Source organism: Chelonia mydas, chromosome 13 (assembly GCF_015237465.2).
Source record: "Chelonia mydas isolate rCheMyd1 chromosome 13, rCheMyd1.pri.v2, whole genome shotgun sequence".
NCBI lineage: Eukaryota > Metazoa > Chordata > Testudines > Cheloniidae > Chelonia > Chelonia mydas.
The window spans coordinates 39,424,437-39,489,506 of NC_051253.2; the positions used below are offsets into that span (position 1 = coordinate 39,424,437).

General features: G+C 48.3%; 1 protein-coding gene and 3 gene segments (V, D, J or C); all 4 read right to left on the reverse strand.

The window, feature by feature from the left end:
• Positions 1–25,758: 25,758 nt before the first annotated feature.
• Positions 25,759–28,152, reverse strand: LOC119567922. The segment is given in 2 exon segments: positions 25,759–26,291; positions 26,776–28,152. Coding segments are annotated over 2 exon segments (471 nt in total).
• A 20,304-nt stretch (positions 28,153–48,456) lies between these two features.
• LOC119567923 lies at positions 48,457–49,569 on the reverse strand. The segment is given in 2 exon segments: positions 48,457–49,090; positions 49,271–49,569. Coding segments are annotated over 2 exon segments (381 nt in total).
• A 626-nt stretch (positions 49,570–50,195) lies between these two features.
• On the reverse strand, positions 50,196–51,310 carry LOC119563553. The segment is given in 2 exon segments: positions 50,196–50,509; positions 50,959–51,310. Coding segments are annotated over 2 exon segments (351 nt in total).
• Positions 51,311–52,215: 905 nt separating this feature from the next.
• On the reverse strand, positions 52,216–56,920 carry LOC102935775 (T cell receptor alpha variable 41). Of its 3 annotated transcripts, none has more exons than XM_043527498.1 (2): positions 56,747–56,920; positions 52,216–52,554 (listed from the first exon to the last, which is right to left on the reverse strand). In XM_043527498.1, exons 1-2 carry the CDS (start codon positions 56,790–56,792, stop codon positions 52,280–52,282), a joined length of 321 nt encoding a protein of 106 aa, XP_043383433.1. In that variant the 5' UTR covers positions 56,793–56,920; the 3' UTR covers positions 52,216–52,279. The 3 variants fall into 3 exon arrangements, 2 of the variants coding, with proteins under 2 accessions (XP_043383433.1, XP_027685876.3); XM_027830075.3 differs by lacking the exon at positions 56,747–56,920 and adding an exon at positions 52,979–53,043; XR_006285586.1 differs by lacking the exon at positions 52,216–52,554 and adding an exon at positions 55,810–56,173.
• Positions 56,921–65,070: the final 8,150 nt, after the last annotated feature.

The window sequence follows — 65,070 nt, forward strand, 5'->3', positions numbered from 1 at the left end:
TGAGAGAAGATTGGAAAAAATTAGATTTGTTTAGTCTGGAGAAGAGAAGACTGAGAGGGGACATAACAGTTTTCAAGTACATAAAAGGTCGTTACAAGGAGAGGGGAGAAAAATCGTTTGTCTTAACTCCTGAGGATAGGACAAGAAGCAATGGACTTAAATTGCAGCAAGGGAGGTTTAGGTTGGACATTAGGAAAAACTTCCTAACTGTCAGGGTGGTTAAGCACTGGAATAAATTGCCTAGGGAGGTTGTGGAATCTCCATCGTTGGGGATTTTTAAGAGCAGGTTGAACAAACACCAGTCAGGGATGGTCTAGCTAATACTTTGTCCTGTCTTGAGTGCAGGGAACTGGACTAAATGACCTCTCAAGATCCCTTCCAGTTCTATTATTCTATAACTTCTCATTGCAAGGTTTTCTGCAACTTCTTCTGTATCACTCTTGGAGGCAGGAGACTGTGGTATATTAAACAGCCAATATAGTATGGTCCTGTGTCTCTTGATTTAATTAAAAATTGTGTACAATAATAGTTAATTCTTAACCCTAATCCCAATCACTAATGCTTTTTTGCCCAAACTTTACCCCCAGAACACCAACATTGAACAGTAACCTTCAGCACTAAGCCTGACCTAACCATAACACTAACCCTAAACCAGAACCATAAGCCTTAATGTTAACCTTAGCCATACATTTGAACCATTACCCCTGATCCTGATGCTAACTCTAATGATACATATGCCTGTAATCCTAACCACAACTATCAGCACTAACCTTAATGATAACCCCAGTTATAACCCTATACCTCACCCTAATCTAAAACCTTAACCCCTTAAATGTTTACCCTAATGCTAACCTTCAGCCCTAACACTAACCTGGCCTAGGATAAACAAGGGAATTAGAGCATGACAGAATTATTGAAAACATTAAAGAAAAGGGAATTTTATTTTGTCTGTGCCCTGTTACAAATTTGTTACATGCTGAGTTCTTGAGTGACCCAGACTTCAGGTGCATCAGTCCTTTGTGTTCCTATACACTGGGGATGGCATGGAAAAGCCTGTGTATTCTTAGTGCAGGGCTAAATCTGCTGTGGGATCCTTTATTAGATACAGTGAGAGGCTGTTAATCTTGAGGTAGCTCAGGGCGCTTTCTCGCGCGCTCTCCAGGGACTCTGTATAGACCAAGGAGCGCTGGGGTGAAATGAGGCCTTGGGTACAGATCGAGGGGCTAATTTAGCCTGTTGTTTTGGGGTGAATGAAGGCGGAAGGAGCCCCTGGGTGACTGAGGAGGTTTTTTTGCATCCTGGAAGGCCCTGTGGCTCAGTGTGGGGCTCACGGCGCAGTAATACACAGCAGAGTCACTGAGCAGTCTGAAGTTTTTGAGCAGAGGGTAGGAGTTTTTCTTCTGTTTGGCTTTGAATCCTTTCCTCTCCCCCTCCTCGGCCTGCTCTTCAGAGTCTCTCAGGAAGAGCTGGGGCACCTCTGTGGGATATTCGATGTACCAGCAGGTACGAGCAGGCACAGAGCTCTCAGACATACAGTCCAGAAGCAAAGATGCCCCTTCAGAGAGAGGGATGCTGCCTTGAGTCTGTGTCACCGATTGTCTGTGTGTCTCCCCTGGGTGGAAAAATAAATGTGTATGTGTTGTGATAAATATGGTAGGTAGATGGTAAATTCCTAATTTCTTTGAATCGCTGAGTGAAATACATAATCCACATTACTTTGGATAATTTTTTTCCCCAAAAGTTACACAAGGTAGAGCCATGAACATAAACCATGGAAAGGTTTACTTAGTGCAAGGAAGGAAAATTATCTTCCTCCCCTGGCCTCCCTCTTCCCCACTCCTCCCCCACAGCAAAATTAGAGAAGACCAAGGATTACCCTGCTCTGGGTCACCATCCTGAAAGCAATAAACAATAGAGACACTTAAAGCGAATAACAACATTTTATACACTCTGGGCATTTGTGGATATTTTATCTCCACTTCAGGAAAGGAAAAAGGAATAATGCAGTGCTCGAAATGCAAAAGGCTGGGCTTTTCCCCCCAAAAAACCTATGAGACACTAATAATTTCCACCCAGGACAAAATAAAAATTGTATTTCCGCAAGAATATTCCCAAAGCGGCTAGTATGCCTCATTGCATGGTTTGAAAGCTTCCTTGATCAAAAAGATAAGTAGCTATTTTTAACAAAACTGAAATATGGTTCTTTAGTTCCTTGTTAAATGAGAGGAGGAAAAATATTGGAAGCCCCGATACAATGGTTAACTTTATCATCTGCTCTTGGAATTCCCAAGCTGGATCAGATCAGAAGTCCACCCAGTGTCTAGCTGTGGCCAGAACAAGTTGCTTCAAAGGAAGACAGATGCCAAACACCCTGCAAAAGCCAGTTATGGGTGAAACTTCCCTCAGTTAGATCTCTCTTTCTACAAGGTATTTTATAGCTCAACCAGAAATTCTGGGATTATTGCAGGAAAGACTGGTGAAATTCTCTGGCCTTTATTACACAGGTGGTCAGACTAGACGATAGTGGTCCCTCCTGCATAAAAATCTAAGAATCTATTAATCACTTTGAGGTAGGTTTATGCCCCGAAGCAGGGGTATTTCTGACCCTTCCAAACGTCCACCATCTATGCTAAGTTAGAGGGATAAAAAGAAATTGGGTTCAAATTCTCAGTTGGCGGAACCTGATTTAACTCGACTGAAGTCTGAGAATCTGGCCCAATAGTTCTGACACATTTCTGAATTCATACGCACCGAGAATGGAAAGGATCACAGTAACTGAGATCCAGGTGACGAGAACATAGTCCCGCTACCAGCTGGGAGAGAACCTTCTTCCCAACACCCATGAATGAATCTTCCTCCTTTTTCTTTCCCCAGAGATAAAGAGGGGATGGGAAGAGAGGTCTTATTCTGAGCAATGCCTTACATATATATATATATACAGCTTCAGTGGTGAGAAACTCTCTGATCTGTAGAATGACGGTGATTCTAACCACACAGAAATCTGATCTCGCCTTTGAATGAGACTGTCTGGAGTCTCCACAGTGTCTGAGAGGGGGTGGGAGGGGAAATTGTGGGGGTAAGGGAGACCACATTAAACACCAGGCTCTGAAATGACAGCCCTGCCTGAAAGGTGAGTTGTTGATAAAACATCGCCTCCATGTGTTATAAAGGAGGAAGTTATTTTTCCAAAGCAGCTTAAAGTGTTTCTCTTCTAACTATTCCCATGTGTAATAGCTGCAAAACCTGACTCATGTTATGGAAAGGGAATTTTGCTGCCAGTTCTTCGGCTAGTGGCCTCTGTTCTTAAATGCCTCAATTTTCCCCCTCTAAGTGGTGTTCAAAAGAGGAGTTATCTTGTCCAGCTCCTTTCACATGTTCCTCCATGCATGCTCCGGCTTCATTTCACTCATGTCCCAGATATTTCCATCTTTTCTGGGTATCTTGGGAGATAAGAACTTGTTCAGCTTCCTTACCAATCTCGCCGTTTATTATAAATCCTTCCATTTAGTACCCAGTAACTCCCCGAAAAATAGCCTTTTGAAGGCATCTAGATGTCTGTCTAACTGTGGTGGATTTTCAGCTTTCACGTTGACATGTTAAGGTGGAAATAACATTTGAGTAGAAAGTTCATAGTTTGGTCCTTAAATTGTAGATTTCCAATGAATAAATCCTTGTTTAAACTGTAAAAGCGGCAAAGAGTCCTGTGGCACCTTATAAACTAACAGACATATTGGAGCATGAGCTCTCCTGGGTGAATACCCACTTCGTCGGATGCATTGTTTAAACTGTTGAATGGTTCATGGAAATTCATTATCACGTTAGCCAATGACCCTTTGGAACTCATTGGTACAAGACTATATATGTGATGTCAACAGTTTACCAGGATTTTTTTGTAAGGATCATTATATGGCTAAACAAATCCCAGCGTGTCCCTGATGAGGGCTCTACAATTGGAAGGCTGGATGAAATTTTCCAGTCTCAGACAAATTGATTTTTGTCCAGGATTAGGGGAGAAACTCCCCTATCCGAGATTATCCCATAACTACCCAGTGCAAGGTGTCATTTCCTGCCCCTTCCTCTGAAGCAGCTGGGAGTAGATACAGTTAGAGAGCGAACACTGAACTGGATGATCCTCTGTTCTGATCCAGTCTGGTCATTCCAATGTTCCTGTCCTCTCAATTTCTATTTCATTCCATTTCTGAAACCTTCACGCAAGAGACACCTGGGGAGTTGCAGGAACAACGAATTGTGTAAAAATTAATGACAGAATTTGCATTTTTAGGTATCCTGTTGGGAAAAAGTAACAAGTTGAATTTTTAGTTTCACAATGCCATATATATGTAATGTTTCAGATCCTCTGCTGTTGTAAACTGGAGTAGTTCAACTGATTCCTAGGAAGCTCACTGCTTCAAAACAAAAGAGGAACTGGACCGGTTTTTAGCGGAGCTATGACCAGTTAGCACCAACGTGGGATCTGCCCCAGCGGCTCCAGGGGACATAGGCAGATTAACACCATCTGGAATCTGGCCCATTCACGCCATAGCCGCTACACAGATTAAAACCATTTGGGGAGCTAAACCACAAAATCTTTGTCTCTCGTCATCTTCCCGCAGTGGGCTTTTGTACAGCGCCCCTGCTGGTTGCATTCACTGTGTCTCTCTTGGCGCAGTAATAGATGCAGAATCGCGCAGTTCACTGGAGCTTTTCTTCAGGTGGAAAGTCTTCCCCTGTCTGTCGGGTGTGGCGGAGAACCCTCGCGGGCTCCTGCTCCCCTCCTCATCCGATGCTTCATTATATTCCGCCAGCAAGAGGGGAGGGGCTTCATTCGCGTAGGGCTGGTACCACCGGAGCGCAGGCATATAGGCAGTGCCATAGGTGCATTTCAGCAGCGGTGGTTCCCCTTGGGATACTGTCACTCTGTCCTCAGGCTGTGTCACTGACTCTCCATTAGCCCCTTCTAGAAAACAATAATAAAGCGCTTATATAAACATGTAGACGGCTCTTGGCTTGAACATGAAATGTTTATCTAGCTCCCAAGCTTACAGAGACTGGGCAGAGGGTTCCAGTCTGTAGGATTCATAAAGGTTTATGCGCTTGGCAACATTCAGGGCACACCTGGAGTGTTGTGTAGGAGCAGCGCACACACTGCTCCATCCAAGGGCTTCAACCCTGGAATCTCGCCAAGATGACATGAACCGTGGGAAGCCTCTCAGGACTGGGCTCAAGGCCCGAGAGCAAGGAATGCGGTAGATAGAAATTGGTAAATAAGAATGTTAAACAAAGCCAGTGTATTCCTTTTATCTGTTGGAGAATGTAATGGGCGGGGGGGGGGGGGGAGAGAGAGAGAGAATAAAGGGGAAGGTGGAAAGCTGACAGGCAGAAGCCCGTTAGCAGAGACCAGCCGCTTGCTTGCTAAAAGCTGTGTTCTGTCTTGTCATTGAACCGCCACACAGTCTCTGGAAGCTTGGGAGTAACAGTAGGGGAAAATTAGTATGGGGAAAGTTAGGCTTAGGTTTTGTAATGACCCAACCACTCCCAGTCTATTCAGGGGACACCATCATAGGACCTAACCACATCAGCCACACCACACCATCAGGGGCTCGTTCACCTGCACATCTACCAATGTGATATATGCCATCATGTGCCAGCAATGCCCCTCTGCCATGTACGTTGGCTAAACAGGACAGTCTCTACGCAAAAGAATAAATGGACACAAATCTGACATCAGGAATTATACCATTCAAAAATCAGTAAGAGAACACTTCAGTCTCCCTGGTCACTCAATAACAGACCTAAAAGTCGCAATTCTTCAACAACAAAAACTTGAAAAACAGACTCCAGTGTGAAAACTGCAGAACTGGAATTAATTTGCAAACTGGACACCATCAAATTAGGCCTGAATAAAGACTGGGAGTGGTTGGGTCATTACAAAACCTAAACCTAATTTCCCCCATACTAATTTCCCCCTATTGTTACTCACACCTTCTTGTCAACTGTTTGAAATGGGCCACTCTCATTACCACTACAAAAGTTATTTTTCCTCCCTTGGTTTCCTGCTGTTAATTGAATTCTCTCGTTAGACTGACCTCACACTTGGTAAGGCAACTCCCATCTTTTCATGTATTCATACCTGCTCCTGTATATTCCACTCCATGCATCTGACGAAGTGGGTTCTAGCTCAGGAAAACTTATGCCCAAATAAATTTGTTAGTCTCTAAGGTGCCACAAGGGCTCCTCATTGTTTTAACATTTGAATGTCTTTAGAGATCCCCAATGTCCTACTACAGTGGCTCAGTTCCACGGCAGATAGGAACCAGTGCAGCTCAGCTGATTCCTATGCACTTTCTCACGGATTTAGAACATTTGAGGAACTGGATCATTTACTCCCATGGAGCTGCACCCAGTTCCAAGAGTTTGGGATCTGGCCCATTGACTCCAGTAAAGCTACACGCATTTACACCCTGGGGATGGGATTCAGTGACTCCAATGGCGCTGTGCAAAGTCTGTTCTTCTGCGGCTGGAACCCACACATCTTCAGTGCCGCCTCCTCTTCCCCCAGCGGGTTTTTGTGCAGCGACCCTGCTGGGTGCGATCACTGTGTCGCTCATGGCGCAGTAGTAGACGGCGGAGTCCCGAAGTTCACTGGAGTTTTTCTTCAGGTGGAAAGTCTTCCCCTGTCTGTCCGGTGTGGCCGAAAACCCTCGCCGGCTCCTTCTCTCATCCTCATCCGATGCTTCATAGTCTCCCAGTAAGAGGCGAGGGGCTTCATTTGGGTAGTGCTGGTACCACCAGAGCCTTGGAGACTGGGTCGGGTCATAGGTGCATTTCAGCAGCACTGGTTCTCCTTGGGATACTGTCACTCGGTCATCAGGTTGGGTCACTGGCTCTCCATTAGCTCTTTCTGGGGGGAAAAAAGTCACATGGATACAGACGGCTCTTGGTTTGAACCAGGGATGTTTATCTACCTTCCAAACTTCCAAAAACTGAGGGGAGGGGCTAAGATTTATAAAACTGGTGGTTTAATAACAAAAATCTGGAGCTAACTCCGCATCTCCTGCGACGTCTTTTTACTCCACTGCCTTCCACGGAGTTGTGACAATTCACAGCGGCTGAGGATCTGGCCCAATAGACCTGAAATCTTACTCACCCAGAGTGGAAAATACTGCAACAACTGAGACCCAGGTGAGGAACATCTTCAGGGGATCAGGTGAGCTAGAACCTTGTCCCCAAGCTGTAGAGGGAAGCGTCTCCCTTGCCTTCCCCAGCCGTGAGGACAAGTGGGGAAAGAGGTCTTTAAAATATAGATCCACCCACTTTCTTTGCGGCGCAACTCTCCTCCGCTGTGTGCCTACGGCGCTAACTGCACGGCAGCCTGCTACTGCCCGTGAACTAGGCTCCCTGGCTTCTGCGGGGTGTCTGAGAGCAAGGGCCGGGGAGAAATTGCGGGGGAGTCCGAGATCACAGGAAGCAGCAGGCTGTGAAATGACAGCTCTGCACTTGGGTGACGGGCTGGTAGAACAGGGCCCTCTCGTGGTACATCTGCAGGGGAGCTTCCTCAGCCGCTAACACGGTTCCTTTTACAACACTCCGGCCATACTAGCCAGCCGTAAAACCTGCCTGGTGTGATGCTGAGCCGGGTTAGGCAGCTGTTGTGCTGAGACCTCAGCCTGTCGTGTCACCCAAAGTCCTTTCAGTGTTTCCTTTGTATTCCTCCCTCTGTTTATCTGCACCCACCTGTTGTCTCCTCTTCCATTTGGATTGTACCTGGATTCAGTGAGGAGGATGCCTGTTTTTGTTCTGTATTTGCCTAGAACAACAGGGGCTCCTACTTGTTATTATAATCACCGGTGACCACGTGTCCCTTCCAGAATTGCCACGTTTATGGGCTAAATCCTCAGCTACTGTGGATTGTTGCAGATCCGTTGACTCTACCATGAGCATTTAAACCAGCTGTTCCCATTCCCTAATTTTATTTAAAATTTGTGGAGGGAGGGGGTTGTGATGTTTAACATCAATTTACAAACCAGAGAAAACCCTGCATTAACGCAGACAGAGGGGAGAAATAATCAAAAATATGCACCACAAGGATTCGTATTTAATGTACCATATCCCCAAATGGTCTAAAGAGCCATAGCTTCATTGAGACAAATGGATCCACACAGATTTCCACCAGCTGAGGTTTCATACTGTTACATATAATAGAGGTCTATGAAATCATGAATAGCGTGAAGAAAGTGAGTAAAGAATTGTTATTAAGCCCTCACATAACTCAGAAACGCTTAAGGGACCACATGTAAAACAAAGCCTAATAGAGTCTGCCCAAGCTGGGAGCAGGGGTTCCACTGGGTATTAGACTTTTCAGCTTGGAAAAGAAAGGACTAAGGGGGGATATGATAGAGGTCTATAAAATCATGACTGGTGTAGAGAAAGTAAATAAGGAAGTATTATTTACTCCTTTTCGTAACAGAAGAATGAGGAAGTCACCTAATGAATTTAATAGGCAGAAGGTTTAAAACCAAGAAAAGGAAGTATTTATTCACACAACACACAGTCAACCTGTGGAACTCCTTGCCAGGGGATGTTGTGAAAGCCAAAAGAATGAATAAGTTGAAAAAAGAACTAGATAAGTTAATGGAGGATAGATCAATCAATGGCGTTTAACCAGGATGGTCAGGGATGCAACCCTGTGCTTCGTAAATCTCAGGCTGCTACAAACTGGGGCTGGATGACGGGGGATGGAGTACTCAATACATTGACTTGTTCTGTTCATTCCCTCTGAAGCATCTGGCACAGGCCACTCTAGGAAAACAGGGCTTGGGGCTGGATGGATCATTGTTCTGACCCAGCCTGGCCATTCTTATGTACGTAGACTGGTAGAATCATAGTTTTAAATCCCTGAAGGGATGAGTAGATTATCTAGTCTGACCTCATGTGTAACAGAACCTGTAAGAATTTCACCCAGTTACTCCTGCATTGAGCCCAATAACTTGTGTTTGACAAAAACACAGATTCCAGAAAAGCAGAGAGTCCTGATTTTTAAGACTTCAGGTGATAGAGAAGCCATCACTTCCCTTGGTGGTTTGTTCTCCCCCCTCCCCCATTTTTAACAGTATGCCTTATTTCTCATTTGAATTGGTCTGGGCTTATCTTCCAGCCATTGGTTCTTTTCATTCCTCTCTCCACAGCTCTTTCCTCTATTTTCGCTGCGGATACAGTACTTATATACCACAATGAGGTCAAGTTATGAAACTATAACTTTTTTTTCAGAGACAGGAGTCTTGGACTTTCTGTGCGTCAGTGGATTTTTGTTCAGCTCCCCTGCTGGTTGCAATCTCTGTGTCTCTGAAGGCGCAGTAATAGACCGCAGAGTTGTTCATTTCACTGGAGCTTTTCTTCAAATGGAAGGATTTCTTGTCTTGGACATGGTCAGCAAAGAACCCCTGCTTGTCCCCTTCATCATGGCCACCCCCTGACCTTTTATCTCTCAGCCATAACTTCGGTGCTTTATGGGGGTGTTGAATATACCAGAGGAGATAAGGGAATAAGATAGACTCATGGGCACACTCAGTAACCAAAGGTGCTCCTTCTTTGACAATAGCTGTGCCTTCAGTTTGTGTGACCGAGTCTCCGAACGTCCCTTGTGGGGGTGGGGTAGAGAACAGATATTTATTCTAAACACTGTCATTTAGGGTGAGAATATTTAAAGTTACCTAAGTGGTTTAGATGCCTATACCCCGTTATTTGGGGGTAACCCGAACCTTAAATGCATCCAGCCCCTTTTAAACATTTAACTCTTCCGAGCCTAGGCTTTTCAAGAGGGGTTGGGTTTTGCAAAATGGCAATAGAAAGTATTTCAAGCTGGACAAATGAAAATGCTGCTTACTTGAAATCACAACCAGCAAAATAATTGACCCTGAGGTGAAGAACATGGTGGGAAGTCAATGGTTCTTGATCCGAACTGTTCTTATCACCCTCTGGGGGGAAAAAAAACCAATTATGAGGAAGGGATCCGCCTTTTTATTTCCCACAGCTACCAGAAAACTGTCTGTTTCAGAGTAAAGCCCTAAAATCACGGGCTGGTTCTCTAGTGTTTCCGTTCAGCTGTCTGTGTGGGTGCTAAGAGCCTCCTGAGTGGGTGGGTCCTTCACATCTGACATTTTTCTTGAGCTGCAGTGACAGCGTTTTAAACAGGGCTCGAACAGAAAGAGAAGGGGTTGGACTGCAAGAGGCTCAGAGTTCATAAGACACCAGGGGACAGAAGGGTGGGTCACGCAGAGATAAAATATTATTGTAAAGATGAAACAGACCCTCCTTGTGGTCAAAGGCATCCGCTGAACAGGGGTGTCCTGATGGAAAATAGGGGTATATTGATGGGATGGAGGGGGCTATTCATGGGAATAGGGCTGCAGCGGCAAAGGAGCCAGCACACAGAGCTGTAAACAGGGGAGTTTGCAAGGGGAGTTTGGGGGGAAGACTAGGAGAGCCAGGCAGAGGAACAGCCAGGCTAGTGAAGGGAGTGTGTGGTGGTCTGGCAGTGTTCTGGTGCTCATTGGGGGTTTGTTTTGCTGTGGGTGGTGGTGTTTTGGTGTGGTTTGTGTTTCCCCGACTAACAGGATTTAGGTGGGAAGGCTAGGACAGCTACAGAGGCAGCAGTGGGAGTGACCAAGTAGTGGAAGACACAATGAAGATGACAGGATGTGGAAGCTGCGGCATGTATGTGATCCTGGAGGGGTACCTGGTAAGAGTTTTGTCTGCATGAAGTGCCGTCTGATAGAGCTGATGGAAGAAAAGATCTGAGGACTGGAGATGCAGGTGGAGACTCTGGTTGAGTTTAGAAGGGGGTTCAAGTGGATGATGCAGCAAGGACATGAGGAGGCTGAAGGGAAAAGCTCAGCCTTGCAGATGGAAGCAGGACCAAAGAACTCTGAGGGGAGACTGCTGGGTGAAGAAAATGGACAGTGGAAGTATGTGACTAAGAGAACCGGGCAGAGGAAAAGATGGGCTAGTGAAGGAGAAATAGAGCTCAGGAACAGGTTTGCGGGGTTGGAAAATGAAGAAGAGGCACAGCAGGTGGTCACTGAAGGTGGAGGGGCAAGGAAGAAGAGAAGAGCAGCTAGTCCTATAGGAAGAGGGGAAGAGTCAATGGAGATAACACCAAATATGATCCCCAGGAGGATACAGGATGGGTTGCAGAGGATTGCAAGGGACAATAGGAATCGAGAGGACTTGCAGCCAGAGGGAAGAGGGGACAGACTGGAGAATCGCACCATCACCAGGAAAAGGCAGGTCTAGGTGTTTGGGGACTCCTTACTGAGAAGAATAGACAGGCCTGTAACCAGAGCTGATCCAGAGAATAGAAGGGTGTGCTGTCTGCCGGGTGCTAAGATACGGGATGTGGACCTGAGGCTGAAGAGGATCCTAACGGGAGTAGGAAATAATCCACTGATTGTTCTTCATGTGGGAACAAATGATGCAGCTAGATTCTCACTGAAACGTATCAAGGGAGACTGCCAGGCTGGGGAAGATGCTTAAGGAAATCGAGGCTCAGGTGATCTTCAGTAGGATTCTGCCTGTTCTTAGAGAAGGGCAACAAAGGTGTGACAAGATTATGATGCTCAACAGATGGCTCAGGCAGTGGTGCTATAAGGAGGGCTTTGGGATGTATGGCCACTGGGAGGCATTCATGGACAGAGGACTGTTCTCTCGGGATGGACTTCATCTGAGTAGGGAGGGAAATAGACTTCTAGGATGGAGGCTGGCACAACTGATTAAGAGAGCTTTAAACTAGGAATTTGGGGGAGATGGTTGGGAGATGTCCAGGTAATCTCCACGCTGGATTTTAACATTGAGAGGGAAGAAAACTAAGTAAGAAAGGATACAGCTGTGGGTAGGAGAATGGACATAAGGAGGAAGGGTAGTGTACATACCAGTTTAATAGGTCATACTGGCTGTAGAATGACCATGCCTCATTGGGTAAAGAATGTGAGTGAAGCCAAACAGCAAAAATTAAGATGTTTGTACACCAATGCAAGGAGCCTAGGTAACAAAATGGAGGAACTAGAGCTACTGGTGCAGGAAGTGAAACCAGATATTCTAGGGATAACAGAAACATGGTGTCATGACTGGACTACGGGTATTGAAGGGTATGTGCTGTTTAGGAAAGACAGAAATAAAGGTAAAGGTGGTGGAGTAGCATTGTATATCAATGATGAGGTAGACTGTAAAGAAATAAGAAGTGATGGAATGGATAAGACAGAGTCCGTCTGGGCAAAAATCATATTGGGGACGAAAGCTGGATTTAGCAGGCCGTTGATTTCACAGAGGGAGGGAGGAGAAAATGAATACAAAACAAATCTGGTCTATTTCTTGTTTTGATCCACTTCATCTATCTTTATACATCATGCTGTCAGCAGACTGTGCAGTACGACCGCTAGCCATCATCATCTCCTGGGTACTCATTAAAAAACGGTGCACTATGACTGCCGATAGGACTGAATCACCATGAGATGAAACTTAAAAGGGTAATGACCTGGCTGAGTCACTCCCATGTTTGCCCAGGCGACCCTGACCTCATCGAAGTCGGTTAAAAGAGCACCCAGGAATACATCGACGACGGCTACCAGTCATACTGCACTGTCTGCTGCCAAAAGGCAATAAGCAGCTGCTGTGTAGCAATGCAGTACCACGTCTGCCAGCACCCAGGAGACATACGGTGACGGTTAGCTGAGCGGGCTCCGTGTTTGCCGTGGTATGGTGTCTGCACGGGTAACCCAGGAAAAAAGGCATGAAACGATTGTCTGCCATTGCTTTCACAGAGGAAGGGAGGGAAGGGGGGCCTGACAATAAGTACCCAGAACCACCCGCAACAATGTTTTAGCCCCATCAGGCATTGTGATTTCTACCCAGAATTCAAATGGGTGGCGGAGACTGCAGGAACTGTGGGATAGCTACCCACAGTGCAACGCTCTGGAAGTCAACAGTTGCCTCGGTACTGTGGACGCACTCCGCCGACTACATGCACTTAGAGCATTTGTGTGGGGACACACACAATTGATTGTATAAAAACGCTTTCTACAAAACCGACTTCTATAAATTCGACCTAATTTCGTAGTGTAGACAAGGCCTCAGTTGCCTGTATATTGGCAAAGCTCCATTGAAGTCATTCTGGTACACTGTGTTAATTATCATGCCAAAGGGGAAGGACAGAATCATAGGGCATCCTCAATATTTCCTCTCCCACTTTAAAATTTAAAAGCAAGAAGGGTGATCTTGTGCTTCCCACTCTGGACTGAAACTCATGGGACCTAAGAGGTCAGTTCCTGGCTTTACTGCAGTCTTTCTGTGTGATTTTAGTCTGGGAATCAAATTAGCCTACAAGTAAAATTTTCAGAAGGCACCTAGGTCCTTAAGAGTGATTGAGTGCTGGATGTCTTGAGGACTGATTGGTCATGCTTCACTTAATCCACTGGAAAATAAGAAAAGGAAATTTTAAAATATATGGTTTCAGAGTAGCAGCCGTGTTAGTCTGTATTCACAAAAAGAAAAGGAGTACTAGTGGCACCTTAGAGACTAACCAATTTGAGTATAAGCTTTCGTGAGCTACAGCTCACTTCATCGGATATTCTTCTTAAAATATATGTAGATCTGGCTGTGTGTCCTGCTAGTTCCTAATGGCAGGATTTGGATGTCCAAGCCCCATTAAACAGTAAATCAGAAGAAGGCATCCAAATCCCTCAGGCAGCATTGAAAAATCTCAGCCCTGATGTGAGATTCTGCTGTCTGGAGAGGGGGGGAGGGTGTTTGTTTCTTTTTCTCTTCTATACAGGCTCCTCTGTCTCACTAATCACTGTAGACTCTCAGGCATAGCTAGGCAACCCTCAGCAATTAGGGGGGTTAACTTCTTCCCCACTTGGTGTTTTCAGGCACCCCATGAACAGTTTAGCTCTGTGGGGGAAGGGAGAACATCTCTCTCTATAAAAGGGAATTTACCTGACGGCTATGTCATTTGTTAATCTTGGGTTTATCCCTGCTGTCTTCCTTCTATGAACCTGTATAACAAGGTCTATAAACAATATCTTCAAGCTTTCTAGCATTCCCTCGCTCACTCTTGGGAGGAGCTCCCCACAAATATTTCCACAAACGGCCTCATTGTTCTCTTTCAAATCCCTCCTTAAAACTCTCCTGTGCTCTGCTGCCTACACAAAACTTGGCAAGGGATAGGCTACTGCTTATCATGCTGAGCAAAGTGTCTCTATTTCCTGGTACTCCCGCTCTCTCTATCTGTATCCACTTGTCTCTTGGATTGTAAACTCTTTAGGGGCAGAGACTGTATTTTTGTTCTGTCTGTAGAACGCTTGGCACACTGGGGCTATGATCCATGACTTGGGCTCCAAGGGGCTCTGGTAATTCAAATAACACGTCGTTGTTGTTATTAATAACAATGATACCTTTCCCAAATGAGTCAAAATAGAACATATCTGCTACAAGGATTTCTGCTGGTCAATCCATCTTGATTGAAAGATTGTGTCTCTCCCCAGCAGAAGTTGGTCTAATAAAAGATACGATCTCATCCACCCTGGGTCTATAATATCCTGTACCCAGAACTGCTGCTACCTTGCGTGTGTGAAAAGCAGCGTCCCCTTGCGGGCAAAACAACGAACTGAATGGGGAAATGTTTCATACATGACTAGGTCTCTCCTTCTTATAGATTTTTCCAACCAGTTTGCCTGATTTTAGCTACAGACAGAACCTCGCATGTCTGTATGGAGTTTGGCGTTAGTTTAAAGGGTTCCCACACTTTGCCTGGATCATTCAGAAGCTCCGATAAGATGGTGAGGGGAGGTCTTTAAAAAAAACACTGCAGACGGAAAGTTGGCTGCGTGTGAAAGGGAGAAATTGCAGACAGCTGGTGCTTCACTTTGTTCACCGGCCCACAAAAGAAGTTCTAATCCCCCACTTTTTTGACTCTGAAAGGGGTGGGTCCTTTTTCTTGCCTCCCGAGATGAGAGAAACTCTCTCTCCTTAGCTCGCCCAGCCAAGAGACGCTGCTGCCCCCCTGCTCGGGGCTGGTGTGAGATATTGCGCGGGCCACCCCCCCCCCCCCGGCTGTCACGCTGTAACTCTCAGAGCCCAGTAATACACCGCTGAGTCCCCCCAGCCGCACCCTGCGGAACTCAAAGAAGCTGGAAGCTTTGTCCTGAGCGATGTATAAAGTGCCGTCAGCTTCGGTGCTGGGAGTCTCTCCCCTGAATCCACCTGCCAAAAGCCTCGGTGCCTGGCTGGGGACGTGGCGGTACCACGTTATCTTCTCGGTGGTCACTTTAGGGTGACTGCAAGAGAGGTTCAATTTCTCTCCCTCCAACGCCTCTGCGGAGAAGGGCTGCTGGGTCTCCGCTCTGCCCAGGGCACCTCGGAAAGAAAGGAAGAAAGAGAATTAATTTCATGGGCATGCGGACATCTCAAGCACCTTAGGACTCAATTCCCTTCTCACTGCCCGCCTCCTTTCTGCGTGAATCCCACTGGTGCTTTTAAAAAGAGCGAGCGAGAGAGAGAGACTTGTCTCAGGACAGCTGGGGAGGGGGGAGGGGGGACATTTAATTGCAGGAGCAATTTTAAAGTTCTTCAGTGATAAACGCACATCTCAACCATTTCCACCCCCTATGTTACGTTCCTTTGCGTTTCTAAATGGCCCGATCTGCTCACCACGCCGGCTACCAGGGGGAAAAGTACCTTCAGATCCGCCGATTCCAGTCTTCTGTACTTGCTCCCTGGTTCCGCTGTCAAGTCAGGGCTAGGGCCGGGGAACGACGCAACAACCTAGCAAGGGGGGGCAACACGAAATCTTCAACCTCGCTTCGCCCGGAGGCTGTTAACGCAGCTGCGATCCAACGTGAAAGCCGCGAGGGGGGTTCAGCGGATCTGGGGCAGAACCCCGCTGGGTCTCCGCCTTCACGAGGATTAATCGCTCTTTGTCGCTGGCAGGGAGGGGAAGGGATTTTGCCTCCTGCGCCACGCCTGAGAAACGCGCCTGTTGTGGGTCCCAGGGGCCCGAAGAGCAGCGGACGGGCTGACTCTGGGCTGCGCCGGCTGGTGCGGTCAGAGACGGGAGATTTGGGGGAAGGCCGCACAGAGCACGGCGCCCAGGCGTGCAAATACTCTGCCGAGACGGTACCATATCTTCGGGACAACGCCGCCGCCTTGTGGCGATGGTGGGCACTGGTTGAGCGGGTTTGGAGCAGGTGCTTGGAGCGTCGATCTGCGCTTCTCGAGGAGGGCGCCCCTGGCGGTTCCTCAGCTCACCTGGACGCCGGCCTGGTTCTACACCAGGCGCCACCAGAGCCGCCAGCCAGGTCAGTAGAAGCTAAAATTTCATCCAGACAGCTACTGGTTTATACCGCTCGATAGTTTATACAATGAAATGTGAGTACAATATTTATATTCCAATTGATTTATGTCATGATTATGTAGTACAAATGAGAAAATCAGCCATTTGTCACTAAGAGTGTGCTGTGACACTTTTGTGTTTTTATGTCTGGTTTTTGTAAGCAAGTAGTTTTTAACTAAGGTGAAACTTGGGGGTTCGCAAGACAAATCAGACTCCTGGAAGGGGTACAGCCGTGTGGAAAGGGGGAGAGCCACAGCTCCAAGGGGCAGATCTTAAAGATATTTAGACACCTAATGAAATTGATTAAAAGCAAATAGGTGTCTGGATCTCGGTGATTTCAATGGGTGTTAGACACCCAGCTACGTCTGTTTTTGTTTGGGGGGATTTTTGTTTTTGTTTCCTTGCTTGTTTTATAGAATCTCTCTCCTGTTTGTGTCTTGCCAGAGTTTAGCTTAAATTCTGTTTCAAGACATTCATGGTAAGTTTTGAGTTCATAAGACTTCGGCGTGCAGAAATGAGAGAGGATCAGGCCAGACTGCGGGGCTGGAGGCGGGGGTGGGGGGCGGGGGAGAGAGAATATATGGAGGTGGCTAGGAAATTAACCCTTTAGTCCCCGTGTGGCTCCCAACTCGCCCCCCAGTTCTCTGCTCCTGCTCGGTTTTCGGGCAACTTCCCCATTGGTTCATGTCTCTGCGATCCCTTCTGACGCAGTAATAGATCCCGGAGTCGCTCAGTTCGCTGGACGGTTTCCACAGGTGGCAGGTTTTTTTCTGATCATCGTGTGTAGCGTTGAACCCTGTCGCTATCTCCACATCCCCCTCTTCCCCTCCCGTGTCCCGCAGGAAGAGCCGGGGGCGGGGGGGCGCCTTGGGGTACCGCACGTACCAGAAGGGGAAAGCCGTGAAAAAAGACTCGTAGTTGCAATTCAGAAGCACCGGGTCCCCTTGGGAGATGATACGGCTCCCTTCAGACTGACTCACTGAGTCTCCATAGGTCTCTTCTGGGGGGCGGGGGGGAGGAGCGGGGGGAGGATAATAAACACAGACAGAGATAATGGGTACAACACATTGACTCCCAGATATAATGGAAACACACACACACAGAGAGAGATGTAACAGCATAATTACCACAATTGCAGTCAGATACACCCAAAACCATCATATTTACAATCAGATTTAATAGAAATATGACAGATCCACACAGAGAAAATAGAAACAATGTAAATTTAGTATAACATAAAAATATTTGCACTAAGATATAGGAGAAACGCCTATAGTAAAAACATAGCATGAACATTCAGATGGGAGACATCTGTCAGATACATAGAGATTTAAGATAAACATATACACTAAGCTATAGTAGGGACTAGAGAGATAATGTGTAACATCTTTTATCTATCTAGTCCCTACTCTAGCTGAGTGTATATATTATGTGTTCATTAAATCTATATGTATCATAATATAGATAACAATGCACACTGGGCAATAGTATACATCTAATACATAAACATAATGCCTTCACTCCAGCATAATATAAACACAACAGGAACACAACGTGCATAAATATAACGTAGACACTCAGATATAATAAGAGCTCACTAGATCTTAGACCCTGCAGAATTTAAAGGATTAAAGAAAAACGATTCACTTAGAAGAGTCATGATTAAAATAGCTTCAGACCGAGGTTAAGGTGACCTTGGGTTTAATGATTCTGCAACAAAGCAATGATAGTTCCTTGGACCAATAAAAACTGACTTGTCTTTGTGTCTGAAAGCTTAGAGAAGAGAAGAATTGGGGCCCGGGGTTGGCACCTTAGGGCATGGCTACACTTGCAGATGTAGAGCGCTGTGAGTTAAACCAGCCCTCAGAGAGCACAGCAGGGAAGGCGCCGCCGTGTGTTCACACTGTCAGCTGCAAGCGCACTGGTGTGGCCACATTTGCAGCACTTGCAGTGGCATTGGGAGCAGTGCATTATGGGCAGCTATCCCACAGAGCACCTCTTCCCCTTCTGGTGCTGTGGCTTGTGGGGCGGGCATTCTGGGTTCTGTCCCAATGCCCTGTGATGCATAGATTCGCATCCCAGCAATCCCTGAGCTTCCGTCCACCTTTGGTGCCATCTTTCAACGTTTTTTGTACTTCACGCTCTGTCTTCCCTTTTGGTCTGTGGGAATGGAACCCGAACTGCTCAGGAATATTCTGATGAGTGTCATGAATTGCAGTCGAGTTACTCCTTAAGCTACAAACTGACAGTGAGAAGTCCAACGATGAAATCGACTTGCATAACACATGCAGCACGAGATTGCTTGTGGCATTCATGGAGGTGCTCACAGCAGTGGAATGCCACTTTGGGGCTCGGAAATCAAACACTGAGTGGTGGGATCACATCGTCATGCAAGTCTGGGATGACGAGCAGTGGCTGCAGAACTTTCAGATGAGAAAAGCCACTTTCATGGGACTGTGCGCTGAGCTCGCCCCCACCCTGCGGCGCCAGGACACGAGATTGAGAGCTGCCCTGACAGTGGGAAAGCAGGTGGCTATTGCAGTCTGGAAGCTGGCAACTCCAGACAGCTACCAATCGGTCACTAACCAGTTTGGAGAGGGAAAGTTGACCGTTGGAATCATGTTGATGCAAGTTTTCAGGGCCATTAATCACATCCTGCTCAGAAGAACCATGACTCTGGGTAACGTGCATGACATTGTGGCTGGCTTTACACAAATGGGTTTCCCTAACTGTGGAGGGGCGATAGATGGGACGCTGTCATAAATATAAAGGGAAGGGTAAACCCCTTTAAAATCCCTCCTGGCCAGAGGAAAAATCCTCTCACCTGTAAAGGGTTAAAAAGCTAAAGATAACCTCACTGGCACCTGACCAAAATGACCAATGAGGAGACAAGATACTTTCAAAAGCTGGGAGGGGGGAGAAAAACAAAGGGTCTGTGGCTGTCTGTATGCTGCCTTTGCCGGGGACAGAACAGGAATGGAGTCTTAGAACTTTTAGTAAGTAATCTAGCTAGAGATGCGTTAGATTATGATTTCTTTAAATGGCTGAGAAAAGAACTGTGCTGAATAGAATGACTATCCCTCTCTGTGTGTCTTTTTTGTAACTTAAGGTTTTGCCTAGAGGGATTCTCCATGTTTTGAATCTAATTACCCTGTAAGATATCTACCATCCTGATTTTACAGAGGTGATTCCTTTACTTCTATTAAAAGTCTTCTTGTAAGAAAACTGAATGCTTTTTCATTGTTCTAAGATCCAAGGGTTTGGGTCTGTGGTCACCTATGCAAAATGGTGAGGATTTTTACCAAACCTTCCCCAGAAAGTGGGGTGCAAGGGTTGGGAGGATTTTGGGGGGAAAGACATGTCCAAACTATGTTTCCCAGTAAACCCAGTTAAAGTTTGGTGGTGGCAGTGGAAATTCCAAGGACAAAGGGTAAAATTAATTTGTACCTTGGGGAAGTTTTAACCTAAGCTGGTAAAAGTAAGCTTAGGAGGTTTTCATGCAGGTCCCCACATCTGTACCCTAGAGTTCAGAGTGGGGAAGGAACCTTGACAGATGCATATTCCAATTCTGGAAGCAGCCCACCTAGCCTCCGAGTACGTTAATCGGAAGGGGTATTTCTCTATGGTTCTTCAGATGCTTGTGGATCACCGTGGGTGTTTCATTGACATAACACATGCATCTTTTGGAACACAGGCCTGTTCAGGAAGCTGCAAGCCGGGACTTTCTTCCCAGACCAGAAGATCATTGTAGGGGAAGTTGAAATGCCCATTGTGATCCTTGAAGACCGCGCTTACCCTTTAATGCCATGGCTCATGAAACCCTATACAGGGAGCCTTGACAGCAGCAAGGAGCGGTTCAACAACAGGCTGAGTCAGTGCAGAATGACTGTGGAGTGTGCTTTTGGCCGTTTAAAGGGCTGCTGGCGCTGGCTGTATGGGATGCTGGACCTGGTCAATGGCAGCATCCCCGTGGTTATAGCCGCGTGCTGTACCCTCCATAACATTTGTGAAGGGAAGGGTAAAAGATTCACTCAGGCATGGAACTCGGAGGTTCAACACCTGGAGGCTGAATTTGAACAGCCAGAGAGCAGGGCTATTCGAGGGGCTCAGTGTGGGGCTGCAAGGATTAGGGATGCCTTGAGGGAGCAATTTCAGGATGAAAGCACCAGTAATGTTTGGTGCCCTGCACGGAAGTGAAGTGCAGTTGTTCCAATGTTAATAGGAATCTGTGTTTGCTACACTGACTTGCAGTGCCTGTTGCTTTCCTTGGCTATGGTATCTTTTACTTAATGCAATAATAAAAAATGTTTTCAAAGCCAAAAATTCATTTATTGAAAAGAAACACAACTGCTGGGGAAACAGAAAGTGCATGACACATCTGTGCTGTTTGGGACGAGGGAAGGGGGTGGGGAGGGGAACGGGACTATCACAAATTTGCATATGTCCTGTTGTCATACTCGGCCTTCCTGGCTGGAGTGCTGTGCAAAGAGTGCTGCACTTCAGGCTGGCTAAAATGCATGGTGATGGGGGTTGAGTGCAGTGGGTCAGGGTCGTAGTTTGCAGGGCTGCGTGGTGAAGCTACAGGTGTTGGAGGCAGCTGGTGGTGATAAGAGCCCAGATGTTGGGGAAAGTGGGTTGGCAGTGACATGGGAGCAAAAGGGAAAGAGTTTTGGGACCAGGGCTGTGGGCGGTGGGGGGGCAGGCGCAACAAGTGCTCCGCTTGCATTGATACGAGCACCTGTATCGACTCTGCTTGGCTCTCCATGATGCTTAGCAGCTGCTCTGTGCTTTGGTACCCATGATCCGCATTCTGCTGGTGGACCCTCCTTTCACTCTCCCTCCACTCCTGCACTTTTTGATTTTCATTAAGGGACTGCTGCATTACTTCATGCAGGAGATCCTCTTTGCTTCTACACAGCCACTTCCTGATTCTCTGGAGTCTTTCGGCTGTTCATAACAAGGACGGCTGAGATCTGTAAAGGCAAAATGCAACACTTAACAGAGGCAGCATTGTTCACACCAGATAGAGCAATGATTCACCAGAACTTAAAGACAAGCACAGTCTACACAATAGCAGAAATTACCTGTCCCAAAGTGAGCACACATAACCCACGGGAGCCCCAAAATGGTGAGTAAGCACAAGGGCAAGTGGGGACTGATTGTTTCACAGCTGTACTGTCCTCTGGGGTTCTGTGCCTTGGGAAGAGCCAACAGCTGCAGGGGGTCCCTATACTGAACACTGTTCCCCCCATTTTCCACAGGATGATTTCGTCCCAGATATCTCCCTGCTGAGGGTGACCGGGGAGGCAAGGGAAGGTCTTCCACTACAATGCAGTTTCCACCCTGGCCCATATGCAGCTTGCCTGTGTGCAGCAATGGTTCCCCCGCCCCTCACGGCAGAGTGGTGCAGACATGCTAGCCTGACTGGGACAAGTAACACAGTAGCTCTGCCAAGGAACCTGTGCAAGCGCATTGCCCAGCTTGTGCATGAGACGTTTGAAGAGATCACTGAGGCAGATTACCACGATGTGAGAGAGCACACCAATGCCCTATTCTGCATCTAGGCATGCACGCAGTCCTAACCATCCTCGCCCCAAGAGTCCGCACCAAATAACTTCCTTCCCAAAATAAAAGCTGCTTACCAGGAACCTCCTCTGGTGTTTGTCCTTCCCCAAGCACTGGCCGCTGCAACTGGCTACCTTCCTCCTGGCTTGAGAACAGCTCCTGGCTGCATGCATCTAGCGATGCCACGGTGTCTCCCTCCTCCTTAGCACCCTCGCTCCTGCTTTCCTCCTGCCTTGTTGAACTCTGTGCTGCTCCAGTCTCTGAAGTGTCCATGGTGGTCCTCGGTGTGTAGGTGGGGTTGCCAGCTCTTTGTAGAAATGACAGGTCACTGGGGCAGCATCACAGCGGCGGTTTGCCTCACGCACTTTGCCATATACATTCCACAGCTCCTTCACTTTAATCCTGAGCTGCAGTGCATCCCAGTCATGGCCCCTTTCCATCATGTCCCTTGATATCTGCTGGAAGGTATCGTAATTCCTACGGCTGGAGCACAGCTGGGACTGGACAGCTTCCTCCCCCAAACACTGATGAGGTCCAGCACCTCGGCATTGCTCCATGCTGGGGATCGCCTGGTGCGTGGAGGCACGGTCACCTGGAAAGATGCATTGAGAGCATTCCACACTTGGCTGAGCAAACAAGAAGGGGACTTTCAAAATTTCCAGATAATTTAAAGGGCGGGTCTGACGGTTGGTCACCTGAGGGCAGGGCAGTAGAGTTCAAAGTGATGACCAGAGTGGCTAGAACAGGCATTGTGGGACACTTCTGGAGGCCCATCAGGGCACATTAACAGACCAGGGCCTCTGCACTGGTGCCGCAGCACTCTAGCTGGGGCACAGCAACCGTTATGCTGCTCATGGAGGTGGATCACCAGGAGCGCTCAAGCCGCGGAGTCAGGGCACTCCCCATGCCTTGCCAGCAGGACGCATCCTGAGTTAGGGCTCCCGGTGCTGCTTTAATTAGCTCTAACTTGCAAGTGTAGCCATGCCCTTAGAAAGAGCTAATCAAACATGACAAATACAGGAAGATATAATAGACACACCGCGCGGTGACAGAAAGACAGCAGCTACACTCAGATACACGGGAACCGAACAGATGCAGGCAGTTATAATAACCACATATTCCGAGACACGTCCAGCCAGAGAGACGGAGTTATCGCCTGGATCCATCACAAGTGATCAGGCTGAGGAAGGAAATCTCACTCTCTTAGAACAGACATGAAGAAAACAGTTGAGACCCAAGATGAACACATCCTTGGGATTCAACGGGTCTGGGACAAAAAGAACCGTAATGCCAAGTGCCAACGCCAGAAAGAATTAATTTGCCTTTGTATCCAGCATCTTCAGGGAAGGGAAAGAGCTTTTGTCTCCCTCTCGATCTGGCGCTCTCTCTGCTAGGAAAAGGTTTCTGAATCGGGGGTCTCAGAGATGAGCGCATTGGGAGGGCAGAGTGGCTGGGTAGAGGTCAGGAGAGTTCAGAGTTATTCAGAGAGGTTTCAGAGTAGCAGCCGTGTTAGTCTGTATTCGCAAAAAGAAAAGGAGTACTTGTGGCACCTTAGAGACTAACCAATTTATCTGAACATAAGCTTTCGTGAGCTACAGCTCACTTTATCGGATGCAGCCCATGAAGTGAGCTGCAGCTCCGGAACGCTTACGCCCAGATAAATTTGTTGTTCAGAGAGAAGAAAACTGTTTCTGGAATTATTTCTCTGGCACAACACCGCCCTCACGTGGCAAAATACGTGCACAGATGGGAAACGGTTCCTGTAGATTTTCTTTGCTGGTTAAATTGAGGTAGAATTTGTCTATTCCAACAAGTGGACGATCTTGTAAAGAGTCACGCTTCCCATCCATGTATCCATTTATCTGGATGGATGGATAATACCTGCCAGGGCTGGTCTAGATAATACTTAGTCCTGCCTTAAGTGCAGGGGACCGGACTAGATGGTCCCTTTCAGTTCTATGATTCTATGATAAATGACTACATGGATGGATAACCAGATTATCCATCCATTTTATCTGACCTCTCCCTCCATTTATCCTGGTCAGGTAACAATTCCTGAACTGCTCAGTACCAGTTTTCCTACAGAACATGAATTTCTCCTCCATGATCATGGCTGATTTCCTCTGCTGGTTAGCTTTGTCTCAGTGATATTTGATTGTCTGCTTGCACTTTCCTTCAAGAACAGGGCTAAAGGCAGCTTTCACCGGAGTTGTTTTGGATGTGTTCATAGAATCATAGAATCATAGAATATCAGGGTTGGAAGGGACCCCAGAAGGTCATCTAGTCCAACCCCCTGCTCGAAGCAGGACCAAGTCCCAGTTAAATCATCCCAGCCAGGGCTTTGTCAAGCCTGACCTTAAAAACCTCTAAGGAAGGAGATTCTACCACCTCCCTAGGTAACGCATTCCAGTGTTTCACCACCCTCTTAGTGAAAAAGTTTTTCCTAATATCCAATCTAAACCTCCCCCATTGCAACTTGAGACCATTACTCCTCGTTCTGTCATCTGCTACCATTGAGAACAGTCTAGAGCCATCCTCTTTGGAACCCCCTTTCAGGTAGTTGAAAGCAGCTATCAAACCCCCCCTCATTCTTCTCTTCTGCAGACTAAACAATCCCAGCTCCCTCAGCCTCTCCTCATAAGTCATGTGCTCTAGACCCCTAATCATTTTTGTTGCCCTTCGCTGGACTCTCTCCAATTTATCCACATCCTTCTTGTAGTGTGGGGCCCAAAACTGGACACAGTACTCCAGATGAGGCCTCACCAGTGTCGAATAGAGGGGAACGATCACGTCCCTCGATCTGCTCGCTATGCCCCTACTTATACATCCCAAAATGCCATTGGCCTTCTTGGCAACAAGGGCACACTGCTGACTCATATCCAGCTTCTCGTCCACTGTCACCCCTAGGTCCTTTTCCGCAGAACTGCTGCCTAGCCATTCGGTCCCTAGTCTGTAGCGGTGCATTGGATTCTTCCATCCTAAGTGCAGGACCCTGCACTTATCCTTATTAAACCTCATCAGATTTCTTTTGGCCCAATCCTCCAATTTGTCTAGGTCCTTCTGTATCCTATCCCTCCCCTCCAGCGTATCTACCACTCCTCCCAGTTTAGTATCATCCGCAAATTTGCTGAGAGTGCAATCCACACCATCCTCCAGATCATTTATAAAGATATTGAACAAAACCGGCCCCAGGACCGACCCCTGGGGCACTCCACTTGACACCGGCTGCCAACTAGACATGGAGCCATTGATCACTACCCGTTGAGCCCGACAATCTAGCCAGCTTTCTACCCACCGTATAGTGCATTCATCCAGCCCATACTTCCTTAACTTGCTGACAAGAATACTGTGGGAGACCGTGTCAAAAGCTTTGCTAAAGTCAAGAAACAATACATCCACTGCTTTCCCTTCATCCACAGAACCAGTAATCTCATCATAAAAGGCGATTAGATTAGTCAGGCATGACCTTCCCTTGGTGAATCCATCCTGACTGTTCCTGATCACTTTCCTCTCATGTAAGTGCTTCAGGATTGATTCTTTGAGGACCTGCTCCATGATTTTTCCAGGGACTGAGGTGAGGCTGACTGGCCTGTAGTTCCCAGGATCCTCCTTCTTCCCTTTTTTAAAGATTGGCACTACATTAGCCTTTTTCCAGTCATCCGGGACTTCCCCCGTTCGCCACGAGTTTTCAAAGATAATGGCCAAGGGCTCTGCAATCACAGCCGCCAACTCCTTCAGCACTCTCGGATGCAACTCGTCCGGCCCCATGGACTTGTGCACATCCAGCTTTTCTAAATAGCCCCTGTTCTGATCTTTCCTGATTTTACCTTAATGCGTGATTCATGGCATTCACCATCGTTCACTAGGTGGTTCAACTCCGGATTAGGGGAAAGAAAGAGAGAAAGATTTCTGTTCCAAGTTCAGTATTTGCAGACTTCCCCGCCCCTGAGTCGCCCCCAGACCCCGGTGCCCGTATCCCTGCTGCTCCGCACAGACCCTGCCCGGTTTTTGCGCAGCTCCCCGCTGCTTCGTGTCACTGTGTTGCTCGCGGCGCAGTAATAGGTCGCGGAATCGCTCAGTTCGCTGGACGGTTTCCACAGGTGGAAGGATTTGTGCTTTTTATCGTGGGAGGCATTGAACCCTTTAGTGATCCCTTCATCCGAGTCCTCCGGTCCCAGGTCCCTCAGGAAGAGTCTGAGGGCCTGGTTGGGATATTGCACGTACCAGACGGGGTAAGGAAACCCAGAAACCTGATATGTGCAGTTAAGAAGCACCGGGTCCCCTTGGGAGATGAAAACGCTGCCGTCAGTTTGGGTCACTGAGTCCGCTCCATAGGTGCTTTCTGTGGAAGAAACACACTCAGATATAACAGAGCTGGAGCTGATCCACTCCGAGACAGTATCCGTATAACAGACACCAAGAATACAGCTAGGTACGTGCTAGATCAACACAGGTACAATAGAAAGGTGGTAGGTTCATTAAGACATAATAGAAGCACAATACATGCAGGAAGAGACCATGCAGGCATAAAAGGATGCAATCAAACACACCAGCAACATAATATTTAGATTCGGATTTTATAAAGAATATTGACACAACACAAACACGGCACATGCAACTACATATAAGAGAAACACTATATTTATGTTCAGATATATTAGAAAGAGAACATTGACCCTCATTGACAATACAAACATACCAGATACAATCGGATATAATGGAAGCACTTCCTGATTTTAGGCATTGAAACAAACTAAAGTAGGAAGACAGGATACAGACGTGGTTCGATAGAATGTAACAAAGCTGAGACCGAGACTGTTACTCACCTAGAATAGCTACCGTGACTATAACACCGGAGAACCAAGTTGGAGCCATCCTTGGGTTGAATGATTCTTTGACTAAACCGAGCTAATTTCCTAATCCCGGAACAATTGATCTGCCTTCGTGTCTAGTAGGTACAATTTAGAGAAGGCAAGAATTCTGTCCTAGGTACATTAAATGTGCCTGAAAATGAATGTTGTATCTCTGAGCAGGAGCTGTCAGAATAACATAAACCCAGCTTCACACGAGTGAGCCTCTCTGCTCTGTAAATCCTCCTCAATGGTGCCGTCAGAAACAGGAGAGTCTGAAGGGCAAAAGGGGCTAGACTGGCGTCAGGGGCGGGCAGAGACCAGGGGGCAGAAGAACGGGCTGTTCCTTGTATTGTTTATCTAGCACCACACCGCCCCCGCGTGGTAAAATGTGTTCACACATGGGGAATGGTTCCAGGAGATTTTCTTACACCTTTGCCCGTAAACCAGCCTTTCTCACAGAGCTAGTGAGCATTTTACTGACACAACAGGTCAGGACGGTCTTCTAAAGTCTCTGTCTGTCTGTGTATACAGGGCGGGTGAAGATTTCTGAACTGCACAGTGCCAGTTCTCCTATAAAATGCGAACTTTTCCACCGTGATTATGGCAGATTTCTTGTGTTTATTGGTTTAGTTTCAGTGACATTGAACTGTCCGATTGCACATTCCTTCGAGAACAGGGCTGGGGGCAGCTTTCACCAGAGTTGCTCATGAGAGGGTGGATGTGTTCTGATCTTTTGTGATTTTACCTTACTGGGAGATTCACGACATTCACCTCCATTTCTGAGATGGCAACACTCCGGATTAAAGCAAAGAAGGAAAACACAGAGACCGATACAGAGAGAGAGAAATATTTCTGTTCCAAGTTCAGTGATTGCACATTTTCCCCCTTCTGCCACCCAGTCGCCCCCAGACCCGGGTGCCCGCATCTCCACTGCTCCGCAGAGACCCTGTCCGCTTTTTGCGCAGCTCACGTGCTGCTCCGTGTCACTGTGTCGCTCGCGGCGCAGTAATAGGTCGCGGAGTCGCCCAGTTCGCTGGATGGTTTCCACAGGTGGAAGGATGCTGTTTTCCTCTCGGCTTTAGCGCTGAATCCTCTCCTGGCACCCTCATCCGCGCCCCCCCTTCCCACATCCCTCAGGAAGAGCGTTAGGGGCTCGTTGGGGTCCTGCACATACCAGAAGGGGGAAGGGTACCCAGGAAACTCATAGGTGCAGTTCAGAAGCACGGGGTCCCCCTGGGATACCATGACGATTCCTTCCGTTTGGTTCACCGAGTCTCCGTAGATCCCTTCTGTGGGGATGACAAAGCATAACATAAAGTCAGAGTACATATCCTCTCATATAATGAACACCTAATAAATGTATACAATAATGGGTTAAACTGAGAGCAGATTCAGGCAGGTCTGATATGCCCAGAAGTGATGCCCATGGATGAGTTCATATACAATAAACTCACAATACATTCACTCATATACAATACTACACTCAGAGTCCTACATTACAGGGGTAGAAGGAACCCCTGATATCACCTGGTTTGACCTCCTCGATAGCACAAGCCACAGAATTTCCCCACATTAACTCCTTTTTGAGCCAGAGCAGATCTTTTAGAAAAAAATATCCAGACTTGATTTTCAAATGGCCAGTGATGGAGAATCCACCAAGACCCTTGATAAATTGTTCCAATGGGAAATAATCCTGCCTGTTTTTTTAAAAAATGCACTTTTATTTCTAGCTTCAAATCCCAGCCATTGGATCATGTTATACCCTTTGTCTGCTAGAGTGAGGAGATTTCTTTCCCCCATGTAGGTCTTGAACAGACTGATCGAGTCTCCCCTCATCTTTCTCTTTGTTAAGCTTAAACAGTTTGATCCTCCTGAATCTGTCCCCATGAGACATGTCCCCCAGTACACCCATCCTCGAGACACACAGTGATGTCATAAACACGCCAGGATCACGGGGATGGAAACAAACTCAGCTACAAAAAACAAAAACAAAAACCCAGGGAAGAATAAAATGGCAGGAGGCTGAGAGGTCGGATTTTACTCGCCTAGAACAAGCACAGTTAGAAGAGCCGAAACCCAAGATAAATGCATCCCGGGGATCCCAGGAGTCTGGGCCGAGAAGCTGTGTTAGGAGGACTCACAAGGATGAATTTCTCTTGGTGTCTAGGCGCTCCAAAGAAGAGAAGGAGAGAGATGACAGCAAAGGTACCCCGGTGCCATTTAATGGCTGTGTTGCTGTATTTTCCACTGCATGCATCCGATGAAGTGGGCTGTAGCTCACGAAAGCTTATGCTCAAATAAATGTTAGTCTCTAAGGTGCCACAAGTCCTCTTGTTCTTTTTGGTGTGGCTTTTGGAACGCACTGGCTCCCCCTTGTGGCCCATTTAGTCGCATTAGCGAACCAGCGAAAACTTTGGGAGGTGCAGAAGTGAGCAAATGCAGTCTGGTGCCCAGATCCTCTAACTCTCCTCAGCTCCTGGGAAAATCCCTGTCACCGGGGCGTTTCTCTGCCCGGGTTCCCCCTTCCACTCCGCCCCGCACCCACACACAGCCGGGACATGGGTCGGTTACCGCGGGGCCGCCCCTGGCTGTCACACCGTCTCGCTCCGAGCACAGTAATACACCGCTGCGCCTGCCAGCCGCGCCCTGCCCAGGGCCCGCGCGCTGGGCTTTCTGTCTGGGGAGAAGAACAAAGTCCCCCCGGGTCGGTGCTGGAAGTTCGGACTTTGAGTCCTTCAACGATGATGACGTCGGGCCCCTGGCTGGGGAGCTGGCGCCACCAGAATATCCATTCGCTTGTCACGGAGGGGTGCGAGCAGGTGAGGTTCCGCCCAGCTCCCTCCGAAGCCCCTGCGGAGACCGGCTGCAGGATTTCCGCACAGCCCGGGGCACCTGGAAGAGAGAAGTTGCCACCGAATTCACCCACATACAACCCTTAGGGGCCAATTGCACTCTTCCCCTCCCCCCCTCCCAGGCGCATTGTAAGGAGACAAGATTCTAATCCGGATTAGTGAATTGGGACCGGGCTGGGGCAGGAAACCTCACTCACTTAGAGCAAACACCGTTAAGGCAGCTGCTGTCCAGCGTGACAGCATGGTGAGGTTTTCAGGGAGGCTGGGACACCACTGGGCTGGGCCCCAGACCAAGCTAGGGCGAACGGGACTGTGTCTCTATACGGCAGCTCCAGAGAACAGAAAAACTTTAAACAAAAAACCCTTGTGTCTTTTGTCTTGAAGCTGCCACTCGCGGGGATCACCCGCAGAGAGGACTGCACAGCCGTGAGTGTCTTTCTCTGTAGGAGGCTGCCCGAGGGTGGTCTGGTGTGAAGGGCAGAGACTGGGGTGGGTGGCCGTTCAGAGGAAGGCAGAGAGCATGAGGCAGAAGAATATGGTCCTTTGTCCTATTTTTCTACCTCAACACCGCCCTCACGTGGCAAAGTGAGCGCACAGAAGACAAATCTTAGTGTATATATATGATACCTCTCCCCCACCCTGTGTCTGTCTTGTCTATTTAGACACTATTGCTTCATGGTTTCCTTGTATGCCCTCCTCTGTCTATCTGTCTGTCTGTCTCCACCTGTTTTCTCTTGTCTTGCACTTGGAGGCAAGGACTGACTTTTTGTTCTTTCTTTGTACAGCGCCTAGCACAATAGGATCTAGTCAATGACTGTGGCTGCTGGGCGCTAGGATAACACCAGTAAATAATAATATCTGTCTGTCTGTCTATCTGTGTGCTCTTTGGTTTGGTTTTGGGAGGGGTTGGGGAGGGTTTACTATTTTTCATTTCCCAGGTAGATTATGTAGGTCCGTTCATTCGTTTCCTGTTTCCTGAGTGGATGCTTAGTTTTATTCTATGACCTGCCCCGTGCATCCTGCAATCCTAAAATCCTGGACTGTCTGCAGCAGAAAGAGGCGATGCAGACTTGAGGAATGGCTAAAGAGGGCCTGTGAGATTGTGTGCGCTCGTTTTGTGAGAGACACAGAAGTCTGTTCCTACTCCAGTACGTGCAGAATTCCTCCCCTTCCACCCCCGCTCTCTCCCAGGAGCCTGCGGTTCCTGCCACAGCTCCTGGGAGGTTTTCGCTGAGCTCCCTGCCGGTCTGTGTCACTGTGTCTCTCACGGCGCAGTAATAGGTCGCGGAGTCGCTCGAGTCGCTGGACGGTTTCCACAGGTGGAAGGATTTCTGCTTTTTACCGTGGGTGGCATCGAACCCTTTGGTGATCCCTTCATCCGAGTCCTCCCTTCCCAGGTCCCTCAGGAAGAGTCTGGGGGGCTGGCTGGGGAACTGCACGTACCAGAAGAGAGAGGGAGAAGCAGCCTCATAGGTGCAGTTAACAACCACAGAGTCTCCTCGGGAAATCAGGACGCTGCCTTTGGTTTGGGTGATTGGGTCTCCATTGCTCCGTCCTGCGGCGGCGGGGGGGCGGGGATAGCGTATTTTGTGCACTCAAATGTAATAGCAACACACTAGATACACAGATAAAATAAAAACACAATAATATAAACACTCACAATAGAAACTGCATGCATCCGATGAAGTGAGCTGTAGCTCACGAAAGCTTATGCTCAAATAAATTTGTTAGTCTCTAAGGTGCCACGAGTCCTCCTGTTCTTTTTGTGGATACAGACTAACACTGCTGCTACTCTGAAACCTGTCATATACAGTATATACAGAGAGACATAATAGCAACTTAATGACACACAAGTTATTGGTTTCAGAGTAACAGCCGTGTTAGTCTGTATTCGCAAAAAGAAAAGGAGTACTTGTGGCACCTTAGAGACTAACCAATTTATTTGAGCATAAGCTTTCCTGAGCTACAGCTCACTTCATCGGATGCATACTGTGGAAACTGCAGAAGACATTATATACACAGAGACCATGAAACAATACCTCCTCCCACCCCAATCTCCTGCTGGTAATAGCTTATCTAAAGTGATCACTCTCCTTACAATGTGTATGATAATCAAGTTGGGCCATTTCCAGCACAAATCCAGGTTTTCTCACCCTCCACCCCCCCACCCCCCCACCCCCCCCACACACAAACTCACTCTCCTGCTGGTAATAGCCCATCCAAAGTGACCACTCTCTTTACAATGTGTATGATAATCAAGGTGGGCCATTTCCAGCACAAATCCAGGTTTTCTCACCCCCCACGCCCCCCCTTTTTTTCCAAAACCACACACACAAACTCACTCTCCTGCTGGTAATAGCTTATCCAAGGTGACCACTCTCCCTACAATGTGCATGATAATCAAGGTGGGCCATTTCCAGCACAAATCCAGGTTTTCTCACCCCCCCCCCCCACACACACACAAACTCACTCTCCTGCTGGTAATAGCTCATCCAAACTGACCACTCTCCTTACAATGTGTATGATAATCAAGGTGGGCCATTTTCCATTTAGCATGTTTCCATTATTATATGTGACTGTTACGTGTACAAGTTATTGTACACGTAACAGACACATATAATAATGGAAACATGCTAAATATAGAGAGATGGGATAGTTACATTGAGATGTAATAGAAACACAATAGATAGGAATAATAAGGACATTGTAGATACATTCAGATATAATAGAAAGACAAAAGACACAGATATTATATAAACGTATTAGGCACGTTCAGATATAACAGTAACATGTTGAATACAAAGTAATATAACAGAAATAGTGAATCGAAACACATTAGATACAGGGAGACAATAAATACATAACTTAGATTCAGATATAATAGAAACATAATAGGTATGAGAAGACATAATAGGAATATACTATTTCAACTCCGTTCTAATAGACATACGGTAGACACAGACATCATGTAGACATCACAGATGCATTCAGATATAATGGAAATACAATGCATGCATAACACAGACATACTATATAAGCACAGATATAATGCATTGTATTTCCATGCATAATACAGACATAGAAGCACACACAAGATTTTAGGCACCGTTAACATCAAGTGATGTATGCGAATAAGGTTATCAACTGGAAAAATACAATGGGAACAGGCTGAGGGATGGAATCTCACTCACTTAGCAAAAAGAAAAGGAGGACTTGTGGCACCTTAGAGACTAACCAATTTATTTGAGCATAAGCTTTGGTGAGCTACAGCTCACTTCATCGGATGCATTCAGTGGAAAATACAGTGAGGAGATTTATATACTCACAGAACATGAAGAAATGGGTGTTATCATACACACTGTAAGGAAGGTGATCACTTAAGATGAGCTATTACCAGCAGGAGAGCGGGGGAGAAAACTACAAAAGGTTATATATTCCTATTTCCTATATATATATTCCTATTTCATGTTAAATTGAGTTTCATGTTATTCCTCATAATGGCAGAAATCGTACACACACTTTAAGGGAAATCACAGGGCTGACTATGAGCACAGATGGAAAGAAATGTTATTCTGTATTCTCTATATGGAAAATACCTCCAGTCCCCATGACTTCCCAATCGCTCAGACTCCAGCCCACAGGTTCCTGTGCACTGTTTTTGCTCCTTTCCACCCTCTTCTGTTTCCCTGAGTCTCTCACAGCGCAGTAATAGGTAGCGGGTCGCTGGCGGGTTTCCCCAAAGGGAAGGATTTTTTCTTCTCATCCTGTGCAGTATTGAACCCTCTTCTGATCCCTTCATCTGAGTCCTCTCTTGCAATGTACCTACTGCACCTACCAGAAGGGATAGGAAGAAACAGACTTAGAGGTGCAGTTGAGAAACACATGGTCTCCTTGTGAGACAATAACGCTGCGTTCAGTATGGATCACTGGGTCTCCATAGGTCCCCTCTGTGGGGGGAGCGAAGCAACACAGAATAAGCACAGTGACAATGGAAACAAAATAGACATTCGGAGATATAACAACAAAATAGATGCACACAGAGGAAATGGAATCATAATAGATAAACAAAGGTATAACAGAAACATAAAAGACATACTCAGACATAATATACAGGTAATAGATACATCCATATATAATCAATACATAATACCTGCATTCAGCTATATAGAAACATAAGATACACTCAGATATGAGATACATAATATTTGCATTCCAATATATTATAAACTTGACACTCAGATATAACAGATACATAGTAGAGACACAGACAGAATAGAAACATAATAGATGCATACATAGGTGATGGAAACATTAAACAGATAAAGATACAATCGAAACATAATAGTTATACTCAGACATAATAGATACATTCAGGTGTAATGTACACATAATAGATACAGATCTATTAGATACGTAATGGAGACACTCATATTTCACAGAAACATAATAGATACATACTTAGATATTGGAAACATTCTAGCTAGACAAAGACAGAATAAAACACAATAGATGTATTCACAGACAATGTAAACATAACAGATACATGCAGATATAATACACACATCTTGGATACACACAGAGATATTGGAAACACGATAGATAAACTCAGAGATAATGAACACAGGCCAGAATTTAGGCTTTGGGACAAATGCAGTGATAGAAACAGGGTTATCACCTGGAAGAAAAGACTTTCCCCAGGTTGACAAATGGAATCTTACTCTGCACAGAGAGGATCAAAACATCTGAGACCCACGTTAAATGCATTGTGGGGTTTCAGTGAGTCCGGGGAAACCACTGTGCTAGATCCTCACACCACAAAGAACATATTTGCTTTTGTGTCCAGCAGTCACTGTGCAGGGAATAGAATGGTTTTGCCCCCTAGGCAAAGCCTTAGAAGTCTCTGAAGCCTATGCAGTCCCTGAGCTAGGGACCCCACCTCCATGAATCCCATTGAGCTGACTGTGTAGAGGTGACTGTCTCTGCTATAGCAAATGCTTCTGTGGGAAGCTGTGTTGGCCAAAGCCCCTGCCGTCCTGTTGGGCCATGGAAAGGGGGAATGCCCAGTGTGTTTGTGCCCTGGCCTGCCAGAGTGGGGCAGTGGGAGAGGGTGATTGGGTGGTGCTGGCCCAGGGCCCTGCTGGATTGCAGCTCATGTCTACGGGGTCCCAGTGCTACAGAGCTGTGTGCCAGGGGCCAGGCTTTGTGGGAGTTTCATGGCTCATCATTCCAAGGCCTGTGTGTCAGCAGCTGTGCAGAGAATCCCAGGCCCAATTCCCCCCATGCTGGGTCTCCTGAATATCCCCTGCCCTGGGGGGTCCATTCCTCACCCAATGGTTCCTGCTAGCAGAGATGTTCTGAAAGACGTCTATGCTCTGGGTCTCTGGGCTTCCTGGGCTGGGAGGCAAGCATTGCTGTCTCCAGGCAGTTCTGCAGACTCTCCCGCAGCTGCACATCAAGCATGCTAATGCAGCCCTAGCCCTCTCCAGAGCTCAGGGAGGACCCTGCATTGACAGGGCAAAGGGACCAGCACTGGACTGTCCTGGTAAATAGAACAATGGCTCCTGGCAAGCCGAGAATGCCTGTTCCCCCGGCAACCTCAGTGCCATTCCCTATGGAAGTGATGGGGTCAGCAAAGGTGATGGAGGTAGTCAGGTCTAGTGTTTGGAGCTGGACTCAGGAGGCCAGGGCGTGGGTGGAGCGAGGCTGGAGTGAGACCAGGGCTGGAGTAGGACTAGGAACAGGGCTGAAGCAGTCTAAGCCCTGGTCTACACTAGGACTTTAGGTTGAATTTAGCAGCATTAAATCGATGTAAACCTGCACCCGTCCACACGATGAAGCCCTTTATTTCGACTTAAAGGGCTCTTAAAATCGATTTCCTTACTCCATCCCTGACAAGTGGATTAGCGCTTAAATCGGCCTTGCTGGGTCGAATTTGGGGTACTGTGGACACAATTCGACGGTATTGGCCTCCGGGAGCTATCCCAGAGTGCTCCATTTTGACCGCTCTGGACAGCACTCTCAACTCAGATGCACTGGCCAAGTAGACAGGAAAAGCCCTGGGAACTTTTGAATCTCATTTCCTGTTTGGCCAGCGTGGCAAGCTGCAGGTGACCATGCAGAGCTCATCAGCAGAGGTGACCATGATGGAGTCTCAGAATCGCAAAAGAGCTCCAGCATGGACCGAACGGGAGGTACGGGATCTGATCGCTGTATGGGGAGAGGAATCCGTGCTATCAGAACTCCGTTCCAGTTTTCGAAATGCCAAAACCTTTGTCAAAATCTCCCAGGGCATGAAGGACAGAGGCCATAACAGGGACCCGAAGCAGTGCCGCATGAAACTTAAGGAGCTGAGGCAAGCCTACCAGAAAACCAGAGAGTCGAACAGCTGCTCCGGGTCAGAGCCCCAAACATGCCGCTTCTATGATGAGCTGCATGCCATTTTAGGGGGTTCAGCCACCACTACCCCAGCCGTGTTGTTTGACTCCTTCAATGGAGATGCAGGCAATACGGAAGCAGGTTTTAGGGACGAAGAAGATGATGATGATGATGAGGTTGTAGATAGCTCACAGCAAGCAAGCGGAGAAACCGGTTTTCCCGACAGCCAGGAACTGTTTCTCACCCTGGACCTGGAGCCAGTACCCCCCGAACCCACCCAAGGCTGCCTCCTGGACCCAGCAGGCGGAGAAGGGACCTCCGGTGAGTGTACCTTTTAAAATACTATACATGGTTTAAAAGCAAGCATGTGAAAGGATTACTTTGCCATGGCATTCGCGGCTCTCCTGGATATACTCCCAAAGCCTTTGCAAAAGGTTTCTGGGGAGGGCAGACTTATTGCGTCCTTCATGGTAGGACACTTTACCACTCCGGGCCAGTAACACATACTCGGGAATCATTGTACAACAAAGCATTGCAGTGTATGTTTGCTGGCGTTCAAGCAACATCCGTTCTTTATCTCTCTGTGTTATCCTCAGGAGAGTGAGATATAATCCATGGTCACCTGGTTGAAATAGGGTGCTTTTCTTCAGGGGACACTCAGAGGAGCCCATTCCTGCTGGGCTGTTTGCCTGCGGCTGAACAGAAATGTTCCCCGCTGTTAGCCACAGGGAGGGGGGAGGGTTGAGGGGGTAGCCACGCGGTGGCGGGAGGCAAAATGCGACCTTGTAACGAAAGCACATGTGCTATGTATGTAATGTTAACAGCAAGGTTTACCCTGAAAGAGTGTAGCCAGTGTTTTATAAAATGTGTCTTTTTAAATACCGCTGTCCCTTTTTTTTCTCCACCAGCTGCATGTGTTTCAATGATCACAGGATCTTCTCCTTCCCAGAGGCTAGTGAAGATTAGAAAGAAAAAAAAATGCACTCAAGATGAAATGTTCTCCAAGCTCATGCTGTCCTCCCACACTGACAGAGCACAGACGAATGCGTGGAGGCAAATAATGTCAGACTGCAGGAAAGCACAAAATGACTGGGAGGAGAGGTGGCGGGCTGAAGAGAGTAAGTGGTGGGCTGAAGAGAGGGCTGAAGCTCGAATGTGGCGGCAGCGTGATGAGAGGATGCAGGATTCAATGCTGAGGCTGCTGGAGGACCAAACCAGTATGCTCCAGTGTATGGTTGAGCTGCAGCAAAGGCAGCTGGAGCACAGACTGCCACAACAGCCCCTGTGTAACCAACCGCCCTCCTCCCCAAGTTCCATAGCCTCCACACCCAGACGCCCAAGAACGCGGTGGGGGGGGGCCACCGGCCAAACAGCCACTCCGCCACAGAGGATTGCCCCCAAAAAAGAAGGCTGTCATTCAATAAATTTTAAAGTTGTAAACTTTTAAAGTGCTGTGTGGCATTTTCCTTCCCCCCTCCACCACCCCTCCTGGGCTACCTTGGTAGTCATCCCCCTATTTGTGTGATGAATGAATAAAGAATGCATGAATATGAAGCAACAATGACTTTATTGCCTCTGCAAGCGGTGATCGAAGGGAGGAGGAGAGGGTGGTTAGCTTACAGGGAAGTAGAGTGAACCAAGGGGCGGGGGGTTTCATCAAGGAGAAACAAACAGAACTTTCACACCGTAGCCTGGCCAGTCATGAAACTGGTTTTCAAAGCTTCTCTGATGCGTACCATGCCCTCCTGTGCTCTTCTAACCACCCTGGTGTCTGGCTGCGCGTAACCAGCAGCCAGGTGATTTGCCTCAACCTCCCACCCCGCCATAAACGTCTCCCCCTTACTCTCACAGATATTGTGGAGCACACAGCAAGCAGTAATAACAGTGGGAATATTGGTTTCGCTGAGGTCTAAGCGAGTCAGTAAACTGCGCCAGCGCGCCTTTAAACGTCCAAATGCACATTCTACCACCATTCTGCACTTGCTCAGCCTGTAGTTGAACAGCTCCTGACTACTGTCCAGGCTGCCTCTGTACGGCTTCATGAGCCATGGCATTAAGGGGTAGGCTGGGTCCCCAAGGATAACTATAGGCATTTCAACATCCCCGACAGTTATTTTCTGGTCTGGGAATAAAGTCCCTTCTTGCAGCTTTTGAAACAGACCAGAGTTCCTGAAGATGCGAGCGTCATGTACCTTTCCCGGCCATCCCACGTTGATGTTGGTGAAACGTCCCTTGTGATCCACCAGAGCTTGCAGCACTATTGAAAAGTACCCCTTGTGGTTTATGTACTCGGCGGCTTGGTGCTCCGGTGCCAAGATAGGGATATGGGTTCCGTCTATGGCCCCACCACAGTTAGGGAATCCCATTGCAGCAAAGCCATCCACTATGACCTGCACATTTCCCAGGGTCACTACCCTTGATATCAGCAGATCTTTGATTGCGTGGGCTACTTGCATCACAGCAGCCCCAACAGTAGATTTGCCCACTCCAAATTGATTCCCAACTGACCGGTAGCTGTCTGGCGTTGCAAGCTTCCACAGGGCTATCTCCACTCACTTCTCAACTGTGAGGGCTGCTCTCATCTTGGGATTCATGCTCTTCAGGGCAGGGGAAAGCAAGTCACAAAGTTCCATGAAAGTGCCCTTACGCATGCGAAAGTTTCGCAGTCACTGGGAATCATCCCAGACCTGCAACACTATGCGGTCCCACCAGTCTGTGCTTGTTTCCCGAGCCCAGAATCGGCGTTCCACAGCATGAACCTGCCCCATTAGCACCATGATGCATGCATTGGCAGGGCCCATGCTTTCAGAGAAATATGTGTCCATGTCCTGATCACTCACGTGACCGCGCTGACATCGCCTCCTCGCCCGGTATCGCTTTGTCAGGTTCTGGTGCTGCATATACTGCTGGATAATGCGTGTGGTGTTTAATGTGCTCCTAATTGCCAAAGTGGGCTGAGCGGCCTCCATGCTTGCCTTGGTATGGCGTCCGCACAGAAAAAAGGCACGGAATGATTGTCTGCCGTTGCTCTGACGGAGGGAGGGGCGACTGACGACACGGCTTACAGGGTTGGCTTCAGGGAGCTAAAATCAACAAAGGGGGTGGCTTTACATCAAGGAGTATTTCAGGCAGGACTTCACGGAGAGTTCCAATAAGAAATGGTGCACCTAAGTTATTGTTCTTATTGGAACAAGGAGGTTAGCCTGGCCTCTGATTGATACATGGCTAGATTTACCTCTCTGCACCTTCTCTGTGAGTGACTGCAGTGTGACCTAGAGAAATGAGTCCCCTAGATGGGGGAGGAGGCAACTGAGTACAAAACAAATCTGGTCTATTTCTTGTTTTGATCCACTCCATCTATCTTTTACATCTTTGGCTGGCAGCAGACGGTGCAGAAGGACTGCATGCCATCCACATCTCATGGCTGCTCGGCAGAAGATGGTACAGTACGACTGCTAGCCATCGTCATCTCTTGCCTGCCCGGCAGAAGATGGTGCAATATGACTGCTAGCCATCGTCATCTCTTGCCTGCCCGGCAGAAGATGGTACAGTACGACTGCTAGCAATCCGTATTGCCTGCCTGCTCACCATAAGACGGTTCAATAGGACTGACTGCAGGACTAAAGAGAATGACCTGGTCAAGTCACTCCAAATTTAGTCCCTGCGCCCATGTCTGCCCAGGCGCTCCCAGCCGACGTGGCCAGGAGCACCTCGGACATGACGAGGACGGCTACCAGTCGTACTGTACCGTCTGCTGCCAGAAGGCAATGGGTTGCTGCTACTGTGTAGCAATGCCGTACCACATCTGCCAGCACCCAGGAGATATATGGTGACGGTTACCTGAGCGGGCTCCATGCTTGCGGTGGTATGGCGTCTGCACAGGTAACTCAGGAAAAAAGGCGCGAAACGATTGTCTGCCCTTGCCTTCACGGAGGGAGGGAGGGAAGGGGGGCCTGACGATATGTACCCAGAACCACCCGCGACAATGTTTTAGCCCCATCAGGCATTGGGATCTCAACCCAGAATTCCAATGGGCAGCAGAGACTGCGGGAACTGTGGGATAGCTACCCACAGTGCAACGCTCCGGAAGTCGACGCTTGCCTCGGTACTGTGGAAGCACTCCGCCGAGTTAATACACTTAATGCACTTAGAGCATTTTCTGTGGGGACACACACACTCAAATATATAAAAACGATTTCTAAAAAACCGACTTCTATAAATTCGACCTTATTCCATAGTGTAGACATACCCTAAGACTGTTGCCAATGTCAGGCAGGAGCGAGTTCCTGGCCCTGGGGTGATGTTGAGCAGACTGAGCTGCTGCTGTGAGACTGATATACCTGCTCTGCGAGTCACAGGGCCAGTTCCTGGCTTGTGGATTGGCTGGAGCCCAGCACAGGAGGGACTTAGCACCTTACAGATGGCTCCAGTGGGCACTTGGCTCCCGGCCCCCTCCACTGGGTACTGACACGTCAAGTGCCCCAGAGCCTTATCCTCAGCCCGTTCCCAGGCCTGGCATGGCAGTACATTTCCTTCCCAATCACCGTCCCCTGGCATTAAACCAGGGACTCCGCACTGGGATGTGCACCTGGCAGCACACAGACAGGCCAGGCTGCAGGGCGAGGGCTCCCAGAGAGAAACAGCAGGAGGCCAATGCTGGGAACTCCCAGGCTATCTTCAGCTAGAGCAAGAGGGCGCCCTGGCATCCTGGAGAGCATGAATCTAGCTTCAGCTCAGTCTTTGTCCCCCCTCCTCCCCGTTCTCTGTGCTAGATGGGTTGGTCTCCTGGAGCAACCTAGGTGTCGATCAGGAGTTCCTGGCTTATGCAATGCCAGTTTCCAGCTCTTGTAAAAAAAAAATGGTGACTTCCCTGACCCAGGAGCTGGCGCTCTTCAGGCTGTGCTGTGCTTGTACATGTCTCACTTTCGGGGCGTGCACCCAGGGCACGCGAGTCGCAGACGTTTGCCAACAGCACCACGGAGCAGTGCCTGCACCCCTGCTCTCCCTGTGCACTCAGGCTTGGGCATCAAAAGAGCACGTCTGCCACCTCCCTCTCAAGTCCTTCTCACCTGCGTGCTGCCAGGGGAACATCCCCATTTCTACTGAGGCCTCAGGGACAAGGTTTATGACAAACTGGCTGGGGTTGATTACCCTCCCCCCAGTTTGGATCCCCTACAGCTAGCTGGGGATCCAAACTGACACTCACCTATTTGAGCCCCTGCCTAGGCAGGCCCTGTTCCCTCCCCACAGGCAGTTGCTGGCCCTGAACCCCGCAGGCAGCCATGAGACACAGGCAGGGCCAATCTGGGGGAGCAGGGCAGAAAGGCCATTTGGCCTGGGCGTCAAGCTCAAAGGGGGTCTCAGATTTAGACACTTGTTAATTTTTTGGCATTTGATAAGTTTCACAACTTGTTTTTATGTGCATCCTGTCACGGAGTCCCTGGGCGATGCTCTGGAACTGCTCCCTACGAAGCCAGGCAGGACTCTGGGGAAGTCTCCTCTCTGTGAGCAGACTGCCTGCAGGACACACAGCTCACACAGCTTCCACCTTCCTAGGTCTGACCTCGGAGCATTCAGCATCCTCTGCCCCTCCGTGCACTTCCCACAGCGAGTCCACCCAGGCAGTCTCCTGGGGAAGCCAGAGGGTCCTGCACCCCAACTCTGCAGTCAGACGTGACTCTCAGCTAGCCAGTAAAACAGAGGTTTATTAGGTGACAGGAACATGGTCTAACACAGAGCTTGTAGGTGCAGAGAACAGGACCCCTCAGCTGGTTCCATTTTGGGGGGCAGTGAGCCAGACAACCATGTCTGTACTTCACTCCATGTCCCCAACCAGCCTCAAACTGAAAAACTCTCCAGCCCCTCCTCCTCCTCTGGGCTTTGTCCCCTTTCCCGGGCCAGGAGGTCACCTGATTCCTTTGTTCTCCAACCCCTTTAGCTCTTACCTTGCAGGGGGCAAGGGCCCAGGCCATCAGTTGCCAGGAAACAGGGTGTTGGCCATTCTCTGAGTCCAGACCCCTGCACACACCTGCCCTCTAGGGCTCTGCAATGATCATACACCCTTACCCCACCACCTAGATATTTAAGAACTGCATAGGGGAAACTGAGACATCCCCACACTATTCAGAGGAAACATTAAGAACAGTCCCACTTCGTCACACATCCCTATTGGACCAAAATGTGACACACACTCTCAGCCTAGAGCTGCAAATTTAAGCAAATAAGAGATGTGATTTGGTAAAAGACATAATTTTTGTTGTTAACTGATATAGATTTTGTCATATTAAAGAGTTAAAAATGTTCATATATATTAATAAAAATATATCGGTTCTGATGGCACAAGATTAGACTGTGGTGAACGTGTCCTCTCCGATCAGCTGATTATATAAACAAACTACTACTAGTGGCTGGTGCTGAATCAAGTGCATGTTGAAAGGCAGAGAATTGTTACATGTTAGTGTCTTTATAGTTTTAAGTCTAGTTGACTAAGGAATTCTTTATGTGTGAGGATTCCTCATTATTATCTTCATATGGCAGTTAAAAGAGGTGATTGGTTGGTTGGTCCCTAGCTTTTTATTTTTTTTATATGGAGATATACCTATCTCATAGAACTGGAAGGGACTTTGAAAGGTAATGAAGTCCAGTCCCCTGTCTTCACAGCAGGGCCAAGTACCGTCCCTTATTTTTGCCCCAGATCCCTAAATGGCCCCCTCAAGGATTGAACTCACAACCCTGGGTTTAGCAGCAGGCCAATGCTCAAACCACTGAGCTATCCCTCCCCCAAAGCTTGGTAGCTTGGCCATCATCATAGGCTTTCGTAGTCTATAGGCCTTGGGAGGCAGGCCAATCCTCACTTACAGACAGCCCCCACACCTGAAGCAAATACTCACCAGCAACTACACACCACACCACAGAAACACTAACCCAGGAACCAATCCATGTAACAACCCTGTTGCCTTCTCTGTCCCTATATCTACTCTAGCAACACCATCAGAGGACCCAACCACACCAGCCACACCATCAAAGGTTCATTCACCTGCACATCTACTAATGTGATATATGCCATCATGTGCCAGCAATGCCCCTCGGCCATGTACATTGGCCAAACTGGAAAGTCTCTATGTAAAAGGATAAATGGACACAAATCAGACATCAGGAATGGTAACATACAAAAGCAAGTAAGAGAACACTTCAATCTTCCTGGACACTCAATAACAGATTTAAAAGTAGCCATCCTTCAACAAAAAAACTTCAGAAACAGACTTCAAAGAGAAACTGCAGAGCTACAATTCATTTGCAAACTTAACACCATTAATTTGGGCTTGAATAGGGACTGGGAGTGGCTGGCTCATTACAAAAGCAATTTTCCCTCTCTTGGTATTGACAGCTCCTCATCAATTATTGGGAGTGGACCACATCAACCCTGTCTAAATTGGCCTTCAATACTGGCTCTCCACATGTAAGATAACTCCCTTCTCTTCAGGTGCCAATATATAGTTATGCCTGTATCTGTAATTTTCACTCCGTGCATCTGAAGAAATGGGTTTTTTTTAACCCACAAAAGCTTATGCCTAAATAAATCTGTTAGTCTTTAATTATGAAATTAACTATGAAATTAGGTCGATCTTATGGAAGTTTATTTTTAGAAATCGATTTTATACAGTCGATTGCCTATGCCCACACTAAGCGCATTAAGTCGGTGGAGTGCATCCACAGTACTATGGCTAGCGTCGACTTTCGGAGCGTTGCACTGTGGGTAGCGATCCCACAGTTCCCGCAGTCTCCGCTGCCCATTGGAATTCTGAGTTGAGCTCCCAATGCCTGATGGGGCAAAAACATTGTCGCGGGTGGTTTTGGGTACATGTCGTCAGTCGCCCCTCCCTCTGTGAAAACAACGACAGACAATCGTTTCACGTCTTTTTTCCGTGCGGACGCCATACTGCTGGCAGCAAGACGGAGCAGTAGGACTGCTAAACATCGTCGTCATCCACTGCTTCCACTGCAACTCTGCTCTGCTGCTCTTGTCTCAATAGCGAATTTCTCCATGTTGTCTGTCATGGGCTCCCCGTACTTGTGTTCTTCCTCGGGAAATGTGCTCGGTGCTAACCGTCCTCCACCACTTCCGCTGCAACTCTGCTCTTCTGCTCTCCTGGTGCCATGAATCCACCTCGCAGGTCCTCTCATCATTCTGTATAAATATCTATTCTCGTGGCATCCGTCATCATCCACAGCTTCTGCTGCCACTCTGCTCTCCTGCAGATGCCATACCACGGCAAGCATGGAGCCCGCTCAGCTCACCGCTGCTGTTGTGAGCATTGCAAACACCTCGCGCATTATCCTGCTGTATGTGCAGAACCTGCAAAAGCAGGCGAGGAGGTGACAACAGCGCGATCACGATAGTCTTGAGGACGTGGACACAGACTTCTCTCAAAGCACGGGCCCTGGCACTTTGGACATCATGGTGGTAATGGGGCAGGTTCATACCAGGGAACGCCGATTCTGGGCCTGGGAAACAAGCACAGACTGGTGGGACTGCATAGTGTTGCAGGTCTGGGATGATTCCCAGTGGCTGTGAAACTTTTGCATGCGTAAGGGCACTTTCATGGAACTTTGTGACTTGCTTTCCCCTGCCGTGAAGTGCAAGAATACCAAGATGAAAACAGCCCTCACAGTTGAGAAGCGAGTGGTGACAGCCCTCTGGAAGCTTGCAAAGCCAGACGGTTACCGGTCAGTCGAGAATCAATTTGGAGTGGGCAAATCTACTGTGGGGTCTGCTGTGATCCAAGTAGCCAACGCAATCACTGAGCTGCTGCTATCAAGAGTAGTGACTCTGGGAAATGTGTAGGTCATAGTGGATGGCTTTGCTGCAATGGGATTCCCTAACTGTGGTGGGGCCATAGATGGAACCCATATCCCTATCTTGGCACGGGAGCACCAAGCCGGTGAGTACATAAACCGAAAGGGGTACTTTTCAATAGTGCTGCAAGCACTGGTGGATCACAGGGGATATTTCACCAACATCAACGTGGGATGGCCGGGAAAGGTACATGATGCTCGCATCTTCAGGAACTCTGGTCTGTTTGAACAGCTGCAGGAAGGGATTTACTTCCCAGACCAGAAAATAACCATTGGGGATGTTGAAATGCCTATAGTTATCCTTGGGGATCCAGCCTACCCCTTAATGCCCTGGCTCATGAAGCCGTACACAGGCACCTGGACAGTAGTAAGGAGCAGTTCATCTATAGGCTGAGCAAGTGCAGAATGGTGGTAGCATATGCATTTGGACGTTTAAAAGCGTGCTGGTGCAGTTTACTGACTAGGTTAGACCTCAGCGAAACCAATATTCCCATTGTTATTGCTGCTTACTGTGTGCTCCACAGTATCTGTGAAAGTAAGGGGGAGACTTTATGGTAGGGTGGGAGGTTGAGGCAAATCGCCTAGCAGCTGATTACGTGCAGCCAGACACCAGGGAGATTAGAAGAGCACAGCTGGGCACCCTGTGCATCAGAGAAGCTTTGAAAACCAGTTTCATGACTGGCCAGGCTACGGTGTGACAGTTCTGTTTGTTTCTCCTTGATGAAAACCCGCCCCCTTGGTTGACTCTACTTCCTGGTAAGCCAACCAACCTCCCACCTTCAGTCACCGCTTTCAGAGGCTATAAAGTCATTATTGTTTCAAAATCATGCATTCTTTATTAATTCATCACACAAATAGGGGGAAAACTCACAAGGTAGCCTGGGAGGGGTGGGTGAGGAGGGAAGCACCGGGTGGGGTGGTGGAGGAGGAGGGAAGGACAAGGCCATGCTACAGTTCAAAACTTATTGAATGCCAGCCTTTTGTTGGAGTGGCTGGGTGCCCGTAGCCTCCCCCCACCTCTGCATTCTTGGGCATCTGAGTGAGGAGGGTAGGGAACTTGAGGAGGAGGGCATGTGGTTATACAGGGGCTGCAGCAGTGGTCTGTGCTCCTGCTACCTTTCCTGAAGCTCCACCAGATGCCTGAGCGTGTCACTTTGCTCCCCCATTAGCCTCAGCATTGCATCCTGCCTCCTCTCAGTGTGCTCCTCCCTCCTCTCATCACGTTCATTTAATGCTTCCCTGGACTCTGCCATTGTTTGCCTCCATGCATTCTGCTGAGCTCTTTCCGTGCAGGAGGACTGCATGAGCTCTGAGAATATTTCATCACAACTCTGTTTTTTCCCTTTCTAATCTGCACTAGCTTCTGGGATGGAGATGATAGGGGGAGCATAGAAACATTTGCGTCTGCGGGAGGAAAAAAAGGGAGAGTAGTATTTAAAAAGACACATTTTAGAGAACAAAGGGAAGACTATTTCACACTGAATCAAGCGATTCACATTACATAGCACATGTGCTTTGGTACAAGGTTGCATTTTGCCTCTTATATTGAGTGCCTGCCAGTTTGGTGTGAGACATCACACATGCTCGGCTGGGCAACAGAATTCAACTTGCAGGCAGCCATGGTAAGGCAAAGGGTTTCAGCTTCTTTAAGCTTCATAACATGTGGGAACAGTTTCAAACAGCAGCACCCTCTTTTCCCATACCAAGCAAAGCCCATTGGGTTGGCCATTTAAAAGGAGGGGCTGTGGTTTTAGGGCGAATGTACAGCACAACCCAACCCCCCCACACCCCAATTCTCTGGGATGATCGCTTCACACACACACCGCGTGGCTAGTATCAGGGAAGATCCCTGTCAGCCAAACACAAACAGCTCAGCATGAACGGGCCTCCCCCCACCACGTGGCTAAAACAGCAGGGATGATTTCTTTTCTGTGGAGCCCAGCTGCTGGATCTCGGCTCTGCCTGGAGCCACTAGGAGTGAAAACCAGCAAGAGAATTGATTCAGTGAGCGTGAAACTTCAGAGGGACCCTAGGGATAAATCACCTTTTGCTGGCCCCCATCCACTGACTGCCCCCGGTGTTTCCAAGGGCCAGGGAGTGAAAGAATGTAGGGGGAAGGAGAGAGAGGTGTGGATGGATTGAGAGAGAAGAGGAGTGTCTGATAGAGATTGTGTGTATTTGTGAGATGGAGGATGGGTAGAGGAGAGGGGGTGTCAGGGTGAGATGCAGGGTGGGGAAGAGGAGGGGGGGTGTCAGGGTGAGATGGAAGGTGGGGAAGAGGAGAAGAGGTGTCAGGGTGAGATGCAGGGGGTAGAGGATTAATAATAACATCAATGAAGAAGAATTTTGGTTGGGTGGGTGATGGTGCTGGATAGAAGAGGGTCACTCTAAGTTGTGTTATTCTTGTGATGGAAAGGCGCTTTCTGAGAGCCATTAACAGAATGATGGGGTGAAACTGGGCCATCGCTCACAGCCGTGTAGTATCTCCAGAGTCACTCCGATGCAGTAACCGAGCTACTCTAGAATTACGTCACTGAAGGTGGAACTACACTCTTGGGGATTTGGGGTACAATTTTCAACAGTGCCTTCATGACTTAAAGGCTCAGTACCATTTTTCAAAATGACTTTGGACCAGATTTTTAAAGGCATCCTTATCATTGGGGGGGAAACCTTGCTATGGGCTGAGCTAAAACCTTGTTCAAACTGATGTGTAAACATGCCCTTCACTTAAGAGAGTTGTAAGAAACGCTTAAGGGATCACACCTAAAATAAAGCCTAGTAGAGTCTGCTCAAGTTGGGGTGGGGTGGTTCCAGTGGGTATTGTAAATAGATGGGGATTCAGGGGGGTCATTTGCTATGGGACAATTGTCCCCATAACCTTGGCTTGCCTCCTCCCAGACTTTTCCTAGCTGCTCCACTTCCTCCCCATTTCCCCAGTTGTTGCAGGATATAATATAATTGCATCTAATGTTTTGTATGCTCACACAGCTTCCCCCTGCCCCCGATTTTTCTGAAATGATTCCTGAGGGGGAGAGGAAGGGGAGGCAGAACACAGAGAAACTGAAAACAGACAGGAACAGAGAGGATGCCGAAAGCCAAGCAGCAGCCTGGGTGGTGTGTGCATAGCGGGTCCCTGGGGAAAGCCAGCGAGAGCGCTTCGGAACCTGGTGTTGGCTGAAGCAAGAGAAGCTGGTTCCTGCTGTTTTATTCCCTCTGCATTCAGAGCTACAGGCCTTTGCCCGTTCTTTGTAAATCCATAAAACCACAGCAAATAAATATCTATTACCAAGCCCCGCAACCCTGCACCTTGGCAGGGGGTAGAGTAGATGGCCGCTGCGACTCTAATTTCTGCTCCCAACAGGGACATCCACAGGGCCCCAGACTTTGACTATATGCTCTGGTCAAAACAGTATTTGGGAGCCCAAAGACTCAGAGGCCAGGTGCCTAATGAGGTTTCCAAACGCAGCTAGGCCCCTAACTTCCAGGAAAGCCAATGGGAGTTAGGTGCTTTTCAAAATCCTACTAGGCACCAGCAGATTCTTTAGGCACCTAAGTACCTCTGCAAATCTGGTCCCTGGTGCCTCTCTCTATCTTTAGGTCCCTAAATACCTTTGCAAATCTAACCCTTCGGAGCCTTATTTTCATTGCAAGACCATAACAATTAGGCTTCTAATTGCCTGAGTCACTTTGGATACAGTCATGAATTTCTATATGGTGTTGTTCAAAGCTGAGATTTTCAAAAGAGCCCAAGGGGGTCAGGCGCTTATTGCTCACTGGGGTTCAATGGGCCGACTCTCCTGGCTCCTTTGAGGATCCCAGCCCTCAATTTGATTATCTGTGTGGGAGTCCTGGGCCGGAAGAGAAGGAAGCTCAGACTCGGGGAGGTTTTTGTTCAGCTGGCCCTGCATTTCCTCTCGCTGTGCCTCTCACGGCGCAGTAATACACCCCCGACTCCTCCACCGCCACCTTGGTGATGCGCAGCGGGGCGGACCGGCCGGAGGGGTCAATGGACAGTTCAAACCGCTCCGACGTCTCCGCGGAGTTGTAGCCAGAAATCACAGCTCGAGGGGCAGCTCCGGGGCGCTGATAGTACCAAAAAGTTCTCTCGTAGCCAGTGACACTGTGGTTACAGGGGAGGTCAGCCCTGCCCCCCGCCAGGAAAAGCAGCGCAGCAGGCTGAGAAACCTTCCCCTCCACCGCTCCGCCTTGGAATAAAAGAATAATAACAGAGCATGAAAAATCCCCCAGACACAGACAGGGAAACTAGCCGCAGGTGCAGCGTGAAGTGCCGCCGAGAAGGACACCTGGACACAGGCGAAAATTAATAAATACGGGGTGGGGGGAGAGAATAATGCCTAGAAATGCCACGTGGGAATCTGACTCACTGGAAACAAGGAGCAGCGCAGTCATGGAGACCAGGGTTTTAAGCATCCTCCCAATGAAGATTCGGTGTCTCTGCGCCTCTTCACGGAGCGGCTCCGTTTTCTCTCCACTCAGGCACCCCCCTGCCCCCGCAATGTCAGAAGAAACGAATTAGGCCCTCTCCTCGCAGAGGGAAGCCGACCTCTGTCTTCTGAGGGCTGAAGGAATCCGGGAACGCTGCTTCCGCTCCGAATTAAATCGTGACTCTTGGCGTCAAGCATCAAATCTCTCCGAGTTTGGTTGGTAGCTGCCTTTGCGCTGAGCTGCTAGAAAGTCTCGCAGGGTCCGGGAGGGGGCGGGGGGGGGGGTGCTAGATGTCCAGAAACACCAGGGAGCGCGCTCGTTTCTGAGCTCTCCGGTCGGCGCGGCAGCGCCCCCTGCCGGGCTATTGTCTGAACTGCAGGGCGTTACGGGGGAGCAGAAAACTTTGTTCCGACTTTCCTAGAGGAGTCGCGGTTTCTGAAGGAAGGAGAGTGGGGGGAGGGGCTAGGTTAGTTTTGTTTGTTTATTGTTGCTATTGAAACGCAGGTGATTTTACAGCTTTGAAGCCAGAGATATTTTGCATTCGGCTCCCTTAAGGGAATATGTTTCCCACTGGAAATGTTTAGTAATGAACTTTCCTTTCGAAAGTGTCCCATAGGAAGAAAAGGGGAAAAAATGAACTCATGTCTCGGATTTGTTGTAATCTAGTCACCACAATCAAGACATGTGGAGTGACTCCGGATTTACGCTGTTCACACAGCTGTCCCAGGATCTGCAGACCTGGGTTCCAGTCCCCGTGTACTTAGGATATGGCCCCGTTGACTCCGCTGGAGCTTTACACCATCTGAGGATCCGTCCCCGCATCTCCTCCCCTAAGCTGCCTGTCAGAGGCTGAGGGTTTTTGCCCTGAGCCCAGCTCTGCCTGTGTCACTGTGTATCCACCGCGCAGAGGTAGCTGCCTGAGTCCCCCGGCTGGGAGCCGGTGATGTGCAGAGAGCTGCGTTTCCCACTTTCCAGGCGCTCGCCTATGAACCGCCCCACAGTGACATTGTCATTAGAGCTCGTGGTCAGCAGGTGGGTCGGCCCTTGCCCAGGCAGCTGCTGGTACCACTGGAAGGCTTGGTAAGCGCTGGTGAAAGAGCAGGACATGGTGGAGACCTCCCCTTCCCCTGCAACCAGCCACTCGGGGCTCTGAACCACTTGGGCTTCGCAGCAGGAGACTGGAGGGAAACAAAATAGTAGCAGGTAACATGAGGAATATGAGAATGTCACATTGCCTGTTTTTCTATGGCTGTATCTATCCAGCCTTCCGTCTGCAGCCTCCGTCCATCCTTCTTTTGTTCCAGCCCCAGTATCTGTATCTACATGTCTATAGATAGATAGATATAAATCCTTCCATCAACATCTGTTTATGTAGTTCTGTTCTCTCCCTGAATCTTAAAATATCAGGACAAGAAAGTCTAACAAATAACTCCAAACCAAATTACTGTCCAAATAGATCAGAGGCTGAGATATGTCCCATTGGCATGGGTGCAGTAGCTCTTAGATAGATAGCTAAGATATATATAGAGAGAGAGGAATGAAGATCTAAGAGAATTTGCCCTTCACTGACTCCCAAGAGTTTGCATCTTTTTACCCTTTAGAACGAGAAAATATTTGGTTCACTCACAGAGAAAAGCAAAGGTGAGGAGAAGGCTCCACAGAGCAGTTCCACTCCCTGAGGCCATGGTGAGCTCCGTTTCTTCTCTCCCTTGCAGAGGAATATACCGAGGCAGAGTCAATCCTTGGAAGGTCTGCAGGAGACAAGCGGAAATGAGAATTCTCCCTCCCCTCAGGTTTCAGCCTTCTCAAGGGGCAGGATTCTCCGCCTACAGAGGCTGCTGTTTCATTGTGTGCCCCGGGGAGGAACAGCAGCTCTGTGAACTGGGCTGGGCTGGGTACATTGAGGACAGCCCGGACCTCAGGCTGTGGGAATTAACCAGGGTCTGCAGGGGAGGAGGGTGAGCACTCTAGCGCCATCTGCTGTCCGGTTAGAGAAGGGAGGGTGCGGGGAAATTCTTGGCTTCAGGGGAATCCCAGCTCGAAGATGGTAGGAATGATACAGAACCACGCACCACTTCACCCCTTTACTCCAATGGAGTTACCGCTGATTTACACCCCCTGAGGACCTGCCCCATTAGCTGCAATTGAGAGCGTCTGAGTCGCACCAGATGAGGATCTGGCCCAGTGATGTAAATGAAGATGTTGGGGACACTGGGCTCTACACTAGGTAACTCGGGAGGGTGGAAGACCACGAGTGTCGATGAAGCCCTCCTGCTCTAGGCCCGGATAAACCAAGGCCCCTTTGCTTCTTGAACCCTCTGTGATCCTGCATAACACTGAGGAAGCTAGCACACAAACAGACAGGTTTGCACACAGCTCGCCAGCCAAGGCCAGCTTCGGCCTGGGAAACAGATAGATAAGGCAGAAATATTTAGCAAAAACTAGTAACAAATAAGACCAAATAAGGCAAGGCTCGGGCAATGCTACTGAGGAAAAACACAACTGGCTGCTTTAGCTGATTGGCTATGGTATTGTACGGGGCAACAGGTAATTGGTTGCATAAGCTTGTGTAGTGAAGTAGGAAAAGGTATAAAATGTATACTGGAATCTGCATGTGGGACTGCAGGATTTGAGACAGCTCAGTCTCCCTGCGCCCTATTTGGAGCACCAAATAAATCTCTCTGCTTCTCCACCCCGTTGTGGTCATTGGTGCGACGCACACCAGGCAACGAACCCAGCTGTTGCTTGCCTCGGGCACTCTGTGCCGGCAACAAAGATATTGCTGATTTGCACCAGCTGGGGGTCTGATTCAGTGACTCCAGTGGAGCAACAGCCACTTTACACCAGCTGGGGATCCGTCCCTGCAGCTCCTCGGCCCAGCTGCCTGTCAGAGGATGAGGGTTTTTGCCCTGAGCCCCGCTCTGCCTGTGTCACTCTGCTCTCACTGCTCAGAGGTAGCTGCCTGAGTCCCCCCGCTGGGAGCTGGTGATGTGCAGAGGGCTGCGTTTCCCATCTTCCAGGAGCTGCCCCACAAACCGCTGCTCGGTAGCATTCTCCTGAGGGCTCAAGGCCAGCAGGTAGGTCAGGCCTCGCCCAGGGAGCTGCTGGTACCAGTGGAAGGTTTGGTACTTGGTGGTGAACGCGCAGGACAGGGTGACAACCTCCCCTTCCCCAGTAACCAGCGACTGGGGGCTCTGATCCACTTGGGCTTCGCAGCAGGAGACTGAAGGGAAACAAAAGAACAGTTGAAATGTAGCATTCAAGTGTAGGTGAGAGTGTGTTACTTTGCCTGTCTACCTATCTGACCATTCTTCCCTATGTGCTATCTCCCTATCCTTCCCTCTGAAGCACCTTTCCGTCCATCCATGGACCCATGCACCCTTTCTCTCTCCACCTAGAATCTTCCCCAGTCTGAAAAGAGGCAAGAAATGCTAACAAAGAAAACAGGGACAAGATGACTCTGTAAACAGATCAGACACGGAGTGTGTCCCATTGGCAGCCCCCTTTCCCATATATAGGTGGTGTAACTCTGAATCAAACAGAGCAGGGAACTGAATCAAATACGTCTCCAGTCATTTCTGCCTCAATGTCCGACAAGCGAAGCAGCTGCCTTGGAGGAGCCCAGAGTGTTCTGAGCAGAAACTTACAGTGCAAAGGAAGAAAGACCCAGGGGATTTGCAGCCTCATGATTCCCAGAGGGGTGAGGTGAATTTCTGAGACCGGTAGCAGCCGGGCACTGAGGTGCAATGGTGCCTGGCTCATCTCGGCCTGATTTTTCTTTTCTCCTCAGACACAGCATGTGACACCCCCCAGCCTAGGGTCCTGTGGCGGCCTCAGCTTGCTCCTGCACAAGCTCAGCTGCCCTCTCGGAGCTGTACACCCCCAGCGTAGACAAAGGCACCCAGCATGAGGGGCTTCCTTGGCAGTATCTCAACAGCACCCGCTGCGATGAGGCAGGAGGGTCCAGTGGCTGTAATGTTAGCCAAGGCCTGGGTTCGAGTCCTTCCTCCACCACAGACATTCTCGGAGCTTTGGGAATTGGGAAAGTCACTCAGGGCCATATTTTTAAAGGAATGGCTAGTGGGGTTTTCAGACACACCCAGGAACCCTAACACCCACTGATTTCAAAGGGTGTTTGGCACTGAGGCACTTCTGAAAAATCTCACCAGGTACCTAAGACCTTTAAAAATATGCCCTTCTGTTCATCAGACCCCCAGCCATAAAATGGGGGTAACTTTCCCACCTCGCAGGGGTGTTGTATGGACAAGTAAAGTGAAGATTGTAAGGTGGGTAGACACTGTGGTAATATGGTCAGAGAAATACCTAATGCAGGCAGTTTTAGGCTGGAATGGTCAAAGATTTCTGAGGGAATTCATAGCCCAATTTCCCTTGCATTCTACTGGGTTCTGAGCACCTAATTCCCTTAGGTTCATTTGAAAATACTTTAAAAGCTACCTGCGTGCTTTTGTCTCCCCCTTGACCCAACCCCTGCAGTATCTCAGCACCCCACAGACATGAATGGATTTAGCCTGGGATTTTCAAAGGAACCAAAGGGAGTTGGGAACCGATGTCCTGTTGAATTTCAGTGAAGTTTGGCTACCTAGATCCTATAGCTCTCTTTGGCAATCCCAACCTTGAATTCAACAGAACATGGGTTCCTAACCTGCTGCCCATGAGCCCTCAGGAGAACGCTACCGAGCAGCGGTTCGTGGGGCAGCCCCTGGAAGATGGGAAATGCAGCCCTCTGCACATCACCGACTTCCAGCTGGGGGACTCAGGCAGCTACCTCGTGCAGTGAGAGCAGAGTGAGTTTGTTGTGTTTGAAACTTAGGGAGTGTGCATTTGTGTTTGATCTGCACGTGAGTTTGGTACATGTGCTAGTTTGTGTGTGTGAGAGTGTCACTGTGAATGTATGAGTGAGAGAATTTGAGGTGTGTGTGTGTGTGTGAGTGACTGTGGGTGTCTGATGTATGTAAGAGCAACTTCAGTATATATGTGATTCTGGTGTGAGTGGCTTTGTGTGTGTGTGAACTGTAAGTTCACATACATATGAATGTGTGTGTGTGTGTGTGACAGAGAGAGAAGGCGAGAGAGAGAGTGGAACATGCATGTGTGTCTGTCTGTCTGTCTGTAAAATACATAAGTAGTTGTGTGTCTAAACAACATTTCAATGCCCAGGCTGTATCGAGGATGTGCCTTTATATTTAATAGTAAAACAGTGGTGGAAAACTCCTGCACCATTTTCCATTAATTCCTGCAGCTGTCAAATTGGAACGAAATGGCCGCCAGGTGGCAGCACATGATCACAAGCCTGTTGTTTGCTTTCAGCCCGGGGTTTGCCCCATTTTTATCACATTTTCTTTTCAGATCAACCCAGCAGGGCCTGAGGCAGCTCGGTTATTTCGCTCTCGGTTTTAGGTGATGGGGAACTGTCCACTTTCAATGCATTTTATAGTTCCTTGTGACTTGAAAGCACAGGCTGAGAGTTTGAAACCAGCCTAAGGGAATTAGATGCCCGATTCCCATTAAAATTCATGCAGATTGAGCATCCACATTTCCAAAGCAGCCTAAGGGAATTAGATGCCCAAATCCTATTGAATTTCAATGGAAGTTGATCCTCTAAATCGTCTAGGCCTTTTTGAGAATGCCAGCCTCAGTATAAATTTGGGAACTCTCTTTCCAGGAATAACTGAGCTCTTCTGACCATATGGTGATGTTTGCCCCGGTGCAGAGGGGCCAGTGCGAGGCCCAGGTCACAATTAAGTCCATAAATTGAAGGCAGAAGTGAGGGTTAAGCGTCACTTGGGTTAAGTGTCAACCCAGGATGGAATTTCAGCTGGGATTTCCGAAGGAGCCTAAGGGAGTTAGATGCCAAGCACTCATTGGTTTTGAATAGAATCAGGGTCCCTAACTCCACAAGGAACCCATTCCAACCTTCACCCCCCTCCCCAGGGAGATATTAATAGATTGCTTGATGCATGGATCCTAAAGTGAGAAGAGACCTTTGTGATCATCTATTCTGACCTCCTGCATGAACACAGGCCAGATAATGATCCTCAGGGATTCCTGCACCCAGCCCATAGCCTGTGGTTGACATAGAGAAGAGACACCAAGTCATGATTTAAATATTTCAAATGATGAAGAGTCCACCATGTCCCTGGATCAGTTGTTTTAGTGTTTAATTACCCTCACAGTTAAAAATGTGCACTTTGTTTCTAGTCTAAATTTGTCTCACTACGGCTTCCAGCCATGGGATCTTATTCTGCTTTTGTCTTGTTCCATCTCCTCTTTGCGGCGAATTTCTGAGTACCATTGTGGTGCCCCCTTTTCCCAGAAATCAGGAAGAGGTTTTCATCTCCAGGAACACAGCTGTGGTAGGTCTCACCCCACTTCATAGCCCTCTCCCCAGCCCCCACCCCCACCCATTTCCTGCCCATGCTCGCCTCCTAACTTCACTTGCAAGAGTCAGTTTCTTACAGTAGTTGGAGAGGTGTCAGTTTTTGTTCAGGGCTCCCTATGAATTTCAACATTGTGTGTGTCTCTACTGAAAGCGCAGAAGTACATGGCCGCGTCCCCCAACTCCAGCTCTGTGATCCTCATACTGACGGAGCTTTTGGATTTCTCCAAATTGAAAAAAAATCTCTCTCCTGCCTCATTTGTCTTTTCTCCTCCAGAATGTTGCCAAGAAAGGAAAATAACCTTTTCCCTGGGCAGCTGTTTGTACCAATAAAAAATATAACTGCTCGCCACAGTTTCATAAGTGCAGTCCAGGGAAACGGACTCACGCTCCACCCCTGACACTGAAGGCTGGGTCTGAGTTACAGCATCTTCCATGCTGGAGCCTGGCACAAGGAGAGGGGGAAAGAGAGGTTAGTCGGAGGATGCTGTCACTGAGGGGAGTTCTTTGTTCTAGGATTTTTTAAGGATCTGCGGGGATTTCATGGAATCACAGAAATGTCAGGCTGACCTCAAGAGGTCATGCAGTGCTTCCCCCCGGCCATGAGACCACCCCTGACAGGTGTTTGTCTAACCTGATCTTCAAACCCTCCAACGATGGGGATTCCACAGCCTCCCTACTTAACGTGTCCGGAGCTCAACTCTCCTTATAGTTAGAAAGGTTTTCCTAACATCTAATCTAAATCTCGCTTCCTGCAGACTAAACCACTTACTTCTTGCCCTGCCATCTGTGGCCATAGAGAACAGATCACCTTCCTCTTTATTTAGGCCCCCAGATTCATTGAAATTCAATTCCAGTGGGATTTAGGCATCTAAATCCTTGCCTGAGAGCATCCCTTATTGCAGAGGAGGAGGAGGAGGAGGAGGAGGAGGAAGGTCTGTTTAATCTCTCGGCACCAGTAATGAAGGGGGAGGCATGTGGAGAATCTTTCAGAAATGGGATTTGGAATTTTACTCACTGAAAAGCCAAATCAGCACAATGGCTGAGCCTGGGATCGTGACCATCCCCCCAGTGTCTCGGCTCTTCTGCAGGGCGCTGCCGCTTTTCTCTCCAGCCAGCCTGGGAGTCACCCAGGCGGCAGCTCTTCTCCTCCACCTGCAGCCCTGGGCCGAGGGAGGCGAGAGAGCCGGTGTCTGAATGGTGACGGTTAGACATCAGGCAGTGATGTCACAGCTGGAGGTGGGGCCAAGCATGAGCCTCCCCTCCCCTCAATACCTGCCCTGCCGCTGAGCCCACAGGTGCTGGAACTAAGGGCGCTGGGGGGAGAGCGGGGGCTGCTGCACCCCCTGGCTTGAAGTGGTTTCCATCAGATCCAGGGTTTACAGTTTGGGTCAATGGTTCTCAGCACCCCACTGTACACATTGTTCCAGCGCCCCTGGCTGAGCCCCCCGCATGCCTCACCACGTATGAGGGGCTGGCAGGAGAACTCGACCACGGGACAGCAGAGGCTGGAATAAACTGGTGCGCCCTGTCTATGGAGAGCCACGCTGACTGTGCTGCGGTGCCTTCTGGAGGAGAACAGCCCGAACCGCAGCCAGACCCAGGGCCAGCCAGAAACTGACCCATCATCTCTGTCCCAAGGGAGCTGCACTTCCCAAAAGCTGGGGGCACTTTCCCCTTCGCTGCCGGTGGATTCTTCCATGGCTGCAAAAGGTGGATGATGCCAGGTGGTCCAGAGAAGGGACTTTTCCCTGTAAAATTCCATTTCCTAAAGAAAAGTTCCCCTCCAGGATTAACCCGTTGCTTTTAATGTGTGTGGCCATAGGTTTTAAGGAGTGTCAAGCGGGAAAGAACAGCACTAGGGACTCCCAGCCCTATATCTGGTTACGTCAGTGAATGTAAACCCACAGGGGTGCCAATAAAATCACCGTATTTGATAAGCAGAGTGGTCTGGTGCATAACCAGCTGGAATGGGGTTCAGGGCTGCTAGGTTCTTTCCCTCCCCCTCCCTTTGACTCTCTTTCCACTTTCTGCCTTTCTCTCTCTAGCCCCTATAGCTTGTGAGATCTTGGGGGCAGGGATTTTCTCTGTGTCTATATACACCAGCTGAGGATCTGGCCCATTGACTCCAGCTGAGCTATGATGCATTCACACCAGCTGGGGACCTCTGTGCCTGCATCTCCCCCACCAAGCTGCTTTGCAGAGGATGAGGGTTTTTACGCTAAGCCCAGCTTGGGTCGTTGTGCCTCCATCCCACACAAGTAGGGGCCTGAGTCCCCCAGCTGGGAGTCTGAGCTGTGCCGAGAGCTGCTTTTCAAATCCTCCAGGTGCTCGCCCATGAACCACCCATCAGTGGCTGTCTCCCTAGCATTGACAGTCACTGGGGGCCTAGCCCTCTCCGGGGGGAGTTGCTGGTACCACAAGAAGGTTTGGTAAGCGCTGGTGTAAGTACAGGTCACAGTGGAGATGTCGCCTTCCTGAACAACCAGTGACTCAGGTCTCTGAACCAACTGGGCCTCACAGCAGGAGGCTGCAGGGAAATACAATGATAGCAATTAAAACGATGTATATCAGAGTGTTACAGTACCTGTTTAACCTAATGTCTGTTTGTCAGCCAGAAGCTGCAACTGGGCGACAGAGAATGGATCATTTGATGTTTACCTGTTCCATTCATTCCCCCTGAAGCACCTGGCATTGGCCACTGTGAGAAGACAGGATACTGGGCTAGATGGACCTTTGGTCTGACCCAGTATGGCCGTTCTTATGTTCTTATGTCTATCTTTGTATCTATTTACCTTTCTTTCTTCTGTTGACTCTAAGTTCTTAATTCTCCAATTGATCCATATCTATCTGTCCTTCCCTCTTCATCATCTATCTATACATCAATCTGTTGTAAAATGCAGTTTCCATATCTTTCCGTCTCTCTATCTTGATGCTCTTCTGAAATCTTGAAAAAAGGAGGTAAGCAATGCTAACAAATGCTCCAAATCACTACAAATACTGAAATACAACAGTGACATGTCCAGCTGGCAGCCCCCTCTCTCTTTGTGTGCAGTACCTCTTACTCAAACAAAGCTGTAAATGGAATCAAATGCTGCTTCAACCATTTCTGATTCAACGACCCACAAGCAAAGCAGCTGGATTGGAAGAGGCCAGAGTATTCTGAGCAGAAACTTACAGTAGAAGAAACCAAGGGGGGTTTCAGCCTCATGGCTCTCAGTTGAGTGGTGTTAATTTCTTGACACCTGAGACATTCAAGGCACTGAGATACACTGGCTGCCTGTCTCATCTCTGCCTCTGCTTGCTAGGCACCTAGATAAACCGCCTTCATACAGCTCTGCAACCCCGGCATAGACACCTAACTTAAAGCAGATCCACAGGGACTATTCCAGAAGCCTCAGCTGAGATAGAATGTCTTCAGGCCAGGATGGTGAACATTGTGGAGGCTGGAATGTGGGTGTTTGTGAATGACTGTGTGAGTACGTGAGAGTAAATTTGATGTGTTTAAGTTTGATTGTATGAGTGAATTTTATGTGGATGAGTGGATGTGTCCAGAATATACTGGGTTATATTTCTAAATTACAGGTCACATGTCCTGGATGACATGAGGATGTACACTGATGTTTGACATCAGGCTAGTAGAACAGTGGTGGAAAACTTCAGGACAATTTTATACCATTTTTCTGTAGATGTGAACACTGGATGAAATGGCCATTAGGTGGCAGCACTTGAGCACAAACCTGCTATTTCCTTCCAGACAAGGACAGGTCACACTTTTATTAAATTTTCTGTATAAATAAACACACTGGGCCTTCAAACAGTTCTATTCTTTCACTTTTGGTTTTGAGTTATGGGGACTCTTCTACTTTCAATCCATCTTATATTTCCTTGTGAGTTGAAAATGCAGGCTGCAACTGTGAAGACTGCCTAACGGTAGGCAGGTTAATTAACACCTAAAATTAATGGGGATTGGGCATGCAGGATGGGATTTCCAAAGCAGACTAAGAGAATTAGGTGCCCAAATCCCTTTTAATTTCAATGGGATTTGACCATCCTTTGAAAATTCCAGTATCAGTATAACTCTGGGATGTACTTTTTTCAGTTCTGCCTAAACACCTCTTTTGATACAGTGGTGTTTGCCCCTGTTCAGAGGGGCTAGCACACAGTACATTATGCACTGAGGGTTGAACTAAGATTTAAGTGGTGCATAGGCCTTTTTGCTGATCAACTGCACAATTTCATCTGTGGGGAGTTAGGCACTTAAATCCCCCTTGAGTTTCAATAGAATGTGGGTGCCTCACACCATGAGGAGCCTGTGACAATTCCAGCCTTCACAACCAGGGATTTATTCAGCAGGTTCATGGATTTGTAAGGCCAGAAAGGACCATTATGATCATGTGATCTGCTCCCCTGTATTACACAAGACAGAGAATTTCAGCCAGTGCTCCCTATGGCTGAGCTATAGTATGTCTTTTAAAAAGAGAAATCCATTCTGGGTTTGAACCATACAAGTGATGAAGAACCCAGCACCTCAGTTGATAAGTTGATGCAATGGGTAACTGAAACACTCTGAAAATTTTTTGCCTTATTTCTAGCCTGAGTTTGTTCAGTTTCCTGACATTGGATCTCATTCTGACTTGCTCTACTAGATTAAAGACCCTATGTAATCATGCCTTTGTGGGTCACAGCTGAGGATGCCAAATTCAGGACAAACTGCTGAGAAACAGGACAAACACAACCCAAAACTGGTGGTTATTCTTTTATAAGATATACCAAACCAGCCACAAAAGTAAACTCCTGTTTCACCTGTTGGCTAACAAGAAAACATAAAGGCAGTTTCCTCAGGCTTCCCAGTTCTTATATCACCACCAAAAACACTGGATTCAGAGATGAGTGGTTCTTTACAACCAGTCTCATCAAATAATAGGTTCTTCTGATCCCAAGGGACCAGCCACACACCCAGGTCAATATATAACTTAGATCTTACCCAAAAATCACGCTGATGCCAATCCTTTAGTATCTAAAATCTAAAGGTTTATTTATAAAAAGAAAGAAAGAAAGGGGAGAGTTAAAAATGGTTAAAGAAATCAATTATATACAGTAATGGCAAAGTTCTGGGTTCAGGCTTGTAGCAGTGATGGAATAAACTGCTGGCTTAAGTCAAGTCTCTGGAGCACATCCACAGCTGGGATGGGTCATTCAGTCCTTTGTTCAGAGCTTCAGTTTGTAGCAAAGTTTCTGCAGAGGTAAGAAGCAGGATTGAAGACCAAATGGAGAAGATGCAGCTGCTTTTTATAGTCTCTTGCCATGTGGCCTGTGCTTCCTTTGTTTCAAACACAAGCTGCCCAGCACATGGCTTGGAGGCCTTAGAGTTCTGTCCGTGGGCATGTCCCTGCATCCCTTGCTGAGTCATAACGTGTACCTGCCTTCTCTCAATGGGTCAGTTGTGTAGCTGTTGGTCCTTAAAGGGCCATCAAGCAGGCTAGGCAGAGCTGATGCCACACTGTCTGGCAGTGTCACCCAGAAGCATAGCACAAGTTTGAAATACAGATATACATACATATCTATAACTCATAATACAAAGGTGATACAAACATATGAACAAGATTATCATATCTGGAAAATTATAACATTTTTGCAGAAATCTGGCTGTGACTGGTGTCCCCAGGAGGGGATAGCTATGGTATTCAATTAGGGTTAACTGCAAAGAATGGGGCAAACAAACCCCATAGAGCTAGTGAATATTCCAATACTTATAACTTCACATACAAAAATGATACACACACACAGATAGCATAATCATAACCAGCAAATCATAACCTTTTCATAGACACCTCACTCGACAACATTTGTGCAAGATTTGCTGCAAATATATAACAGTGGTTGCAACAATGATTTATATGGTTATATTGTAATCAGATAATGTCACACCCTCTGCTACCAGAAATCTTCTCCCAATAAGGTCCCTCCAGTCCTTGGGTTTCATTCTGCTGTGTTTCCTTCCAGCTCTCCCCTTTGTGGTGAATTTCTGACCACAGCTGTGGTGCTGATTCCCAGAAATCAGTTAGAGGTTTTCATCTCCAGGAAGCCAGCTGCAGCAGTACCTCCTCTCCTCCCATCTCCCCACCACCACCACCACCACCACACACACACACCCCTTTCCTGTCTGTGATCTACTTCTAACTTCGCATGCAGGAGTCAGTTTCTCAGGGAAGGAGAAAGCTGTAGGAGTTTTGTGCAGGTTCCCTGTTAATCACATCACCGTGTGTCTCTATTGAAAGCACAGAAGTACATGGGTGAGTCCCTCAGCTACAAACCCATGATCCTCAAACTGATGGAGCTTTCGGATTTCTTGAAGTCCACAGAGACTCTCTCCCCAGCCTCATTGTTCTTTAATCTTCTGGAATATTCCCAATGTTTTCTTGTTAGCCAACAGGTGAAACAGGAGTTTACTTTTGTGGCTGGTTTGGTATATCTTATAAAAGAATAACCACCAGTTTTGGGTTGTGTTTGTCCTGTTTCTCAGCAGTTTGTCCTGAATTTGGCATCCTCAGTTGTGACCCACAAAGGCATGATTACATAGGGTCTTTAATCTAGTAGAGCAAGTCAGAATGAGATCCAATGTCAGGAAAGTCACAAACTTTTCCGCTTTATGTTGTTTGTACCAACTGTGACGGGGCAAGGCCAGATGGCTATAGAAAAGTAGTGGGAGATAGATATATTAGCTCCAGGCTAAACAAATCCCTGGTACCAGGTTAAGTGAAATGGAAGATGCTCCAGGTCAATTAAGACACCTGGGGCCAATTAAGAACTTTCCAGAAGGCAGGGAGAAGGCTAGGTTGATTGGGACACCTGAAGCCAATCAGGGGCTGGCTGAAACTAGTTAAAAGCCTCCCAGTCGGTCAGGTGGAGGTGCATGTCAGGAGCTGTGGGAGGAAGTTGCCCTGTTGGAGAGACTGAGCAGTACACACCATATCAGGCACAAGGAAGGAGGCCCTGAGGTAAGGGTGAAGTGGAGCTTGAGGAAGTGAGGGCTGCTGTGGGGGAAGTAGCCCAGAGAATTGTACGTGTCATGTTTCTAAAAGGTCAGCTACCATAGCTGATACTATTAGGGTCCCTGGGCTGGAGCCCGGAGTAAAGGGTGGGCCCAGGCTCCCCACCATCACCTTTGCCCCCCTGATTAATCACTGAGACTGGGAGACATTGTGATATTTTCCCATTACATAAGAACATAAGAACGGCCAGACTGGGTCAGACCAAAGGTCCATCTAGCCCAGCATCCTGCCTTCTGACAGTGACCAATGCCAGGTGCCCCAGAGGGAATGAACAGAACAGGTTTTCAAGTGATCCATCCCCTTCATCCAAGGTTTTTCAAAGCTTCAGGCTGAGATTTTTCAAAGGAGCAGAAGAGAACTAAGTACCCAAAACCTCCCTTTGAAAATCCCTGCCCAGTTCACCGAGTCCCCCCAACCCTCACTTCTAGTCGAGTCTATTCTGGCTCTGAGTTAAGAAGATTCCAATTGTAGAGTCTCTATTTACCAAAAAAAAAGGAGTACTTGTGGCACCTTCGAGACTAACCACTTTATTTGAGCATAAGCTTTCGTGAGCTACAGCTCACTTCATCGGATGCATACTGTGGAAAATACAGAAGATGTTTTTATACACACAAACCATGAAAAAATAGGTGTTTATCACTACAAAAGGTTTTCTCTCCCCCCACCCTACTCTCCTGCTGGTAATAGCTTATCTAAAGTGATCACTCTCCTTATAATGTGTATGATAATCAAGGTGGACCATTTCCAGCACAAATCCAGGGTTTAACAAGAACGTCTGAGGAACGGGGGGGGGGGAGGAATAAACAAGGGGAAATAGGTTACTTTTTGAAGGAATAAACAAGGGGAAATAGGTTACTTTTTATAATTATACTTTTTATAATTATTATTACTTTTTTTTTCCTTCCTCCCCCCCCCCCCCCGCCAACTGTTCCTCAGATGTTCTTGTTAAACCCTGGATTTGTGCTGGAAATGGCCCACCTTGATTATCATACACATTGTAAGGAGAGTGGCTTTGTTGGGGGGGAGAGAAAACCTGGATTTGTGCTGGAAATGGCCCACCTTGATTATCAGACACATTGTAAATAGATCAGGGAGCTCATTAATGGAGAGACGGTCCTGGAGAGAGGTGTGAGGGGAGGCCCTCTGAGGGAAGAGCATGTGGTTGTCAGGTTGAGTTACCCATAGACAGTAGGGTAGGTTCCTGTGGCGGGGGGGGGGGGGGGGGTCCCTGAGATAGGGCCTGCAACGGGAGACAGAGACCCAGGCTGCTCCTGAGGGGGATCCCTGAGATTGGGCCCAAAAGAAGAGAGGAGTTCCTCAGAGCTTAACTGCTGGAGTCCCTGGGGAAGGGAAGCAGCAGGGCATTATTCTGGGCAAGAAGAGAGAGAAGAGGAAGCAGGGTCAAGAAGCAGAGGACTTCAGTGGGCCCAGGCAGGGGCAGAAAAGCTGTTTGGACAGTTGCTGAGATCGTTAAGTTGCCCCGTTTGTTGGCCCAGAAAGGGCAGTGAACTGCTGAATGACTTGGCTGGAGCCTGGAGGCCAGAGAAAACACAGCCGGGAATGTAGCCAGGCAAAGTCCCCTGTCACGCCAGACCCCGGAAACGAGCGTTGAGGCTCGGGCATAGAAGCATCGACCGCTCCCTGGGGCTCCTGGGGAAATGCTGCCTTCATGGCCAAGGTCAAAGCGCCTCCGGTAGAGCTGGGAGCCGAAACCACGTTTCCTCGGTCCCCTCCCACCGCCTTAACTAGGGAGCCTCCCCTCAACAGGGCTATAAACTCCTGTCCCCGTCTGCCCACGGGGCTCTGTCCCACACCGCCCGGCGTGCCCCCAGCGCCCCACAGCCCCCTCCCGGGTCATACCCAGAGTTACTGTACAGGCTGCGTTGCTCCCTGTGTCACTGTGCCCCGGTCTACACTAAGAGTTGAGGTCGAATTTAACAACATTAAATCGATTTAACCCTGCACCCGTCCACACGACGAAGCCCTTTTTTTCGACTTAAAGGGCTCTTAAAATCGATTCCCTTACTCCACCCCCATCAAGGGGATTAGCGCTGAAATCGGCCTTGCTGGGTTGAATTTGGGGTACTGTGGACACAATTAGACGGTATTGGCCTCTGGGAGCTATCCCAGAGTGCTCCATTGTGACCACTCTGGACAGCACTCTCAACTCAGATGCACTGGCCAGGTAGACAGGAAAAGGCCCGCGAACTTTTGAATTTCAATTTCCTGTTTGGCCAGCGTGGCAAGCTGCAGGTGAGTGCAGAGGTCATCAGCAGAGGTGACCATG

What these genes read in the sequence shown, in the direction of transcription:
- LOC102935775 (XM_043527498.1), bottom strand. Translation starts at nt 56,792, where the DNA reads ATGGTCACGATCCCAGGCTCAGCCATTGTGCTGATTTGGCTTTTCA. An exon ending in TGTGCTGATTTGGCTTTTCA is followed by an intron (nt 52,555 to 56,746) that starts GTGAGTAAAATT and finishes GTTTCCCTTCAG; the next exon opens with TCTCCTGCTGCGAAGCCCAA.